This window comes from Pithys albifrons, chromosome 5, assembly GCF_047495875.1.
Source record: "Pithys albifrons albifrons isolate INPA30051 chromosome 5, PitAlb_v1, whole genome shotgun sequence".
NCBI classification, from domain to species: Eukaryota; Metazoa; Chordata; class Aves; order Passeriformes; family Thamnophilidae; genus Pithys; species Pithys albifrons.
The window spans coordinates 47,516,584-47,588,672 of NC_092462.1; the positions used below are offsets into that span (position 1 = coordinate 47,516,584).

The window sequence follows — 72,089 nt, forward strand, 5'->3', positions numbered from 1 at the left end:
TATTTTTTCACAGAATGAAATATAGCTTCATTTTCTGGAGCTGGTACAAAAAATTACCAGAGCAACAACCTGTTCTGAAGGGGGCTCCGGTTTGTCTTAAGAACAGTGGCATTATGAAAAGCCAGAAGTCCAAGGCATTCAAAGACCCAGGGTTATCAATGCCAAATATTTACAAAACCTCAGTGAAAGCTTCTGCAACTTTCTAGATTGAACAAGACATAATCTTTCATAAATGCTTCTGCCTTTTACAAAAGTTCTATAGCAGAAAGGTGCCTGTGTAGACCAGAGATCTTCAGGGGTTTGCTTTTTATTGCAATCACCGCCTTTGCTTCTCCTCTCTGAATTGTAGCATAGCTAGGACCAAGGATAACACTTGTCAACCCTGTCACCTCATGATAGGTTTCTCATTTTTGAGAATAGTTTGGAGAATTTCATAAAGGAAGGTCATCCCAGAAACAGCTTCTTGTTCTATTTGTCAGCTCTTCTAATTGAGTTGCCCACTGGGTAAATTCTTCTTTCGTGCCTCAAAGGCCAAATCAGTTGGTATAAATGGAGGTGGTTGCAATGACTCTAAATAAATTACACCAGTTTACACCAGCTCCAGTTTTATCCCATGACACTTCTCTTCTTCCCATTATACGTGAAAATTTGTCCCTTTCTAAAACTAATTACCTCAGAAAGGCATCTATTGATGGATTGACATCATAAAATCACATGGGAACATGCTGTGCTCCAGAGCCCAGAAATACCCAGGCTAGGTGTGAACAACCTGAGAATGAGAATGGCTGTGGAATCCAGCTAGAAGCCCTCTCCTGTGCCAGTGCATGCAGACCTGCTCATCAGGCTGTAATCTGGAGCATTTTGCATCCTACTTCATCCATCACACAGCTTCAAGATGCTGAGTCCTCCCTAACTGCTACCTGTGGCTCCTAATTACAGAGCTGTAGGCTAAACACTTGTATGATTTTCCAGCAACTTAAATTTCTACTCCTGAGCAAAACTCATTGCTCCAGTGAATCCTCCTACATCTGTTTTGTGTGGGAATGAGAGTCACTCATGGTGATGCCATGTGTCATTGATCTGCTTCTCATTACAGCAGAATAGATGGCTACAAATCCTGCTATGATGGCTTCTGTAGTAAGAGACCATGTTGACCCATTTTGTCTGAGTTTGGGAGATCAGATGTCCTGTGCTGGTGTAGACAGTCCTGAAGTGCAGGAGCTTTCCCAGTCCTCCAACAAATGGCTTTGAGCTCCTGTCTTGTCTTCATAATTCGCAGGGATGCAGGATTTTCCTGGTCTCTGCCTTTTGAGCTGCAGCCTCGGGAACTCATCAATCATCATGCTGCCACAGGGAGGTGGGGAACGGAGGCTGCCCTGCTTCTGCCTGGTGCAGTGGGGTGGAACGACTCAGCAGGGGCATGAATTCATGCAGGAGAGATCCCCATATTCTTATCAAAAGAAATCTAAGCCAACAGCAAATAAAAAACCTTTTGCTAAGACCTTTAGACTTAGGACTGACTTAACACTGAAGCAGAACTTAATCTTCCCTTTCCAAACATGGTCACCTGGATGATGACAGAAAATTCTGGTGCAAGAAAGAAAGGCTGCCTGTGTCCTTTCTCTGTAAGCAAGCAATTCAGAGGGCTTCAGAGCTCAAACTTCAAAAGTGTGGGCCTTTGGTCTGCTACAAAAGCTATTTCTATTAATAAATACATAAAATTAAGGGAGAGCATTGGGTCCCATCATTCCACCTCAGCATGCAATAACAGTTGTCAATAAGCCCCATGTGAGAAATAAGCCCTCACAGCTGCTATCCTGTTAACTTTAGCTATTTTGTTATTTTGGCTAAGTTGTCAAAACGTTCATTTCCTGATGTCTGGGAAACTGGCTGAGCAGCATATACAGTGCTGGGCTCTGCTGCTTGCTCCTGAGATAGAGGGAGGCTGGGTATGAGAGCGCTGGCCTTCAGCAAGTGGTAAATGCAAAGAAAGGACTGCTCTTACTTCCTCAGCAGCAATTTTATCTTATCTACACACATTGCTCTTTCCAAATCAAGACTAGCCTTTTCATTATTATAAACACTGGAGAGTGGGAAAATATTCCCCGAGGCAAGAAGCAGCACTTGAAGTGAAGCACTGTAATGGAAACTGCAGCACGCAGCAAAATTACTCACTCCTTAAGACATTCCTGCTCTCAGTGCAAAAGTTGCTTTTGCTCCAAATGACACACAGCCTAAGGTCAGCTCCCTGAGTCAAGTGAGACCATATTAAAGGACAGCATGTTGAGTTGCAGCTTTAAATCATACAAGACTTGATCTCATGAGGCACTGCAGCTGAGTGTCCAAGCTTCGGTCCCATAGTACATGTCAGCATAGTGCATACCAGCCTCAAAACACTCTCCCTTTTTCATGAAAGGCATGGGAGTCACATATATGCTTAAAACTGAGGACACATGCTCAAATATCTTTAGGAATAGCAAGGGCAGGACCTTGCAAGACTGAGCTAAAACAAACCATTAGTAATTGGACTTTGTTAGAGATGATGTCCAAAGTCAATTCCCTTCTTGAGGAAAGAAAGTTGCTTATTGAAAAACAAAGGGTTTTGTCACTGAACCCTATTAAATTTTATGACCTCTCCCACCTCTTCTCCCTGCACTGTCATGCTGCTGCTTTTAATAATTATGAGCATCCTCATTGTTATTACCCTCACCATGGATCTGCTTGTTGCTCACTGTTGTATATTTTGCAGTGTTGATGTATTATTTGACCCCACATCTTCTCCAGCAAAGTGACTGAGCCTGCCTGTAATTGGAAGATGATGTTTGTGAGACCATGGTCAAAGTGCACCGCACAGCACAGGATGACAGACTCAAAGTTAGCCCTGCAGCTGTTGTGCTTCTTTGAAAAAGGTCTCAGTCAGCTCTTACAAATTTGCTGATGTTATTTCATTTCCATCGAGCAGGCCAGGAGCCACAGAGCTGTCTCTTCCCACATCTATTCTTGCCTTCCCCACACACCTCGCTGAGAGCTTGCTGGAAAGGTTTCCTCTCTGTTTCAAAGCCTGCTGGTACTCTGAACCAGGTTGCTGCAGTGAGATGCTCACTAGCAGTGAAAGCTTGACAAGGTCCTGCAATGCCATTGTATCAGATCAAGACTTTGCTTTTTAGCAGGTATGAGCTTTTTTTGATCAACAACTTGCAAAAGAAAGAAAGAAAAGCAAAACTTAAATGAAGTCAAGGTTTGTGAAAGCTGTTTGCCAAGCAGTCCTCCAGACTGTGCCCTCAGGAAGGAACAGGAGAGTAGGGAATTGTGAATGTGATTCAGTCTGCAAAGGCAAGTGGCACTGCTGTATATGCCAGTTCTGGAGATGATTGTTTTTGGAAAAGAGGAAACTTTGCAGGGAATACAATCCACTAGACTCAGCTGAGACAGCAGCATTATGGTGCCATTCCATGATTTACCAAATCAGACTCAACTGCTCATTGCCAACAAGGGATCAATCTCTGTTTCCCAGCTTTCATCATATATTCCCTACTCTCTAGTAGTTGCATGATTATGGGTTCTGTTGGCCTTTTGATCTGATCTGATGGAAAGATGTTTCTTGGAGGTGGGTCTGTTTTCTGCCAGATATGCTCAGTGGACTAACTCATTGTAATTGTATAATTATGACCACAAAAGGAAGTGACAACTTGTGTCTGGGGGTCTAGCATGGGATTGTTCCCTTCCAGTGCAGCCTGGATCATGCTGGAAAAGGTGAAATATTCAGGTTCGTTTTCAGAGGCCACGTCTGAGGCAGTAGCTGGACAGCAGTATTCAGATTAGCCCTAAAACCAGGGCTAGGATACCAGTGTTGAGGGCAGGGGGGATCTGGGTTTCCTCTAGGATTGTAGCACTAATGCTGGCCTTAAGCCACAAGGACGAATGGCTGAGGATGGGGCAGAGGTTGGGACCTGATTGCAGAAGCAATCTCAGCTCACCCCACATATGAAGCACAACATCAGGGCCTCAATCTTCTGCTGTTTGTGGGTAATGTAGTTGAATGTTTCTGTGTCTGGTTGAGATGAGTACTATAAGTTGAGATGAAAATGCAAGTTCTAAATCAAAGTTTTCCATTAATGTCAGTACATGTATGGTGAATGATTCAAGCACAAGATTTTGAAAGCTGACCATCCAGCAGACTGGGCTTTTGCTACAGCTGTGTGGTCAAAAATTTGTTCAGCTGCCAGAAAACATAACTTCATACTCATGTGCAGTTATATTTACCAAGGCAGGGAGCACAGTGGCACTCAATACATAAAAGGGAGATGAAGAATCAAGCCATGGCATCAACAGCACATTTCTGAGTGAACACAGAGGTCTTGTGCCCTTGTTGGCAGTGACTGATTGTTGAGGGTTTTTGTTAGCAAATGGTGTGCATAACGTGGTATCAGCAACATATAAGAAAGTGGGAGCTCCCAAAGCCAGTTCTGTATGCAGTGATGCTCCATTGTCATCTTCCTTTAGAGGTGTTTTTCTGGATGTATCACATGGCTGGAAGGTCTCTAGCTAAGTCCATGTTGTGAAAGACCTCAGAATCAGAATACATACCTGGAGAGATCTGATAGATTTAGGTATCCAGGTACCTATCTCTTCCAGTCTTCTTCTTTCCCTACAGATATTGCCCTTCCTGAACCATTGCAGTTTACAATCTTTCCACAAAATAGGCACTTATTCTGAGATATTTTATTTTGCTGGATTGTAAACCATATGGATTCAAAAACCGTCACAGAGGCTGATGAGATGTCCTACAGCAAAAGCAGCAGCTTCTGAGAAATGGGTGAGAGAAATCAACATAAGTTTTTCCAGCCCTGACCTTGTTTCAAAGAAAAGCCATCACTCTTCTGTTTTCTTAACCATTCACATTTCTTTTAAAACAAGAGATTATGCATAAAATTTTGGGTATCTGTGGACTTATTTCCCACAAGTAAAGTTACTGAAAGAAACCTATTAAAAAGGAGCTAGGTGTTTAGACACGTAGAGCTTCCTCTGCTGTTTTGTTTTGCTTTGCTTTTTTTTTCTCAGACAGCAAGTACTTGGGCAGTAGACAAAATGAAGCAATAACTTGAAAATGTGTGAAAAAATACCAAAGCTTGCACGATTTCTGCCCAGACTGAGCATTAGGAAGGAATTTATTTTTATTTAGGAAGGAACTATTGAAATGAAAGACAAGATTTCACTTGTTATATCATTAAAAGAATTGAGTCCCAAATGGGTGTAACTGGTCCATGAAATTTAGCAGGTATGCTCCTGCAGTGTCCTGGACTGGATGATCTGTGAAGAGCCTGATGTTTTCTGTAAGTCTAGTTTCCCTTTTTGAGCCTTGAGATGCTTTAATTTGCATTATTGTTCCTTAACTTACATTAATTATGCCTTACTAATTAATTGCGCTCTGATGACTAGAAATGGAAGCGACTGGCAACTCTTACTGAAAAAAGCAACTGAGGGAAAACTGTATGAGCTCTCCTATACTTCAGGTTTTTTACATTTACTCAGAGTTGATAAGTACAGAAATTTCACCACATACTATGTTTTCACTTTGCCCTTGCTTAATCTTTGGTCTTGAAAGCACTGTGTGCTTTAGATGTTATTGGAAAAAATGTATAGTAACCTTCACTGAGCTGGGATATAGAACAGCCCCTGCTTTAAAATGCACTATAGGAAGTGGGATGGGCATACAAAATAAGAGCTCTGCTTCCTGACAGTTTATTTTCCATCATTTTATCTAGGTCTGTGTGTGCTTGCTGCTTTCACTGGAAATCCATGTTCAGCTCTGAGTTTTAAGAAAGGATTCAAGAAATAAAAATCAAATGGAAATATCCCCCATAATTAAGGTGGCTATCAGAGTCTTTTCCTATAAGATTCCTTTTATGTGTGAAATATCTATTAGTCCTTGCCTGTACATTATTTGAAGTGGTATCTGAACTAGTGTACCCTTAGGGAATCATCAGGGGAGCAGAGGGACTGTTTACAATGAAAATGGTGCTTAATCTCCATGAATGACAGGAAAAGATTAAGCAAACTACAGATAAACCATCTTATCATTCAGAAGTATACATGGTGAATGTGTTGTAAAATAAATACACCACTGCTCTTTAAATGCTTTGTGCATCAAAGGACCAGAAGCACGGAAAGGAGTTATTCACCTCAAACAGGATTTACATGGATTCTCCATCCAAAGATTTAAAAAGAACTTCCACTGAAAACCACGTCAATCTAGCATCTGAGCTGATCTGGAGGTCCTGTTGGACCTGGAAATTCTATCTGTTTGTTGTGCTATCTCCATAGCCATAGTGATGTTGGCTTCAGCAACTCCATATCCCTCTCCTCCACTGTGATTCAGAAACTAGGCAAAGTGGCCTCTGTTCCTATGTTGGTTTCACTGGGCTATGGAAATATGACTAGTGGAAAATCCACCATGGTAGCCCATTTGTTATACAACACAGCAGTCAACTCACACATTCAAGAAATGGGTGGCTTGGGGTTTATGCTGTTTTTGGTTAATAGTAGCTCAGAACTGTAGTTGCTAACACTGAATTATGACTATCAGGCTCTAAGAAAACCTATGAAAAATTACATATTTAGAGACTGACCTTTGGATTGACAATTGCCATTTTGAGAAGTGTTTCATTGAAGGATAAATTTCTGAGCCTATAAGACTTATATCAACTAGGTGAGAGCTCATGAGATACTTTTCTTAATTATGTGTTCAGAATGTTGTCTAACTCTTCAAATGCTGTGTTATTTTCCCACTATAACCTCCTCTCTCAAACTAGAACATTTTTCTACCACTTAACTTACCAGATCCAGTCATTTCCAGCCTTCATAAAAGTTCATTTCACAGAGCCTTTCCTGGAGTCTGACATCAAATGAAAGCTCTTCCTTGTGAGGTTCATTACAAGTCCTTTGAGGTTTAAAGTCTGTGTTTCCAAAGTACTACATGGCTATTACTAAAATTGATCTCTGAGCTAAAGATAGGGACAGTTTCATTTACCCTTGGAAGAGAACAATGTACAAACCCTTCAGTGTGATGAGTAAAGTGTGGAGCAGCCTGATTTGATGTTGTATCATGATATTTCGAAAAGTAAATCTCTTCCAGGTTAAGACTGTCCCCAGATATCACCTCTAAAATTTTACACAAGTTTTTCCCTGTATCAGAACTTCACTGTCTATCACTTGGGTGTTGTTCACTTAGAAGAAAATGATTTCTCTGTTCCTACTGCACTTACAGTGAAGGATTATATTTTTATACTACAATTTATAAAAGTAATGACTTCATGTAGATATTTGATGAAATCCAACCATTAAGAATAAAATAACGTGTTCATATTGAAGAAATCTAGATAAATACTGACAAAATCTAGATTAACCTTACCAGTGGAAATAACCTTACCATATATTCAAACCTGAGTTGCAAAGATGTGTTCCTGCCCTGTGTGCACAACTTTTGCAGTTGTGGCTCTTTTTGTAAAACCAGCAGAATTCTATAGGCTGTGCAAACACTTCCTGATAGATGCAAGTCAATGTCTTTCTTTGTGTAGGTTCTTTTTCACATGCAACTCTACTGTTGATTTTAAGAAAATAGATCTGGCATCCACTCAGGGGTGAAATTCTTTTTACTGGTTGGTGGAAGTGTCTGTGTGAGGATCTATACATTGCAACCAGGAGATCATATTTCAGATGAACAACTACTGGGCATTTCTTCTTTCATCACACTGAACCAAAGTCATTATGAACTTCAGAGAAATTAAGGGTTACTAAATTTGGGTTACTGTCAAAAGCATTATAAAGCAGAATAAGCCTATCAGAAATGTTGAGGATTTTTTTCTGTGTCTTTCAGCACTCTCAGGAGGAGTTAGTTTTAAGTGGCATTTTAGATACACTCACATTAACCAGGGAAGGATGTTTATGCAGGATGTTCCAGTCTGCATCTGGGCACAGGAGATCAGAACCAGAATTCTTTTGGAAGCACTGTGGTTTCTTTTTAGAAGGCACTGGCCTTTCATTTGTCTATGATGTGCAATAAGTAAGTCCAAGGTGCTATGGCATTTGGCACCTGAAGGATATATGAACATAGTAACACTCTAACACATTGGGGTTTTGAGAAGCTGAACTAGTAAAGACTTTTTTCCCATGGACTTATGTCCTCTCAGCAGTCACTGCAGTGTGACCCCAGCTCTCACATCTCTTTCCATGCCCATTACACTGGAGCTTTACCTGGGCTGTGAGCAGTGAGGAGTTAGGAACAGGCTGACATGTGTATGCCCATTAGCTGTCTGGCTGCTGCCAAAAACACTACTCGTTGCCCAGAGGAATGGTGAACTAAATCTCTCTTCCTTGTCTAGATGCCTGTTCCCAGAAATGTAATTAACTGTGATATTTCTAACCCTCTTCTAACTTTAAGAAAAATTGATCAAGGAGTTCAAAAGCTCATAAGGAGAGCAGGACAAACAATGTGATGGCACAATTTATTTCCTTAGGACAACAGGCTAAAGCTCCATTAAGTGCAGGAATCTCTCCCAAGAGTTTGAGCTATTTAGTTTCTTTTCCAGTTTGAATTGGGCGTGGAGGAAACTGTAAGTCAGCACATATTAGACCACTTGCAGTTCTGTGTAGGGAAGAGTTCCAGCTGGGAACAGTAGGATTACTCAGAGCAGTGAGGTTTGGTTAGAAGTTCCCTATTCCCATCTGGCCCAAAAGAGACACAAATGATCTTTGATTTGAAAATGTTCTTGATGCTCAGTTGGGATTCCTTCTGAGTTGAGTTGCTTCATTTATGAAACTCACTTTATCCATATGTAACCAGAAGTATGCAGAAGATGATCTCAGTATCTAGAGGGATGCCAAGTGCTGTGGTGATAGGGTTAGGAGGATGGAAGTTAGCTGTTTCTAGGCAAAGGAGGATTTTGTGGTGGAGCCCTCATTGACATGTTCTGGGCTTCTGTAGCTTTCCAAAGTCACCATGCAACCAAAGAGTTTTGTGCTACTCCTTGGCCTGCCTTGTCCTCTTGGGGAACACAGCACTGGGCACTCATCTGGGAGGACCTGTTTCCACTGCTCAGTCACTGTCCTTCAATGATATAGCCTGAACAACAGCAAGTGGGCAGTAATTCCATTTACTGTAGTACCAGGAAAGCAGCCAATTCAAGAACTGGATAAATAAAGGTAAGAAAAAAATTATGTTGAACTGAAGAAACTTTTTTCTTTCATGCCTGAACATTTGAGGGCAGCTACCTTTTTCCTCTTGGCTCTGCCTTTTTAGGCTTGTTTATTTCTCCATCAAATTACCTTCTTGATGATGTCTTCTGCTCACCCTCTAGAAGTAACTATTCTCTTCTGTTTTCTCAAAACCAGCATCTCATAAGGAAAGATGCTTATTCTGGAAAAATACCAGAGAAAAAATAGGGGGAAAATGGAATTGGGAATATTGGAAAAAGCACAAATGAGTTTGGGGTTTTTGTTGGTTTGGGTTTTGGGTTTTTTTTCCCCTTCTGGCACTCACAGCAATGTCTCCATTGGAAGAACAGGACAGATGCATTTGGAGAAACAGAGCTCTGCATTTTAACATGCACTGCAATTGCTGCATGCCATTTTACAAAGGCCAAGGTCCCCATCCTCATGAAGCCTACCCAAAGAGACAACAAGCCTGATGCTACATGGTCTTTGGCACCTTTTTACTTCTCAGCTATTCCTGCTGCACACTGCAGTGGAAACACTGACCTGTTTTCCATTCACAGGAGTAGCTTGAACCCAAATACATTCCTATCACACAGCCATCATATGGGCCGATGAAAATAATGCACCCTGGACACGGGGAAGGTACAGGATGTGGTCGTGCTAGCAGAGCTGGCGTGCAGGTGGCAAGCCCTCTCAGCAGAAGAGCCAAGGGTCAGGAAACATGTGGAGCTAAAGGGGCGGAAGAGAAAGTAGGGAGCCCAGGCTTAGTTTTCCTGATGACATGCATATCCAAGGGGAAGGCTGGAAGCTACAGAAAGTGACTTTCACTGACTGCACCAGGGGAGTGTGGTAAAGCTGCCTACTTAGCTGTGCTCTTCTGACCAGCTGGGACCATGCTTCACAGGTCAGATGGATTAAGGAAGGGAAGCAGAATTCAAAGTCCTTTACCAGCTTTTAATCAGGACCCATCTTTTTTTTTCTTCCCCTACTCTGTAGAAACCACATACCTATATTTTCCTCTTGCTTCCTTTAATAACTAGATAATATTATCATATACGAGTAGGTGTGTTATTCTCCTAGCATGTTTTTACATCCATACCTCAGATTTGCCTGAAATATTTTTACACAAGTTCAATCAAAATATTTTCACAGGTTTACATGAAAAAAAAATGTCTAGTGACGGAAATGATGACAAGAGGATAGCAAATTCACAGTGAATAAAATAAATGACTCTATTAATGAGTTAGAGGGAAAGGATTGAGAAGACAGAAAGAGAGTCTTATTCTACACACTGTTTATATGTCTGTGGATGTTAGATTTATTCTTCACTGAGTCTAGTTGCTACATTTTCTGGGTTAAAATTTTTTGTGATTATTAAGAATTTAGAAATTGAAATTTTATGCTTAGATTATCACCCTTTACAAATCAAATATTTCTGTATTTCTAGTACTGAAATAAAATAAGTTTTGTTGGCAGATATCAGTGACCCTGATCTCAATGTCTTCCTTTCTTGAACTGCTCAGTTACCTTTTTCTTGGCACACAACAGTCTGCAGATGTCAAAGAATAAGGAGGTGTGTGGTGTGTGGTGCCAACACTTCAGTGCTGGCACAGTATTTCCTGCAAAAAAGGATCTAATTTCAGGCATATGGACAATTCTTGCTGACTCACATCCTGTGGCATTTTATGGACAAAAGTCCAAAACCAGATAATCTGGGGTCCATGACAGTCCTATAAGGTTTTCAACCTTTTCACCTAAATAGTGCTTGCACCATTCATTTCTAATGGCAATAGTTGTGGCTTCAGGACAAGGTTCTTCCTGCCAATTTGAGCCTTGAGACTTGGCACCCCTGTCTACTTCTGCACCCACTTTACCTTGCCACCATGATGTTCCTCAACTCACAATTCCCATCTCACTCCTCTGTTGCCCCACATTTCACTGCCATTCTTAGCTGGCTGAATTATAATCTCCGCAGAGAAAGCTATGCCCCGGAGGACAACCTGGCTGTGCTCCACCACATGGTCTCCTGTGTATCAGTTTTCACAGTCTGTGGTGTTCTATACCCAGGGCTTGCCTGGAAAATATGATCCCACCAATGGAAAGGAACAGAGCTGGACTTTTTCCCCAACTGCTCCCTTAGCTACTGGATGATTCCCTAGGAAAACCTCCAGCCCCTCCCAAGGGTCTATGCTTTCCTTATAGTTTCTTTGGCATTGTTAGCCTTAATCACCTCCCTCTGATTTTGGGCAAGAGCGTTACAAGGAGGGGTCCACCTTGGTTACTCTCGCAATGGAAAAGATGGCAAAGGTAATGCATTACTGAAAAGCACTGAATCAGCAATTCAATGAAATGAAATAATTTCAAAATGCTTATCAGTTACATTCACAGTGTAGTTAATAAATGCTATACTAGTAGAATTCCAGAACTATTCCTGACTTCTCACAAAGTACAGCTATATATGTGTGCGTATATATATATATATATATAACTATTTATATTATAGCCCCTATACATATGAGTGTACAGTTACTGTTTGTCTTTTAAGAATAATCTCACCGCAGTGCTAAGGTTGTTATTAGTGTATGATCCTAAAATCCTCCTGGATAACTTGCAGGCTCTGAGCCCTTCATCTGCTATTGACTGCCTGGCTCTAACTTCAGTGAGGCTCAAGCTGCTTGCAAACGTTCCTCTTCTCTTCTAGTAGAATGTGCACTTCTGTAATGAAACATCATGTCCCAGTGGGCTACCTTTGCTGCCTGTGGTTTTCAAAGGTCAGACTATATGTCCTAATATTTCCTTTTGTCCTCAATGATTATTCTATGAATTTTGTGCATGGCTTGTTCAGGTGTGCCCCTCCAGAAAACAATGTGGAATGTATTTTTTAACCTTTGGTTGGTGACAACCTTTGGTGAGACAAACTCAGTAAAGAATAGTCAGTCCCTGGTCACTTCCTTGCCTTTCCTGTTGATGCTTCTCTTCTGATTCCCACATTGCCATACATCAGCCATTAAATGTTCAGATGATTAATTTAGCTACAGCCACAGCAGAAAACAGTGAGAAGATGGTTCAATATTTACTATGAAGTTTCTTCAGTCTCAAATCTTTTAGCTTTTCCTTGTAGGTTGGGATTTCATAGTTTCTGTCAGAAATTTGTTCTCCTTTGAGTTGCCTCCAGTTTCAACTTCTAATCCTGTCCCATGAAGTGGTGGCATTTTTTTTCCAGTTGGTGTGACCTGTAAATTTTAAGGCTGGTTTCCTAGGGAAATAGGACTTACCTAATCACGTTTTATGTCTGCCTGTTTATTTTTTCTATCTACTTGACTCACAATTTTTTAACTCATCTGCCACTTTCAAGCAAGTGTGACAGTGGTTAAGTATCACTAAGATATTAAGTTTATATGTATTTCATTTAAGAAGTGGTAAGATGTAGGAGAGACATCTCATTAGGGGGCTCACCAGTGAAAGGCTTCAGTGTGATAAAATCCTCAGCAGACACTGAGGCACCTCCATGGCAGAAACATGTGACAAACAAAAGCAACACCCTTCAGAAACAGATTTTTCCTTATGCAATATGGAGACACAAACCCCCTGGGAGCTGTGGTGCATTGCTTCTACTCCTAATGGAATAATCACTTGTAAGAATATGTTGTAAGAATAGGCTGCCTCCCTGTCAGATACATGAATAATTTTTCTTTATTTTCTAACAAACCAGTAACATATACTTGGCAGACTGTTTCCGAAGCAATTAGACTTCCACCACCATGGAAATTCAGCTGTGGGAGGACTGGCTTCAGGTCAGTAGAAAACCATGCCATAGCAGGTGGCCATTTCAGGTCTCCTAATGGTGCTGTTCCACATCAAACAAAATCCTTCAGTATTTGTAGGCACAAGGTCCAGAATCCAGGTCTTTCCTCCAAGACCCTCTTTGTGAATAGTGTGATGCTTGCTGCCCTGTTCAGCTTCAGTGAATGTTAAGGGAATTTGCATAAAGCCACGTCCATGTGGACAAGGTGTCTAAGGATGCTGCTTTCCAATCTTGCAGCATGGAAGTGAGGGTACTCCTGTAAGCTGCAAATGGCTTCACAGGAGAGGATACAGTGAAATCATGCTGCACCAGTGAACCATATTATAAAAGGATTTTGTTCTTCTCCAGCAGTTTTGTCAGCCTAGGCTTTGAGACATTTTTTTCACAGACTTTCAATTTTAAGCCCAAGGGGAAAAAAACCAAAACAAACAAAAACTCACAGGAAAAAATAATTATTGCATGTCACTTACTTCTGTGTAAGAATCTGTAGCTTGTCCCTATCACCAGTTGCCCATCCATTAGCCTAACTGACCAGGGGCCCAGACATTGAATTACTCTCTGCTTCCTGCTCAGAAAGTGATGCTTCAGAGCTGCTTCCTGCTGCAAGTGGCAGAAATTTCCAGAGACTTCAGCTACATAAACAACCAAAGGTATTTGTCTCTTCTTCACAAAGACCTTGCCCCACAAAGGGTTTGGTGGGGAAAATCAGCTTGGTAGGGGAAAAAAGGAACAATTGCTTGAATGGAGAGTGTGTAGGACCTCCAGTGGAACTGAATGAGCAGTTATGAGGTTTTAGGACACGATAGGGACAAGCAAATAAACAGTGAAAGAAACTGAATTTTTCAAAGGTGTGTCCCTTGAATTCTACATGCCTCTAACTATAACTACAAGGCTAGGAGTGGAGAGACATATCCAAGACACATTATACTATTCTGGAGCTTGACAGCAATGAACTTGCTTCTCTAGTTTCTTACCATAAACATCCAGACAAGCTAGAATAAAGTTACTTTGGGGATGTCCATGCACATCAAATTCACACCTCCTGTTTATAGACGGACACAGCCAAATACAAAGCACAAGTTCTTAGATTCCAGAAAAGGTGTCAACATTTTTGTCATACTCTGAAAATAGTCATTCAAATCTCTACCTTTAGGCAACTCTGTCTGAAAATGAGTAGATTTATGCTTTCTTCTTCCTACTTCCATTCCTCTTCTCACCTGAGGCAGTTATTATTTAATTTCTAGCTGGAGGGTTAGATTTTGTCCTTTGTAATGCCACCTGCAAACCAATATATTTTTGCGGTCTACACATCAAGTATGTGTTATGCTAAATGTATTTCTGATTTTGTATGTCATTTACATGAAAAGTGATGGCATTCAATGTTAAATGAATGCCTTCTCATTTTCTTGAAGCGGCATCTTGACTGTGCTTCCATGTCTGCGCCAGCCAGGTTTATCAGTGTGCTGGTGATGTGTTCCTGATGAAAGCCACACTAAGGCCAAGGGTGCAGGCTGAAGCAGTGGTGCAGTCTGCAATGCAGACAGAGCTGAAAGGAGCACTCACCCTTGCCTTTAATGCTGAAGTGCTTGCAGCTTCAGCTATGATGCAGAGGTGTGACCAGAAGCTAGTACAGCAGCCAGTTGCCACATTCCAGATGTATTCTGTATGGGACACTGACGAACTGCAAACTTACTGAACTACATGAACAAGAAAACACATAGTCAGTGTTCCCAGAGCCAGCCCTTATTTCTCCCCAGGTTTGAATAATGAGACTAATTAATTTGAATAATTAAACAAACAAAAGGCAGCTTGGCTGCTGCTATGACCAAAGTTGCTCTGGCCTCTAGCCATTCTTCTCAGCTGTGCTGCCTGGGAGGCCCTGACAGAGGCAGAGGGCCTGGGGGAGTCATGACAGATCAGGCAGGAGAGGGCAGGGAGCTTGTTCAGTTCCTCTGCTGCTTCTTTGTGTCTTACTTTTAATGAATGAGATTTGGTGACCAGAGGAGCAGATGCACACAGGTGCCCTGTTTGGCCAAGATGAGGCTTTGTGCCCCTCCCAGTGGACCATTCCCAGGAACCCTCTGCAGACACAGAGCTTCCCCTGCATGCAGGCTGCAGCAGAAAGAGGCTGAAAGGAAGGAGGAAGACAAGCCCAGGGCCTGGGAATACACTTATTTCAGGATGGAAGGTGCTCTCTGAGGGACTCTAAGAGATGCTGTGTGAACAGGGAGTCCATCTGAGAAAACATGGAGTGATGCATTGGGTCTGACTGCATTCTGTCTGTCAGCTACCTGCAAGTCTACATATCCGGTCTCATGCTGAGCTGAGATCTGCTCAGTGTGGCAGGAAGGCTGAACTTTTGTGGAGCTCCTTCCAGTCCCCTTGTTTTTTCACTGGTATTGTCTGGTCAAGGCAGGAGCACTTTTTTGAAGTAAACTAGATTTTAAAAGTCCTGATGGGTTTTTCGGTTATGAAAGGCAGGTGAGGATGATAAGACAGAGGGTATGGTAGCTTTAGAAGCCAATGCGTGCTGTTTTCAGACCCCAGGAACTCTTCCAGACTGAAACTGTCTCTGGGGAGGGAGAAAATCTCAGCTTGTACTCACTGAATTACATTAATATGTTTTGCTTTTCTCACTAGCTCCCCATGTTTCAGCACTGATAGTCTCTGGTGCAAGATGGGCTATGCTAGATACTCTGCAAGTCTAAAGGATAACACAAGGGCTAGGCAGAGATCACAACCAAAAAGGCTGGATAAGAGAGCTGTCATCCCTTGAATCACTGGGGTTTTGTTTTGTAACCAGACATCTGCGTTCCATAGTTATCACAGTAGCCTTATACTTACATGAATCTTTCACTTGGATTTTACGTCACTGTCTTTCTTCTGTGCTTAGGTTGAATTTTCTCTCAGAGGTTTCCTACAGCATCTTCCGGTGACAATCCACTTGAGAAAGGCTCATCAAAGCTCAAAATAGAAAAGTCAGTGTAGCAAAGCACATATGACATTTTACATCCTGTGTTGGTAAAATCACCTCACATATTTTCTAGCTCTAACTTCCCCAGACACCTACAATTTTCAATGATATTTGGCTCTAGTTTTCATTTGATCTTACCAGAAGATTAGTCTCACCAACATCATGTATAAAAGTAATTTGAATCACATGAAAAACCTGCATCTGTTGAATGTATCTCCAGAGTCAAGTAATTCTTGTGCTTAAATGTTTACAGTGTCAGGGCCTCATTCGAGTATCTGCAGTGTAAAGAAGTTCTTTTTCTTATTGGTCATGTCCTTGGTACTGCAGGGACATAAAAATGTTCCCGGTACTACAGGGATGGCAATTCATACAGTGAAGCAGCAATTCCTGCACCGTTATTCTAGCTAACAAGATTACACGGACAGCAAGACAAAGTACTGAAGGATTGTGTCCCATTTAGGAAACAGTATAAGTACCTGGAATCTCACCAGGATCACTCAGGGAGATAAAAATACTTAGTGCTTTTGAAATGTGCAGTTCCCTGTGGATGCCCAACAGTCATAACATGCAAGCTCCTTCCTGCTGGCTGCTCAGCTCAATGTGTCACTGACCATTGAGGAGGCTTGTGTGTTTGAAGGGTAGCTCCCCTCCTTTACTTCCTTTCCTCAGGACACTGACAGGAGAAGGCAAATGGCTCCTGAAAGTCATCCATCTCCTATCGATTTTTTTTCTTTTTTCTCTTTGTAGTCAAACCCTGCAAAATCAGCATCACCACAAATAGCTACCAAAACTGGCTTTTCTAGCCACAGGCACCCTTGGTTCTCACTAGGCATTTGTCACTAACAGAAACCCTATGTGCAGCCTAGTCTCAGCAAGGGTCAGTTGTTGAACCTGCTGCCAGAGTACCCAAAATCACTTAGAAGTACTAAAGTCCTGACCTGTAGTACAATGGAGGTGGGTATATTAAAGAGGGCTGCCAACATTCTAGTTTAAGAACTCATAAGAATAGCAAGTGCACTTTTTATTTGCATGGTGCCAGCTTGCTGCCTCTTGAGTCACATGGGTCTTCTTTGACTTTTCATGGATTTTATTGGATTTCTGGGGAAAATGTAGCTTCTCCCACTCCCTGTATCTTTCTGTGAGCAAGAGGGGTGTAATTTCAAAGGAAATTGCACTTATCCCCCAGGACAGTAAAACAGCTGGAATTGCATTGCATGCAAAATAAAATCACTGCTCCATTAACTTACTCATTTGTGAAGAAGCTCTCATGCAGATTTGCAAGGAAAGAGGAAAAGGTAACAAATACATACATGTATATGCATGCATAGCAGTTCTGTACACGACTGTGTGTTTCTATTTACCTGTTTATCTATATATCTCTTTTTGCAGATATATTTGTCTTGCCCAGAGGCTTTACAATTACATGTATGCGTTAACACGTTAATAACTATGTGTTTATTTTCCCCAAACTACTACCTCATGAGTTTCTCTTCAACAGTCACTGGTTTGTAATTATGAATAACAGGTATGGTTCCAGTTGGGGAAGTGTGTCCATTTTTGTAAACAAATGCAACATTTGATGTGAGATGGGAATGGTTACTGCTATGAGGAGCATCCAACAGAGAGCCGGCTGTGACTGCTGCGGAGTAGGAAGGGTGACTCTCGCAGGCATCCATTGCATCCCTTCAACTGAGATGTGGCCGATTCGGGTGGTGTGTACATGCTATGTGATTAGGGGACTCCCACGTTGCAGACTCAGCTCTGACACGTCTGACAAACCCGGGGGAACGAAGCCGCTGCCCGAAAGAAGATGGCTGTGTCTCACGGTCAGTGACCCACAGGGCTGGCATTTGGGATCTTTTCTGATGAAGGGATCTTAAGAAACTACAAAAACGCAGGATGAAGCACCAGGAGAGGCTGAATTTCAGTGCTGAAGCCCTTCTGCTGCCGAGCAGGGAGAAGGGAGACCCAGAACCCCTCCAAAGCAGAGCATCCCCGACGTGATGCGACGCGGGCACCAGGGGCCGGGCCGACGGAGCTGGGACACGGCGAGGTGGGCGGGGACTCAGCCCCAGACCCCGCCCCTGGCACAAGAGGGGCGGTGCTGCTCCCCGGGGTCCCGCATCCCCACTAGCCGTGCGGGGCGTGCGGAGCTGCTCGGCTCGGCTCGGCTCGGCTCGGCTCGGCTCGGCTCGGCTCGGCCCGGCACGGCCCGGCACGGCACGGCACGGCGCGGCGCGGCGCGGCGCGGCTTGTCTGCCATCGGGCAGAGGGGTTCGCTTCGTGCTCCGCAGCCCCGGTAGCCGCGGGATGGAGCTCGGTGCGACGCGGCTGCTGGCGGTCCTGCTGTGCCTGGCTCCCGGTAAGCTCCTCAGACAGCCCCGCCTGCCCCGGGGCCGGTGTGTCGGGCAGCCGCCAGGGTCCGCCAGCCACACGGGACCCCGCGGAGAGGGGACGCGGGGATGAGTGGGTGCCGAGAACGGCTCGGGTGTGGGTTTCCCATGGGGTTGTCGGCGCTGGTTGAGCGGATGAGGCAGTGCGAGCCCCCGGGGCGGACGGGACGCCCGTGGCTGCGGGCTTGCTGACCTCTCATGTGCTCCTGTCCTGCCCTCTCCTCTCCCGTCCTCTCGGTCTCTCCTCTCGGCCGGTGGTGCTGGCCCTTCGGGGAGGGCTGCCTGCCATGGCATAGTGTCCTACTCGCTTGGCTCCAGCATCGGCTGTCGTTTCCGAGAGCAAAATGTCCCTGGAGCCAAATGCGGGAAACCCGTCATCAGCGAAGAACCTGCTCGTAATGCGAGTGATTAAAGCACGGGGAAATACTAGAGAAATAGGGAAGGTCCCGGTCTGGCCGCGCTTTCTCGTTGCTCGTTGTAGTCGGTCGAACTGTCCCGGTTGGGACTCCCCGCTTGCCCCGTTGATTCCTGAAGGTGATGGGAGCAGCCAGGGCGGACTGAAAATCTCTCCGTGTGGTACTCTCAGATGTTGCACAAGCTGGGCTGGTGCCTCAGTGCAAAATGTGCCGCCCAGATCACAGGTCTCACAAGCGCCTGTGACTCTGGGTGGGTGCGATGCTGGTCCTTCTGCTAATAATCTGGTAGCAGATTTTTGCCTAACTGCTTAGGAGGAAAGAGAGAATTTGTGGGATCTCGAATTTGTGACAAACTTTAAAATAGTTTCTTCACGTAATTCACTGATCAGCAGTCTCCAAGAACATAGGTATATTCAATTTATTATAAGAAAAGTTGGTAATTCCCAGGGGAGTGAGATCATCAGATGAAGGTTCACTTTGTTTCAATGTCCCACATCCTCTTGTTAAGACCTTGAAGTTGGCAACGCAAGAAAACAGGAACTCCACCCTGGCTGGCTGAATTGTAGTGCTCTGCAGCTAGCTCCTGACCATCTGCCTTTGCTTCCTGTTATGACAGAGTTTTTGAACTTTTTGGGATGTGTGAAAAGTCATTATTTACCCTTCACTGCTAAGTAGCTGGTGTGAAATGTGTCTACTTAAAACATACTGCATATTCCTGTATGTAATACTTTTCTGATTCAGTCGCATTTGCTTTGCTTATTGGGTTGGTTTAAGGGATTTTATACATGTTTTGCAGGTTTATTTATTTGTCTGGATCAGCCAACTCTTAGTATCCAAAAAGATGTCCTCACAATAACAGCAAATGACACACTAAATATTACTTGCAGGTAAGGAGAAATCTGTTCAGCATGATTTTGGCACTGGTAACATATGTAGGGAGTTTTTGTACAGAATCACAGGTGATGTGATCTCTTCTCCATCACTACTCCTGTTCCTACCCATTCCGTTTGTGTTCCCTGCCTCACTTTTCCCTGATAGGCTTTAGAAATTGTCTGAGGGGGTTGCAGCAAGAGAGGGCTGGGGAGTACGGCATGGCTTGGAGGAGGAAGTGTCAGGTGGGTTCTTGTGGAGCCCACTGGTGAGCCATACTCTTGACATTCTCTTTTGGGTGCTTTGTCACTTAGATTCATCAGATTGTAAATCTCAAGAAGCTTCCTTATAGCTATTAACAATAGGTTGAGTATGTGAATTTATCGTACATGGCTTGGCACTCTGTGTGACGGGGTAAAGCCTGTTCTCCATAGCCACAGAGACTAGTGGGGCTGGGGTTTTCCATCTGAACATCAATACTGGCACTTATCACATACATATGCTCCTCTAATGCTTGCTTTTCCAGCGGTCAGAGACCACTAGAGTGGTCCTGGCCAAGCAACCAGAGCAGTGCTGAGAAGCGTATCTCTGTGACAGACTGCAGTGATGGCCCCTACTGCAAGACACTTACTCTTCTCAAAGTCATTGGCAATGACACAGGGGACTACAGGTGCCTTTACAAGGACAATCAGGTTGCTACAACCATTTATGTTTATGTTCAAGGTAAGTGCTTACACAGCTCTCAGGTGTCTCTTTCCCCAGCCTCAAGAGAAGAAAGGGATATCAAGTTTCTCAAAACAGTTTTGAGGTTAAAATTTATTAATCCTAGAATTTTTGATCCTGTGAAACATTTTCGTATTTTCAGGTTGAGTAATGTCAATGTGCTAGTTGCCATCAACACAAAATCCTTCATACCTATAATTTTGAACTGACCTGCTGTATGCAGTACATGGTCTGCTATTCTCCACCCAGAATTTAGCATACATGTCTCCGCTAACCTCTGAGCCTGTCCTCATGAATGAAGACCTATTACTGACCTGAACCTGAGTTTCATATGAGAGAGGATTACAGAGACTGTACATTTGTTAAAAGCGACAGTTCTGATCCCATTTACAATTTGTATTGATGCCATTAAAAAAACATCAAAGAAACACCCAAACCCGAGAACATAAACTTCCATACATTTGGTGACTGGTAGTAAAATTTATTTAGGCTTTAAGAGCTCAGTTTTCAAACTCAGACTGTCAGTTTTGTTTGCAGCAATGCAGCTGAGTGTCGCAGACACTGTAAAGCCTCCCGTTATATGCTCAGCTTCAGTAAATGCATTCATGGAGGCATCTGTTTTGCACTGATGGCTTCACCCTTGTTTTCCTATGTCTCCTGTTTCCTTTTTATTATTAACTTGAAGTTACCATTTTGAGAAATGAGATGTTATTATGTACATGAGTTACCTGGTTTTATAGCATGAAGTTATTTTTTGTCTGGCTTTTAAAAGGATGCTGCCATTGGGGGAGCCAATGTAACATGTCACTACTTTTAACTGATATTTCCTGTAATACTTATGCAAGGAAAGTCATGCTAGGGTAAATCAGTTTTTTGTCGACAAAAGAACTGTGGTGGCAGGAAGCCATTCTCCAAAGTGTGCACTGCTGCTGATAACCATTTTGAGAATAATGATATTGTAAATCTGGAGGGTAGGGTGTCTGTCAAAACATGTACCTGCCATTTAGTCTTCTTATTTCAGTGTTTTTTCCATATAGAAAATAATAAAACTGAGTTGAGAAAAAAATACACAGTGAAAGAACATGTGACAAATAAATCTATTTATCATTTGAACATTATTCTAGATTACAGATCACCATTTGTGACTTCAGTTAGTGATCAGCTTGGCATTGTATACATCACTAAGAATAAAACTGTGGTAGTGCCGTGCCTTGGAACTGTATCAAATCTCAACGTATCTCTACATGCGGTAAGGAAAAAGCCTATTATTTTTTCAGAAGTTGGTTGAAATCACTGTGGCATAAATACATTGCTTGAAGTATAAATACATTTCTTAAAAACTTCTTTTCATCCTTAAGAATTTTACAGCCTGTGATTACAAGCTGAGTACTGTAACTGTACTTGTCTATGGTCCTGTGCTCTCAAAGTGTGTACCAATTGCCTGAGCTAGGATGTTAAAAGGGGGACCCTGCAGTTATGGAAAATGTTGGAGGTGAAAATTCAGGGTTGTTTGATTTTTGAAATCTTACTATGTATTTTATCAATATCTCAAACAGAAATATCCAGAAAAAATATTTGTTCCTGATGGTAAATCCATTTCGTGGAATAATAAAAAAGGCTTCACTATACCCAGTCATTTAATCAACTATGCAGGCATGGTGTTCTGTGAAGCTAAAATAGATGATGAAAGCTACCAGTCTGTGATATACATAGTTGCAGTTGTAGGTAAGCCAAAGTTTTTTTATTTCTCTATAACCAATGGTTTTTTGCTTGCTACAGCATACTGAACCAATTACATTTGGTTGGATACTAGGTTATTCAATACTGACAATGCAGCTAATGCAAACTGGATGTTGAGATATATATTACTTTTCTTTTAAATGCAATATATTGTCTTCTTTCTGGTTGATCATTGAGATAAGTGCTTCTATTTTTAGTGTTTTATGTAGATGCCAAGGATTTTAATGGTTTGGGGTTTTTTTCTGACAATGCAAGCCTTTTTCCTAAAATCACTTATCCAGGATGCAAGTCATAGCTGAAGGGAACTGGAGGCAAGCATCCATCAGCAGCAGATGGAAAGAAATTGCTGTGAGGGGTTACTCAGAGAAGTAGGGATCTGAAGGTCACACTAAGGGCTAGGTTGTCTTGTGTCCTTAAAGACCGGTGTCCCAATTCTCACAGGGGTTTGTGCTTTCCTGGTATATTTTGTCAGTTGCTCATCAAAACCTAGAAGTAACATGATGATTCTGTGGAGGCTTAGGCCTGAGCTGAAACTCAGCAGCTATTTCTCTTTTAGCTGAGGACATGGTCATGTGGCTTGTCAGAAAGGCATAGCAACCCTCCACTCTTTACGGTGCTTCTCCACCAACTTCACAAGTCCCTACTCTGACTTGGAAAAATTCAGAATATCTGTAGAATTGCTCATTCAGAATATTCTGTTTTGAAATATTTTAAATATTTTATTGCATAAAATAAACTTCAGATAATTTTGCTAATGCCCAACTCTTATTTTCTGTGAAGTTCCTGCTGACTGCCGGGGATGGGTATATATATCTCATTTAGTTTTAGGTCTCACAATGATAAAATAAGTTGTCTAAAGCAGAGGAACTATATGTGCTTCTGCCACTGAGGGCTCTGATCAAGAGTATACATTCTGCTGTATTACTGTCTGACATGGCTCTCAGCTGGGAAATGCTCAGACTGGGCACAACCCCTCTCTTCAGGCTTCTTTGTACACCCATCATCATGGTGCACTGGAGTTCCAGTGGGAGTTTTGATGAATTCACCTGAGAAATTTGGTGCTGAGTGCCATGAAGAAACCTCTTCTTACCCCCATGTTTTCTGTGTGCCTTTTTCTGCCTCTAGGATACCGAATTTATGACCTGACAATGAACCCGCACTCTCAAGTAGAGCTGGCAGTGGGAGAAAAACTTGTTCTCAATTGCACTGTAAGGACGGAGCTGAATGTAGGAATTGATTTTAAATGGGACTACCCTGCCATCAAGGTAAAGCCATAATACCTTACAGGTGCCCACATCACAACAAAATTTGATTTAGGTATAATGTCACTTCCCCCTTAAAATATTGACAAAGCAGATCATAATACACAAAGAAATTGCTGATGTGTACAAGTGTGCAAAAGGTGACAGAAGGAATAACAATGAAATTTCAAAACACCTCTGTCTTTTATCTATTACAGGAAAAACATGCTACTATTAGGGATGTAAAAACCACTGCAGGAGAAATAAAGAAATTTGTAAGCACCCTTACCATTGACAAAGTGTCCTTAAGTGACAAAGGTCGATATACTTGTGCAGCGTCCAGTGGTCGTATGAACATGAAAAACAGCAGTTACTTCATTATTCATGGTATGACATCTTCCACTTCAGTTTTGTTGGTTGTTTCAGATTTGGGACTAATTACTGGGATGCAGAAGGCATTTTGGTGATGAATCAAACGAACCCAACTGCAGCTACAGTATTTTCTCTTGCAACTACTATGGGATTATTTTTATATCACAAGCTTAGCTAACAATAAGATTTTAAAGGATGCTGTATGTTACTGAAAGCTGTAGAATCTCATTGGAAAGTGGGCAATAAAATAAACTGATATAAGACTCTGATCCTCTTCAATGTTGACCTCCTTAAGGTGCTGTAAAACTGAATTTGTGTAGGTTCCTGTTCTTTCTCTTGGTGAATTTAAGCTAGATTTTGGTGGCTCTGCAAGACAAGAGTCTGGGTCAGCATGAATGAAGCTAGGAAAATAAGACTTTCAGCTTTTACATTATGAATAGATGAATCAAATGGAGTTTTGGTCATACGGAAATGATGCAAAGGAAACAACTTTGGCTAAGTGAATAGATAAGTATGAGGCCACATCCTAAAGCCTTTTCTCAAGCCCTTATTGGGGCCCCAGCAGCTCCACTGGCTTACTTCTAGTTGCCAGCATGAGAATGGCTCATTTTTAATCACTAAGTCACACAAAGGGGTTTATACTTTGAAGGAGACTGGTTTTCCTGAGGTCTGATTTCAGGGACCAGAATATTAGTGGTGTGTTTAAAAAAAACCCCAAAAACCAAAAAAAACCCAAAAACCAAAAAACTTATTATGGGCACAGTGATTCAAGAGATACTGAATTTTCTCCTGCATTCTTTCTGTTTCTCTTCGAGAGTCAAAGTGAGATAATATACTCTACTGAGTGTACCAGATACTAAGTCTGTATCATTCTAAATCTTAGTCAAAAGACTAATCCAGTCAAAAGGCTCATCCCTGTCTTAGTCTGAATGCAAGTTCACAGATATTCACAGAATATTCGGAGTTGGAAGGGACCCATAAAGTTTATAACTTATAACAAATAATGCAAATAATTTCAAAGTACTCTGTGACTGCAGTGGTTCAAATACATACGTGAAAGGAGACTGAAACTATTTATCTTTATTGCACTGTAGTTTTGAATACTCTAATTTCCTGGAATGAATATATTGAGAGGGTTTTATGATATGTCTATATATGTATATACAGGTCTGACACTAGGTCTGACAGTTGGCACACCATCCTTAGAGCTAAGTCCTTTCCCTACTTTCCAGAGTTTGCCAGTGTGGGAACTGATCTATTCTGCTGTGTGAAGGAAAGGATTAGGTTTTCATAATGGCATCTCTCTTCTGAGCCTAGTTTGGAGCCAACTATGCTTTACCAGTGACATCCTGTCACTAGCTTCTATTTGTCATCTTCTGTTAAGCATTAACCCAAATGGAGAGCACTTACACTTTTGTCCATGTGGAAAGACCATTTAGTTAAATTCTTTTTTTTCTTTTTTTTTCTTTTTCTTTTCCCCCAGAAAGTCCTTTTATTCATCTAGAGAGAATGGAGAATGTGATTGAGACAAGGCTGGGTGACACAGTCAAAATTCCTGTCAAGTTTAAAGGATATCCTCCACCAGAGGCTAAATGGTAAGAACTGGGATATAATGTGTTTGAACAACTGAGCTATTCCTAGTTAAAGTAAATCTTTAAATATTCAAAGTGCTCTGTATTTTCTTCAGGTATAAAAATGGAAAAGCCATCAATGCAAATCATACAGTTAAACTTGGATACACACTGATGATCAATGAAGCAACGGAAAGGGATGCTGGGAATTACACAATCGTCCTTACAAACCCTATTAACAAGATGCAGAAAAGACATACATTTACCCTGCTAGTGAATGGTAAGTGGAATACCAAAGAGGTGCCTCTCTTTCATGTGTGGATGGGGTATATTATCATCCTTAGACTTAAATTCAGCTCATTGTTATGAAGATTGAAGTGCAAAAGCACAGCACTTGAACCTCAGTCCTTGGAGGGCAGAGAAGACCTGCCTCTCCTGCCTCTAGGATGTGCCAGTTGAGGGTCTGCAGACTCCTGGTTTTGGTGCTGTGATACTTTGTGTGTTTTGTTTTGTTTTGTTTTTCTGTATATTATTCTTTGCCTCTGTGTCCTGCTCTTTTCCTGCCCTTCTTGCTGGTTGTGCTGATGGAGTCCTCCTCCATCCGGCTCCATCCTGGCCCTGTCCTGCCTCACCCATCCTTCCTGCCTCACACAGGCTATCGCTCTTCTTCTGTCCTGCCGTGTACAACCCTCTTTCTCCTTCTCTACCTCCTCCTTTCTACTCCCCAGGAAGAAGCCTATGCTTTGAAGACAGCAGGTCTTGAAATGAGCAGGGAGACTACGTGCAGTGGGATCAGGCCTGGGGAATAATATGCATTTAATGGTTGGGCATGGTGGTGAGAGTCCAGGGCTGTATTTTTAACCATGGGGGGATATTTTGTAGAAAATCCTATGTACTGAATGTTGAGGTCCTGGTCCTCAAAGAGTTGGGCAGGTTCACTGCTTCCCAACATGTCCTTGGAGGTGCTCTGTGTTGCACTTGGACATGAGGCATGTTCACCATGGGTCTAATGTGTGCATATTGGGGAGCCATTACCACGAGGTGTGACCTGTTGCTCTCTCCTCTAGTCCCCCCCCAGATCGGTGAGAATGCGCTGATGGCCCCCGTTGACTCCTACAAGTACGGCTCAACGCAGTCACTCACCTGCACTGTCTACGCTGTCCCACCACCCACCACCATCCTCTGGCACTGGCAGCTGGAGGAGGAGTGCACTTTCAGCCCCCAGTGAGTGCTAAATCCTTGCTATCTTCTGCAGCTTATGCAGGTCTTGAGAGATGTTTGGGTTGGGTTGGGTTTTTTCAGGTGCCTCCCTCATCCAGGCTCATTACTGAGTATAAACCCAATGGCCAGTGAAAAAAAGATTGTACTTAATTTGCGGATTGTTGCAGGCAGGCTCTGCCAAGGTCTTTGTTGTTGGCAGAGGCAAGGGCCACCCACAGCAAGGGTCTGGCAGTGCCTGCAGTTTTGCTGTAGTGCTCTTGTGAAGTGCATCTCAAGTTGCATGGTGTTTTGAATGCAGCTGCTTGTGTAGCTCCCCTCAGATCTCCCCATGGCTTGCAGGCCCAAAACTCTATCCCAAACAGAGCAAATTTGCTCTTTATACTAATTATGGGTCCTTGTGGTTTGTTTTTTTCTTATACTCAAGTGCTGAGCATGATGGTGCTTTTTATCTGTGTAAAAGTGTATCTCAGAGGAAGTGCACTGATTGATGCTGGGGAATGATAGAGAGAGTGCCTGACTGAGATTCATGCAGCTTCCCTTATCTGGGCCTGCCATAAGCCCAGATTTCCTTTAAAGAAAAAAAAAAGCCAGAGGGGAAAAAAAGCATTCTTCTTTCCTGTTGTTGTTTTCAAAATGATTCCACTAGTTTCTTCCTTTGGTGCCTGGTTGTTTCCTACACAATGGCTACTGTCCTCAAGAAATTCTTATAGGGAGTTCAGTGATTTTTTATATCTCTCTGCCTTCCTTTGAACTAAATCAACTTGAATCATCCATTTATGAATGAAGGTTTGTTCCCAGAATAGCTGCATTCCTCCAAGCATCATAATTGAGCTGACACAGGCAGATTAATTAGGAAATTTACCTTTAGGCTTGGGGGTTCCTAACTTTACAAAACATGAAGGTCTCGTAAGGTTATAGGGTGCAATTTAACAGAAATGTTTCCAAAAACATACTCTTCCCTCTCAGATGCAGGCTGTGGCCAGTGATGTGTCTGACTTACAAAAATCTGCATATTATAAGGAGACACAAAATCACTTTCTTGAAAGGCAAATATTTGTTTCATCTAATGCATATGTCTACTTATATTACAGGAAAGTTCGCTCAGGAGCCAATCCATATGCATGCAAGAAATGGAAAGGGATCTCAGAGAGAAAGGGTGCAAATCAGGTTGAAATTAAGCACCAAGTCATTACTATTGCTGGGAAAACAAAGGTGAGCATATTTTCTTTTCTGTTGGTTGTGGGTGATTAACCCTGTTCAGCAGTCCACATGTCTGGAAATATATCACTAGAGATGAGACCTTTTTCACTTATCACTGAATTTGGGTATCTACCTCTGAAAGCTCCTACTGAAGCCAGGAGGCAGAGATATACTCTGGAAGATCCTTTGGACACTGTCCTGAAGTGAGTCTCCATTAAAGTACATAACTTACTTAGATTTTAGTGATTACCTTTTAGTGGTCTGAAGTTAGATGAGTTAATCTTGCCAATTAACTATCATAGAAGCCAGAGACTAAAGAGCAGAAAAGTTGTGGGTGCATCATTTGTTAACATATATACCATATACTGCTTTTTTCTCTTTTCTTTTGCCTGATTGTTACACACTTCACAACAAGGATGTAAACTTCAGGAGGGGACTGTGCTCCTGCCATGCCTTGGATTTGTGCTTTGGAGGGATTTTTGGTTGTGCGGATACCTGCAGAGCCCTTTGCTGAGCTGTTGAGGAGATCAGGCATATTTGAGCACAGATGCGTTATGAAATTGCTTGATTGTTCTTTTGTAGACTGTGAGCACCCTCGTGATTCAAGCAGCGAATGTATCTGCTTTATACAGATGTATGGCTACAAACAGGGCTGGGTCAAGTGAGAGAGTGATCTCCTTCCACGTGACCAGTAAGTATACCCTTTTGAGGACAGCCATGTTAAATCAGTGTTATTTCATCTGGCTAATGAAAGGCATTTAACATTGTTGTCTGATTCCTGTACTTTATAAAATCCTTTAATTCCTTAGGATTTTAGGTTTACATGAGAATTTCTTTAGGCAGCCTTTGAAGTCGCTACCTAATTTCAGCCAATTGATTAATTCTACTGGAATCAGTGGAGAATGTTGGTCCTGTGAAAATTATGCAAGATGGGTACTGTTTTCCCAAGAGTAATTACTGTTGGGCTTTTGCGGTCACTTAAAAGGGCTACAGAGAAATTATGGTAGTGTCACAAAATGAGTAAAGACCTACTGTAAGAGCTAATACTAGAATTTCCAAAACCAGTAACAAAGAGCTTCTTCTGTCCTAAAAATCAGTCCCCATATTCACTTGCCAAAAATTTATTTTAATGCACACCTAAAATTAAACTATAAGATAGTGCTAAGGATCATCTTCAGTTGCTGTTAGTTTCTATGGGAAGAGTCACTGTATTCCTTACACAGGCCTTCCTTTGATCCCTTTGAAATGTATAGATTTTAATGAAATTGTACTCCTTAGATAATTGATTAGCTGACTGACTGATTGATTGCTTATTTTTCAGTGTTTCTTTTCCTTATTTACAAATAGATGGCATGACAAAAAGGCTCTATTTCCAAAATTACTTTTTCAAATTAACATTAGCCACAAAAGGCACAACTAAATAGGAATTTCTTTTACTTTTTTAACTTGCAGGGGGTCTTGAGATTAATCTCCAGCCTCGGAATCAGCTGACAGAGAAGGATAACATGTCCTTGCAATGCACAGCAGATAAATTCACCTTTGAGAAGTTATCATGGTACAAACTCCGTGCTCATGTTTCGCAGACTCCCTTTGGAGGGCTGCCCATGCCTGTTTGCAAGAACCTCAATGCTCTCCAGAAATTGAATGGGACAGTTTCAAATACCAATGGTGAAAATGTCACCTTAGAGCTCATCCTTCGTAACATCTCCCTCCAAGATGGAGGGGACTACGTTTGCATTGCTCAGGACAAAAAGGCTAAAACACAGCACTGCCTGGTAAAGCACCTCACTGTTCAAGGTACAGATCTCTTACTGTGAACCAAAATGAGTGGTTGTGTATGAAAACAACTGCGGTAGTGTCAGTTTTCGGTATCTTTGGGCTTTGCATGTGTTTGCTTTACAGTCCACTCAGGTTGTTAAATAGTTTTAGATTGTTGTTGTAACATGACCTTCTGGGGCTTGTCCAGTCAGTAGCAACTGTTTCATCAGTACCAGTGAGGAAACAAGAAGATGAGTTTGGTTTCTGTGCCAATAATGGCATGTGTTTACCTCAAGAACTTCTAACTTTAATTTTCAAAACACATTTTGTCCGTAGTTCTATATGCATGTATGTATTCATAGCATTAGTGCTACTGCTTTGTGTCACTGACTCAAGAGTCTGAAGTAGTGTCTATAATTTATAACTTCCATGAAGTGATACTGGTGCAAGCAATGCAAGCTGAAAATCAACCGGCTTTTCACACAAATAGTGATGATTTCGCTTTGGGACCTAGATGTCTAGGTTGATTAGGCAGATTCAGGAAAATACTTATGCATGTTCATAGCCTATCCTGAATGGATGTTTAATGGACCAGCAGTATCAGACCTCTTGTAATGACCCTGCAAATAGAAATGTAGGGGAAGCAACTTCTCAAGTATTCCCTCTTCCCTCAGCAGTCTGAGCAGTACAAATTAAATCAGCTCGAGGAGGTTATATCAATACTATTGAAACTTTCTTGGCAATTACAATTTTTTTCATGTCATGTGGAAATCTTAACTATGATCTGGATGTTTTCTTTAATGGTCTGTAATTTTACCATATTTGTACACCAACAGAACCCATGGCACCCACACTTGTAGGAAATCTGGAAAACCAAACAACAAACATTGGTGAAACTATAGAAGTGTCATGCACAGTGAATGGCATTCCTCCTCCTAATATAATGTGGTTTAAAAATAATGAGACCCTTGTGGAAGATTCAGGTAAGGATTGCTCCTTTGCTATTGTCATTTAAAGGCTTTCTTTTGTGGGACTGACTGCTGATTTTCACCCTGAAAAGTTTCATTTTGAAATTTTATCAAAAAGTGGCATAAAAATAGCAGAACTAAGAATCACGATTGTTTTCCAGGTATTGTTTTGAAAGATGGAAACAAAACACTAACCATACGTCGAGTGAGGAAAGAAGATGGAGGGCTATACACCTGCCTTGCGTGCAACGTCCTTGGATGCAGTAAAGCAGTGGCTTTTTTTTCAGTAGAAGGTTAGTGTTAGCTTCTTTTCAGATTGTGCATGAAATCTTTAGAATCACTAAAAGGAAAATGTACTGGCTATCCTGATGGGAAATCTGAAAATACAGCTTTAAATTTGTGAAGAGTCCTGACCATTCCTATCAAGCTCAAATTAGGGTGCTGTCATAGTTGTCATAGACCCAGTTGTTGAGGCTGGTGCTTTTTTCTCCACCATGTTATTTAATTCTTTTCAACAAAAGCTGAATCTACCTTACTTGTGGTTGCAAAGAAAACTGTCAACTGTATTACCTGCAAACCTGTACAACAGAGCTTACTTAAACCTGCAGATATACTGGGGCATCTCTGTTGTCTAGGTAACATAATTATCATACTATGGTTTTTAACCCAGTATGTTGTACCTTTTTAAATTATGTCACTGCTCTCACAGCATCTAAGAAAAACGTAGTGAAGACTTTATGCAGTCTTGTGGTTGTTGACCCACTTCAGTGATAGAAGCAGGTAGTGGTTTTGAATTAGAGGACTCCAGCCTTAGCCCATCAAGTTCTGAAAGCAGCATTGGTGACACCCATCTCTTATTTTTCCAGTCCTGTTGTGGCATACCATGATGTGATTTGCGATGATAAAAAATAATTCTTAGCAAGAGGTTAGTCTGCAGTCTGAGTAAAGCTGGAACCACAATGGACTTTCCTCTGTGTTGCAATGAGAATCCTCAAACTAAAAACTCCTTGCCATATTAATACATTTGCATAATTTAATCACTGAACCCTTCACAAACCTCTGTCATATAAGTCAGGAATATTGATCTATTCCATTAAGGTAATTAAAACAATATCACGTTATTCTTGTAGGTCCCTTTGGGATATTAAGATGTTGGGCAAAATGTTTACATGTGGTGGAAAACATCTGCAGCTGACATCAATGTAGATTTCAGCTGATGTGGCAAATATGGCTGAGGTGCATCTATAAAAGTCAGAAATCTGTGTAGGACATAGTGTTTCACTTCAAGGAATTTATAGTGCAAATCATTGGGGTCATGCAATGGAGTGTGCTACTGTGTAGAAAAGTCTGTATGGTGCAAAGGATGAAATACAGAGGCATGATGTGGCAAATGAGCTGAAGAATAGAGCTGCCTCTGTGTACTAATAGATGTTCAAGTGGTGTCTGCTGGCAACTATTTTACTGGAAAAGAGAGATTGTAAATAAGACCTTATTATCATGTATTCTTGTAGAACCACATTTTTTCATGCCCCAGCTGAATCATGTCAAGAAACAAGGGAGAGATTGTTCTCTGGGCCATTCTCCCAGCACTTTATTTACTATGTAATGGGGGGTGCGTTTGGGGTTCTGGAGAAAGAGTAACTCATTTTGAGTATTTTAAAACAATTCTTTCTTTCTTTTCAAAATGTGAGATTTTACTTTTTTATATTTGCCAAGGTTCAAACATTGTCCTTGGAATGAAGTTAATGCTGCGAAATTGGGTGATGTGTAAAACAGCATGAAACCATAATATTCCAACATAACTCCCCAAGCTTTTTGTTTTGTTTTGCTTTCGTTTCCTTGCTCCATGTTGCACTTTTAAAACGACCCTTCAGAACAAGGACCTCCATTCTCTACTTTAATGAATGAACAAAACAAATATGCTTCCAACTATCACTCAGATATTCATTTATTTCTTCCCAGGCGCTGAAGAGAAAACAAATCTGGAGCTCATTATCCTCGTTGGCACTGCAGTGATTGCCATGTTCTTCTGGTTGCTTCTTGTAATCATCCTCCGGACCGTTAAGCGGGTAATGAAAAAATTCTTATACTGTCCTATCAGCTCTGGTCTTGCATGACAAATGAGACCTGACTTGAGGCCTTTTGTGTTGCTTCTTTCCATTGTTCTAAAATCAACAGACACATTTTTTCACTCCATGCCATAACATTCTTGCCTGGAACCTGGGGCACAGAAATTTGTTTTTAATTGAACAGGCCCTTGCAAGAGAAAAAAATGTTTCATCTGGTTTTGTTTATTAAAAAAAAAAAGAAAAGAAAAAGTGCAAGTAATTAACAATGTTCACACTCATGATGATGTGGTGTAGGGAAATGGTAACCTGGCATTTCTGGGAACTAATGAAACATTACAAAGTGATAAAATGGCACTCTGCCATTGCCAGAAAAGAAATCTGTGCAACTTCAACTAATGCCATTTTCCAGGCCAACGGAGGGGATATGAAGACTGGCTACTTGTCAATCATCATGGATCCGGATGAAGTCCCTATAGACGAGCACTGCGAACGGCTCCCATATGATGCCAGCAAGTGGGAGTTTCCCAGAGACCGGCTAAAGCTAGGTGTGTCTTCATTGCATGAGCCACCTAGTGACACTGCAGCCAGCCCAGTGATTGTGGATGTTTCAGGTCCTGGCTTGCCATAGGGTTGCCCTGCTGCAGGATTCTTGGGCACTCTGTGTTCCCATAGGATATGATGTATCCTTTCTACATTTTAAGTCCTCTGTTAATTTCTGATACATGAATTCAGTTTGACATTGCTTTTTGTTCTGCATCTTTTGACAACAGTGCCAAGCACATATGTTTGTGTTCTCACTTCAAGGTAAACCTCTTGGGCGTGGAGCTTTTGGCCAGGTCATAGAAGCAGATGCATTTGGGATTGACAAAACTGCTACCTGCAAAACAGTGGCTGTCAAAATGCTGAAAGGTAAAAAAAATTACTAAAACTTCACCTTGAATACACAACATAAGGATAATTGTCAACACTATAACCAGCAGACAGAAAAAAAATCAAAATGTTTGTAGCAGTGGTTATACAAGTTTAGCTTAACAATTTTTATCATGTAGCAATGATTAGGTGAAGTACATGCCTTTCCCTCATCAATAACTGGAGTACTGCGATTGTGGTTTCCTAGCCATTGCTTTATAGTTGTTTTCGGGTTCAGAAGATAAAGTTGCTCCTGCAATCAATTTTGTTTCCATTTTTGCCTTATGCATCTTGAAAGGGAGCTTTCTGCAAGTCCCAAGACAATGGCTTAGGCATGCTCCAAAATGAGTTGTAGTTTAGAATAGCTTTCTCCTCACTTTAAATCATATTATACTACCTCACATTTGCCACCAAAATGTTGAAATGTGCGGCTCTCAGACACATTATTCCTGAAGAAGACATAACTGGGACAGCAAAATGGATCTGCCAGCACCTGGAGGCTGTATTCCACCCTGTGCTGTACTGGAAGAAGGGTGAGAAAGACAAAGGATTTCCGATGGTACAGCATGAGCAGCCACAAGTGAAAGCAAGAGCTGTTGCAGACTCATTGCAATAGAATGAACACGCAGTACTGTCAATAAAAATTGGAAAGCCCTGTCCCTCCAGCTTCCCGGTGCTCAGGCAACCACCAGACAGCTGCCTCCTCTGCCCCTCTCTCCCCACTCTGTCAGCATTTTCCTCTTCCCCTTCTGTATGTGGCGATGAGGACACCAGCCATGTCTCCAGGCTTTTGGCAAGGCTACAGTGTCAGGCATGTTTGGCCCTGGCTCTCTCTCTCCAGTCTGTGTTCCCACTGGACCCTTAGCAGGGACCCCATCAGCAACTGTGGGACCGTGTTTCTGTGCAGGTCAAACAGCAGAGTACAAACTGCTCCAAAGGTCTGTAGGAAAAAAGATGTTTGCTAACCTGGATTGTTTGTGTCCCCGTTCTTATGTACTGACCTTGGCAAGCTTTGGGAAATGTTTAAAAGCAGAGCGAACCTAACTTATCAGGTGCGTGCCTAGCTTTCATCAGTATCTTGCGGCTTCTCACTGGATGGGCTGAATAAATAGCAGAAGACAATGAGGAGGAGGGGGAAACATTTCTGTCTGTGATGCTACTGATCTGGGTTGTTTTACTCTGCAGAAGGGGCAACCCATAGTGAGCATAGAGCACTTATGTCAGAGCTGAAGATACTCATTCATATTGGCCATCATCTCAATGTTGTCAATTTACTTGGAGCCTGCACAAAGCCAGGAGGTAAGTAATTTCTCAGTGGGTGAGAAGGTGCTAATGAAAACCCTATTTCTGCCATTTCTGCTACATAAAAAATTGAGTTTCAAAATTAAGGGTGGGAAGAAGTCCTTTAAAAAAAATCTGATATGGGTGAGCAGGACTAGAGGTGGAATAAAGGCTCAGAAGCCCTGAGTTTTACATGCAGCTCCATCCCTTAGTTCTATCATTTTGCTTTTCTGTACTTCAGATCCATCTTTACACCCCACATGTAACAGATTTTGGAGCTGAGTCTAATAACAGATTTAGCAAGTTGCTCTTACTCCTGTTACCAGCTCCACTGTATCTTCAAGTTGTGACTTCCCCTCTCTGTCTTTGGATGGACTGTTGGTGTCTCTCTGTGTGTGTAGGAGGGGAGATTGCATTTTGGAATCCAGCTCTGGGTGGATGAACCTATATTACTTTATAATCAGGGACAGATGTTTTGTTTAGCAAATCCAGCACTACAGACTGATTTGGAAGAAATTCAGGGTACAGTAACTAAGTACTAATTTTTCAGGGAAGGTGACTTGGCGTATTGTGGGATCAGAATTTAATTTGTAAAGTTCCATAACAGAAGTCAGTTGTTGAGGGAAATATAATACATAAATATTTATTTCCTTGTTTATTCCATAATAAAATAGATATGGCCAGTATGTGGAACCTAGGATGGAAATTTATCATTGTAGCTTATGCCTATATGAAGTAAATCTGAGCACGAAAAACCACATTTAGGCTGTACATTAAGGCATCTATGCCTGAAACCAAGATTCCACTTTTAAATTTTTAGTGCTTTCACATATGAAATTAAGCCTGTGATTTTCAAAAGTACGTTTTTTTTTCTTTCCTTTTAGAGCAGAAAAATGAATAATGTCCCTGCTTTGATTAGATTTTATCTTTTTATAATTACTGGTGTTTTTAAAAATCTCTGAGTAGCAGGTTGATTCTTAAAATGTATATCTCTAGCCACAAATTATGCTATAAGATAAGGTGGGATATAAATGGTGTTTCTAAGGAATTGATTTGCATGTTGCACAGGCCCACTCATGGTGATTGTGGAATACTGCAAGTTCGGAAATCTGTCAGCTTACCTACGAAGCAAGAGAAGTGAATTTGTCTCATACAAGGTAAGAAGTCAAGGTTAACAGTAAAATGTTTGATTTGGTGGGGTTTTTCCATGCACAGTGTTTCTTTCTAGTGTGGACTGAAGTGGCAGTCCTTGGGGATGCTGAATATCTTAGTACTTCTCATGGGAATGAGGCATGGCAAAGACGTCAGAGGTCATCTAGTCTTTTCCCTGGCCCCTGCAATGTAGTTGTTTTGTTATTGTTAGCTTAAAATGTGCAAAGGAACTGGACTTCCACTATTTCCCTTGGCAGATTATTTTATACTTGGCTGTATCTTTCAGGAAGTTTTTTCTGATTATCAGCCTGAATTTTTTCCTTTCTTAGTTAAGATCCAGACCACCTTAAATAACTGTACTCCCTGTTTGGTGTATATATCTATCAGTTATACATAGGTACCTGCTATCATGTGATTATCCTTTCCACTGTCCCCTTGTCTCATTGCTATATGTTTCTTTAGCCATTAATAGCTTTGTATGATAGATGTTTCTCATGAGTTTACATTCAGCTTTCCACCTCCCAAGTCCTTTGCAAAAGGGAGCTCCATCACAGCACCCCCTTTTTGCATTCTGATTTGAAAGAAGGGGGAGGATGGAAACTGGCATTTTCAAATTCATTTCTGGGCACCTCTGAAAGGGGTCTGATTTCTGGAAAGGATTGAGAGGATTCATCCTCTCCAAGGGTGAATTGCTGGATGAACATGGCTGCAATATACCCAACATTGAGCATCACACTCAGTATGCTACCCTTTTCCACCCACAGCCAAGAGGAAAGTCTCAGGGGTATGGTCTAACTGACTGATAGACCTGAGTCTTCCTGCAGCTGCTGTGTTTAGATCAGAGCTTCTTCATGCTGCTTGCCGGTTTCCCCGGGGGGTTTTTTTCTTCATCCTTGGAGACATTGTTTACTATTTTATATTGGCAAAGGCAACTTGTTGCATCTTCTTGTGGGGTAAAAAGATAAACTAATATCTGAGAGGCCTTGAAGGAAGAGACAGGATTTCATGAGGTTGCTGACCCTTGCTTACACAAGAGTGGAAATGGGAATTGGCAATGCTAAAAACCAGCTCTGCCAGGGAAAGAAACAAATCACCAAACCAAAGCAGGAGTAAATGGATATGTGATGGAGGAAGCCTGTGGGGTTGGAATCCTCCCTAGAAGCATTCAGTGGCTTAAGGGAAGAAGGAAATAAATCAAATTTTGATGGTTGCTAGAGTTTTGGCCAAAGTACAAGTTTAGTTATAAAGGTCTTTGCAGCTGTGGGAGGTAAAACTGTAGCAGTACGGAGAGGCTGGAGTGTATGAGAGGGAGTTCAGCAGTACCCATCTATGAATGCTTCACAAGACTGAGGAGGCCAGGTCCTCAGTGTGCGTTTATTCTCTGGCATGTGGAGATGTTGCTGGAGTCTGTCTGGGAGGATGTGAAAGCAGGCAAAAGTTGTGCTATAGAGTGGCAGAGGGTGCTCGAGCTGGTGAACCTGCGTGGCCACAGGTTGGGTTTTGCTGGTACTGTCACTGCACCAGCCAGGTGCCCCAACTAGAGCTACCTTGGAGCACATCAGCTGATCAAGTCAGCACTGAGTTGTCCTCCTCACCCTCAGTGGTGACCTTGGCACAGACCAAGCTTCTGGCATGCTTTCAGCTTCTGGTTTTTCTCACCCTTCCCTCATATTTCTAGACCAAATGTGCCAGGTTTCGGCAGGGGAAAGAGAGCTCCATTGGTGACGTATCTGCAGACCTGAAGAGACGGCTGGACAGCATCACAAGCAGCCAGAGCTCAGCTAGCTCTGGCTTTGTGGAGGAGCGGTCCCTGAGTGATGTGGAAGAGGAGGATGGTAGGATATGTCTTCTCCTGGTGTTGGAACAGGTGTCATTGGTGGGGCTGATGAGGGGCATTGGGAACTGTGATTTCTGAAGCTCCCTCAAAGCTGCATGCAGGGTATTTTCTGGATGACTCAAGTTCCTGAGCTATGGCTTATCTAGATCAGCATCCCAAAACCCTCGGCCTAAACCCAGATAATGTCCTGTCAGAAAAGGGTGCATTTTTAGTACACTACATTTTGGCAATATGTCTGTTTAATGTCTCAGTGCCTTCAGGGAAAATTGCAGAGCACAAACTTTGAAGGCAATGCAGAGAGGGATGCACCAGTATGCTAACAGAATTTTCTCAGTGTTTATGGAAAAGTTAAATACTGTGAAATGCTATCTGCTTCACTGCTTATTAGCAGAAAGTTTGCTTTTGCCTTCCCTGGGCACAGGTGCTCTGTCAGAAACAGGAAACCTGAATTATCCACTCATTCAAAGCCTCCCTGTATGTACCCTCTGCAGTGATTTCACTGATGCATTTGCCGTGTCCTCCTATGGCAGAGGTAGCACAAAGTGCTTGGTGCTGCCAATTCAAGAAGCTGCTAATTTTATCTAGGGAAGGGATCAGACTAATTAGAAGAAAGATTGTAGCTCTACTGCCTGTACCTCGACTATTACTAAAAATCATTTAATGCAAATAAAAACATTAGTATGTAAACAGGGAGGATGATCTTGCAATTTCAGTGTGATCTAACAGGTAATGTCAGACATGTATTTTACACATTTCAACACCATTTTGATCCCTTTTAATACTCTCTGGTGTAAACATTGACTCTCATCTGGGATGTTGTAAGAACTATGCAGCAGCTCTTAGAATGAGTAGTTTAGCCACCCATGTTGTAGTTCTTGGTAGATTTCTTCTTAAAATTCAGAGCTCAGCGAAGTCATAGAGTTGTTTATTTCAGCAGGAACTAAATGCCTAGATATGCTTGAATATTTGAGTACATTATTCCTCCAGGTCACTAGAGTATGAAGTTAGGATTCTTCTACCCTAAATTTTGGACTTTTTGCCAAATTCGAGTCTTTCTCCCCATGGCATATACTTTCCCTGTAAGGATGAGGAAAACCCTCTCACTGGTTTCCAATTTCATCTACTGAAACTGCAGCAAGCTTTACTACCCTAGGAACTTGTGAGCTGAGTTTTGGTAGTTTTTCTTTTGGGATTATTTTGCAAATCTTTCCACTGGGAACTCTGGAAATTAAAAAGGAGGCCTAGGATACAACCCATCATCTTGAAGTTTATTTTACACAAGACTAGCTTGGTGTAAAGCAGGTTGTTGGGGTTAATTATATAGCCAAAAAAAGGGTTTAGTTTGCTCTTCCAGTTCAATGTGGCATAAGATTAAGATGGACTTTTACCTAACAAGCAGTTATAGGTAAAATCAGTGACAAAGGGCATGTTTGACTGTTGTCTGATTCTTTGCAGCTGGTTCTGAAGACCTTTGCAAGAACCCTTTGACCATGGAGGACCTCATCTGTTACAGCTTCCAGGTGGCAAGGGGGATGGAGTTCTTGGCTTCACGCAAAGTAAGGAACTTCTCAGGAAGAGTGGCATGTTATTTATTTGACTGTAGGAAGTAGTGCTGTAGGTCTATAAAAGGAAACAACATGTGCATCTTTGGACTAGCAGTCACCCACAACAGTTTCTTTTTTCTGTAAGACATACTCAAATCATTAATACTACAGAGTGAAACAGCCTATGCAGTTATTGACACAAATGTTAGTGATCTCTATAAGGTTTATGGGCCAGCAGTTCACAGAAGAATGGTTAAATAGTTGGAGGAGGGGAGCTGACTTACATGGATGATTAAAGGAATTAGGGGCAAATCCCTGATAACCGAAGCTAAATTAAAGAGGCTTGTTCTGAGGAGGTTGTCTTTACCTTGTGCAGTGGAACTGGAAGGGCAATGTGAGGAGAGATCATGCTTACCTATGAAACTTCTCGGAGAGTCTCTGGTGTCTGAAGACACCCTGGCATTCAACAGCACCTTACCTGAATTTTGGACTTCTAGAAGTGCTTTTTCTGTGGTTTCAGCTCAAATATGTAGGGCCTGTGTTTCAAAGGATGCCAGTTCCAGCAAGAGTGAGGAATTGCTTGCAGTTGTATAGAAACAAAAAATACTTAGAAATCACAGAATTACAGAATATGCAGAGTTTGAAGGGACCCACAAGGATTGTTGAGTCCAACTTCTGACCATGCAAAGGATCATCTCAAGAGTAACATCATGTGCCTGAGAGTATCACCCAAACACTTCTTGAACTGTGTCAGGCTTGGTGCTGTGACCCATTACCTGGAGAGTCTGTTCCAGTGCCCAACCGCCCTCTAGGTGAAGAACCTTTTTCTAATATCTAACCTAAATAGGAAAAGAAAATAGAAGTGGGGAAAATAGAGTGCAGCCTAGGTATTCAAGAGTAGATTTCAGTCTTTTTCTAAAAACATGCTTTTGACTAGCTTTCATACATTCTGACTGATGTGCTTATGTAAAAATGCCTCTTTTCAGAATCTGCATTTTTATTCCCTTTTAGAAGCAAATCTGCAGCCTCTTTCAGAGCCTGACTCTTTTACTTCAAGCTATTGAGGCTTGTGTTTTGAAGTCTTTGGGTTGTTGACTAAGCTGTTATGCTTAGGTAGAGATGTGGCCTTCTTTCTCTGTAGTCAGGATTAGTTTGCATTGGAATCACGTTGGCATTTTAGTTTGGTGTTTTTCAGAGAAATAGTGGAGTACACAGATTTGAGTGAACTTAAGTAAATCTCAAGGTAATCAGATCTTAACCTGTTTTGTGTCACCTTCTTCAGATAATTAATTAGACAACTTCAAAGGCCCTCTCTGCATGGTGGATAAACAGATGTATGTTTGGACTTGGAAATACAAGTCTCCATGAGCCAAATCAGTTGTGACCATCAAAAAAGCACTTAACATCAGCAAGGGTTGATGCTGATGTTTCTTTTTCTTAAAAGGTTTTAAGAATTATCTGGCCTTTGAGGGTAGAAGAGCACATATGTGAAAGAGATCAGCGTGTGGACAGAGCTGTGACAACAGACAGCATATGAAGTTGTTTACTTCTCTTTGCAGTGCATCCACAGGGACCTGGCTGCTCGTAATATCCTCTTGTCAGACAATAATGTGGTCAAAATCTGTGATTTTGGCTTGGCTCGAGACATCTACAAAGACCCAGATTACGTCAGGAAAGGAGATGTAAGTTTCAGACTCTCTGTTTTATAGAGAATTTATATTCAGGACTATTCAGAATTCAGGACTTTTTTTCCTGCATTTCCCTTGAAGGGGTTTATGGAAACTCAGTGTTTTGCTAAATTGTGATACATTTTTGTTTATGAAAATGCTTTCAGGCCAGACTACCCCTAAAATGGATGGCACCAGAAACCATTTTTGATAGAGTGTATACCATTCAGAGTGATGTGTGGTCCTTTGGAGTTCTGCTGTGGGAAATATTTTCATTAGGTGAGTCACTTTGATTTTACTGAGCCATCTTTAAACAATAGAGTCTGAAGGAAACAGTCAAAGTGTTCTTGGATCCTCTTTAGCGTTTTCTTTTTACTTCTTGAAAAATTCGTGTTTATTTTCTCCATTGAAATAAAATACTCAGATTTTCTTTAAAATGTAAATGTAGGAATATGGTTGAAATGCTTCTTCATTCAATTTCAGTATGTGATGATGTGCCTCATTTACTCAATCAGTTGCTGTTTTCATCATAAATATAAGTTGTTTCTACATCCAAATATACTGAATTGTCTTATTAACACAGGCCATAGCAAATTTTTTGTTTGAAAATTAATCCCCAAATTTATGAGTCTAGTGCATTAAAATTACCATTGCTTTCATTTTAGGTGCATCACCATACCCTGGAGTGAAAATCGATGAGGAATTTTGCAGAAGACTTAAAGAAGGAACAAGAATGAGAGCACCAGATTACACAACACCAGAAATGTGAGGCACTGTTCTTCCAGTTACCGACATTTACCCCACAATAACAGCAGGTGTCAGAGCAAGCAAAAGATGATGTTTTCTTTACGCTGATATTTTAATTGGTTTCATCCTTCTAGGTACCAGACAATGCTGGATTGCTGGCATGGAGATCCTAAACAGAGACCAACTTTTTCAGAGCTGGTGGAGCACCTGGGAAATTTACTGCAAGCCAATGTCCGTCAGGTAATGAACTGTACTCTCTGGTTGCTAAAACCACCAGCTGAACCCCTGCTGTCCTGCCAGCCACGACAGCATCCTGTAGTTGGGTACTGTCTGCTGAAGCTGTCAGGGAGCCTGGTCATCTTCCACTACTACCATTACTGACCAGCAGTTAGGTCTATGACTTGTGGGGTAAGGGTCTCAGAGGTTGTGTTGTGGTAACCAAAAGCCGTCCTGTCCTGCCAGCAAGGGCTTCCCCATGACATCACTGCTGTCCTACCAGGACACTGTTGGTACCAGCTCAATTCCCGACTCTACTGCTGATTTCTCTGCATACTGCAGACACATTTCAGCAGGTAGCTCCTTTTGCTCTTACTGTGCCAAAGATGGATCTTAGTGTATGTGAGGGTGTGGGTTGCAACACTTTTAATGATACTGGAAAACAAGGATACAGGAATTTCACTGCCTGTGAGTAACTCCATGCAAATTACTATATTAAGATTCATTCTGGGTGTAGGCATTGCTGTAAGAGAGCCCACTGTCACCAAATAGGGTACATGGGCTTCCCTACCAAGTTCTCCACCTTGCAGCTTCCTCTTCATTTACTTTGGAAGTGGACAAGGCTGGGGTAATAGATGTGAACGTACAGGATGAAGGAGGCTGGATTTGGCCACGTGCTCCCCTATTAGACAACTTCTCCCTTTCTAACCTATTGGTGATCATAGGAATTACCTGCCCTTCCAATCTATCAGATTCATGTTCTTTGTGGCATTGGGATTCAAACATTACTATAATCTATATTTTTTTCAAAGACATCAATATAAAGTTCTGTTTGTACATTATGTTACAGTGTATCATATAGAAACCTATTATTTTTAAATTTAAAATTACTTGGAAGTGGTTCTTAATGTTTCCTTCTTTTAATGTAGCTGCTCCTGCAAAGGTGGTATAATAATCATAGTTTAATAAAGCAACCAGGGTAGCACTGTTGACCTGATGCATTCTCTACATATGTGCATGTAGCTGTTTATGTTTGTGTGTCTCTGTAGCCTATTGAATTTTTGTATCTTTTCACTGCATTCTACAGGATGGTAAAGACTACGTTGTCCTTCCTTTGTCAGTAGCACTGAATATGGAAGAGGACTCGGGTCTCTCTCTCCCAACTTCACCTGCTTCCTGTAGGGAGGAAGAGGAAGTCTGTGATCCTAAATTCCATTATGACAACACAGCAGGAATTAGGTATTTTATATGGTGGACATCCTACTGGGGCCTCTGGGCAGGATTTGTTCATGCTGGGGGCAGGGAAAATGAAAGGAAGAGACTTCAGCTGCTTGGTCCGTATTTAGCCTTCTCCATAGGGATAAGAGAATCTGTAGAGTTTTCGTAGACAAAAGCTAGTTTCTTACCTCCCCAAATGCTAGTGGCTCTTTTATTTATTCTTAATTTTGCTACTCTTTTAAGATTTGGTATTCTCATTCAAAAAAGATAAACCAAAACCCACAAAAACATTTGTTGTTTGTTTTTTTAAGAACCAGACCACATAAAAGGTTTTACTGGTCCAATTCAGTTGTGTTCACATTCTTGTGTTACAGCTCCCTAGAATATTAGTGATGATAGATCTGTCATTCATAACCTTTCTATCATTATGTCTCCCAAAGTGAAATTTGGGTAAATAGGTCATGAATTTATAGCCAAGGGTAACATAGCATAACTAGGGTTTTGTCCACTGCTTGCTTCTGGTGGGCTGTTCAGGCATTCACAATGAAGCAATAGTGGTAGATGCTGTTTCGTATCATGGCAGAAGTGACTTCCCCAGTAAGGAGTTTTTACTAATGCACTTAAGGGCCTTCTGTTGTATCCTTTAAGGACCTCAGGTATAGGGTGTAAAGGAGAAAGGTATTTTCTCATCCAGTTCTGCATAATATCAAATTCAGCCACTTACATGCTGGGAGCCCTGGATTGCTTAATAAAATCTCAGAAGAAGGATAGAAGGAAATGGATTCAACCATCATGGCAGAGATGGACTCTCTGAGCACATTTCATGTGGTTTCCATGAAATGGAGCCCTCTCCCTGGCTGCTTGTATTATACTCCCCAAAGACAAATTTCCAAATGATTTTGGGTATGCAGGATGACATTTCTGTGTGGTCCCAGGAAAGACTAGGTAGGGCACACTGCATTTCAAACTCCAATTGAACTTACAGTCCTACAGCTGAACTCTCAACCTTGTGTTTTAGTAGTGGGACAGTTGAAACTATAAATACTTAAGACAAACCCCCATGATTTAACACTGAAAATATCGCACTTATTTTCCACTTCTAACACTTCCTATATGGTTTTTCCTGGTCCCCATTTCCTGTTATGATCAGAAGTAAAATCACCCTGTCAACCTTTTAAGGAGACTTTGAATCTGTATTCTCCTGTCTTACAGTGAAACAGGGTTGTGAAAGCACTAGTGGAAATCATACTGGAAGAGGCAAAGTGGGAAGGTTAAATCATGTTTAGGGGCTTTATTCTTCTGTTCTGGTGGCTGAGAATGGTTTTATAGACATGGATCTTACTGTACAAATATTTGAAAAGATTGATCTGTTCAGAAATGTCTTTTTCAATCTTCACAAATTACTAACTGTGAGGAAAGCCTGATTAATACAATCTCTAAAGCAAAGCTAGAGGAGAAAAGCAAGCACAGGGAAAACATGGAGAATACATAAAGAATGTTTAGATTGCTGATGTAAATTAAAATCAGTAGGACTTCCTAACATCTGTTGTATTTGGCTTAGAAAATAGGTTTGCAATTTCTGAACCTTAAAAGATTGTCATTAAAAAGTTAGGTGAGGTATAGAAGATTTAGAGTAAAGTGTAAAGATAATGCCAAGTTTTAGAAAGAACAGAAAATGTGTAATTCTTAAATCAGTTTAAATTAAATCCTAGGAACGATCATATAAATAATTGTAAAAGTCTATAGGAAAATAAATTAACTAAGAATGGCCATCATGGATTTGTCAAGAACAAATGAGCTCAAACCAATCTAAGTTTCATTTTTAGGGAGAATAATTGGTCCAGAGGATAGCAGAGAAGATGGATTTTGATTTCCTGTTGGACATGTTTGGCCTTTTTTAAATGGGACAGTGTATTACAAAATGCAAACACATGTCAGGAAATACTGTCAGGACATCAGCTGAGCTCTCACTGCCACTGGACAGGAGTCATACTCCATGCATGGCCTGTCTCTGCACACTACTTCTGGTACTGTTTGTGCAGTCATTTGGCTTAAGCAGGAGGATCTCATTCATTGTAGCTCTGTAGGCTGACTCTTGTCTGGGCTGAGCAGAGGCAGTATTGCCATACCTGGGAGATGATTCAGATCACGAGGCTGGGATTCTCAGTCCTCACCACCCTGGTAACTGCAGTCCTGTCTATCCAGCTCTGGCCTGTGTGGACATTTAAATGCAAGAACGTAGGGAGCTTTCAAACTTAGAAGGCAAGCTGTGCAATGAGCTTCTCATCATTCAAAGTCAGGTTGTCCAGGAAGGGAAGAAAGTAGACTAGATTGTCCATTAGATGTTTTTGGTCCTGGTAGCATTGGATAGGAAGTAGATTAGATACCACTGCAGAGCAACAGGAGCACAAGACATGGCCAGTGCAGAAATAGTTGGTTTTGTTAAGTGTAGGAAGAGAAAATAGAGAGGGAACATAGTAACAGTTTTCAGTATATGAAAACTTGCTCCAAAGAGGGTGCTGTGTCACCAGCATTGGAACAAATTTTATTTGCAGCAAGTACTTGGGTTTGATATTTCACAACTGTTCTAAAGTGTGAGCACCTGAGCAGGCTGCACATGGAACTTGTAAGATCCCCACCAGTTTAAGTAAATGTCCCTTGGAGATAGGCAGGACTCAGCATAGCTAGACTCAAAGGTGGAAGATGTGATGAATGATGCTCTTAATTTCCTTCCTCTTTGCCCTTCAGTGGATGCAGGTTACTTTTCTAATTCTATGGTTTTCCGTTCATTAGCTGTTAAGAACATCAATTTATCCTGTTTAACAGTCCTGTTTAACTGAAACGACATCCATTTTATTCTGTATTTACTTAGGCAGAAAGCTGAGGGTAGCTGTTTTGTTTGCTGTATTAGTACCTCCATGAAAGTCAATTTTATCTTTTTTGTCCAATATTTTTTATGGATGTCATCCTGAGCAGTGGGCTTCCTTTGGAGAAGCACTCCCTGTCCTGATCCCCACGGTTTAAGGGCAGTAGTCTGCTGAGTCTGCTGTTGTTGTCCTAGGTCCAGCCAGGGGTCTCAGAAGTGCAGTCCAAAGAAAGAGACACTTGTCTGTGCTCCAAGCTCCTCTGTTTATTATACTTCTAAGCAAACCTTGCAGGAAGTGAAGCCCTTCAGTGTAACTGAGGAAAGCAACTGTTTTCTCAAACCCATTTCTTAGAATTTGCTCAGAGATTCAGATTGCCAGAGCAAAAGGTCAAAAACATGCCACTTTCTAGGTTGTTCAACTTTTTCAATAAATGGATATTTGAAGATTTGCATAATATGTTTTGACAAAAGGATTAACTTCTCTGAAGAGAGATAAAAGGATTCTGATATCATTGTGCTGTTTACAGCCAAGTTGTGGATAGTGGTCACAAAACTTTTTTTGTTTTCTTTGCAGTCAGTACCGACAAGGTAGCAAGAGAAAAAGCCGCCCCGTGAGTGTAAAAACATTTGAAGATGTCCCATTGGTAACCACTGCAAAAGCTGTTCAGGAGGTGAGTTTGTACATGTTTTCCTTCTGTTGATATCTTTTTTCATGTTTTTAATCACTTTCCATTTAATGCATTTCTAACACCTCTGCAGGAAAACCAGACAGATAGTGGGATGGTTCTTGCATCTGAAGAGCTGAAGACATTGGAAGAGAATGAAAAACAAGTGAAAATACCCTTTAGGTAAGGCTTGGGCTACATATAGGATTGAATAGGACCTATTACCTACAGTATGTCAGAAAACTGATTGGTTTGCTTCGAACACAAGGTCTTTTAATGTTTTTTTTTTTAAATAGAAAGCAAAACTGTGCACTGTATGCTTGGTCATCTACATTTGGTACCAGGAGAGGTAATACAGCTGTTGCAGGTATCAGTCAGCACCCAGAAAAGTCTCGCTGACAAGCACTCCTCAAAGGTACTCTACTGGTGCACACAATTGAACCATATTTGCGAGGACCTGTCTGAACTGACAGAGCTCCTTTTTTGCTTGCTTTTCCTTTCTTTTTTTTTTTAATTTTTTTTTTAATAGCTGACTCTTGAGTTCACAGGATGTACCTGGATGTATTTTCAGAGTATTGTACAGGAGTTTCATTGTGCAGTTACAGGAAGCATGGTGGCATTCATGGAGCTGAAACATCACGTATGCTCTCTGAAACCTTCTCAGGAGTTAACTTTTTTCCAGGATAACTTTAGTGTGGACAAAGATACTGCAATTACAATTGCACCACAGCCTCTAAAAGTTTTCTCTCCATTTCATCTGTGGTTGCAATCTATCCCTTGTATTGTTTTAAAATTAAACATCTTTTTCATGTGTTACTGAAGTTAGGACATATGAAAAGGTCTCTCCTTATAATCAAATGGATATTTGAAAAGGCTTGAAGCCAGTTTTGCTAAGCACAGCATTTTGCTTTGGTTGTTCCTATGATGGAAAGCAGCTGCCATTTGGAATCACCCACCTGCCCTTCAGAAGACAGTCTTCACAGCTCTCTCAATCCTGTTTCTGCTTGCTTTTTGCAGCATGCTGCTGCCCAGCAAGAGTAATGAATCCGTCATGTCCGAAGCCTCCAATCAGACAAGCGGGTACCAGTCAGGATACCACTCAGATGACATGGACACCACGGTGTACTCCAGCGAAGAGACTGAACTCTTGTGTGCACGGGAGGCCTCGCCCCCACTCTGCCGTGCTCATGGCCTTGCCTACGATGGCCCTGCACCCCTCGCCCCCTCACCACTCTAGGGGGAACCTGGCAGCTCCAGGGCCCTCTGGGATGTGCCTTCACTGCCTGGCCTGATGGTGTTCAGGTTTTTTGTATAGAAAGATGGCATCCATGGGACTAAGAAAAGACATTTATTTTCCCTGAAGAGGATGCAGAAGTATCTGGCAGCAAAACTGTGCCATGCCAGGCTGCGGGTTCTTTCCTCAAGAGACTCTGGTGCCCAAGGGTGCAAAGCCCCAGCCAAAACGTGTGTGTTGGGCCAACCCTGTGGCAGAGGCAGATCCTGGTGATATGTTGATCATCTGCCTGATGCTGGCAGCATCGTGGCATTCAAGTTAACTGTTTCTATTTGTACGAAATAATGGCACAGTCCTGCCTTTGTTTTTTGTTTGGTTTTTTGGTTTGTTTGTGGGTTTTTTTGTTTTTCCCCTTGTGGCTGGACTCCAGGAAGGAAACACCGTGGCAGTGGCCTCTTGTTTCTCAGAGTTATTCCTTGCTTGTACCTTCTCAAACAAAAAAAGGAACCTCCAGCTCAAGGCTCTGGCACCCACTGATGGCCTGAGACTAAACATTGGCTGGGCTAAATATAGTTTGGGATGGTGGTCTCTGTCCTTGGCAGAGGAAAAATGTTGCTGTACAAGTCCTCATGAGCTGCATTTGCTTGCAAGACTTGCATGGTGAAGTTGGTTGGTAGACAGAAAGCAGAGCATTGAGGCAAGTGATGGAACATGAGTGGCAGGGCCATGCCTCACCTGTGAAGATGGCTCTGCCCCCTGATATCCCTAGCACCCTTGACACATGCCAGATTCCCACCTGCTTCTGAGCTAGCCTGAAACTGCTGCAGAAAATACTCCCCTTCCCCCAGATCACTAGCTGGGCAGCCTCTGCAACAGGTAGAAAAGACGATGTAATCTACCTTAGGACCACAGGAAGCTCTCGTTCTGGTGTGGCCTCCTAAGGGCACCATACCTTCTCATCTCATCCCCTCTTCCTCAGATTTAGGTCTGATTCTTTCTCTTTGCAAACTCTGTTTGCAATGGCAGAGATAGCATTTTACGTAGCCTTGGGAATCCGTGACTGGTTTCATGGAGGCTTTGATATTCTCCAAGTGGTGAAATTGTGCCTAATTGTTGGACAACTTCTTACCTGTGCTCTTGTAGTCCCAGAACTTTATTGATAGATATAATGCAGACTACAAGATTTTAAAATGTAAAGCTATTTCTACTGAGGTTTTTTTTGTATTTTTATAAGTATTTTTTGTTTGTACTTACTATAATGTCAGATGCTGGGAACTACAAATGCAAGGCATATACAGTATTTATAGCCTCTTTATGTAGAAATAAATGTAATATATTAAAATATAAATATATATTATATAACTTATATTGTGCTATTCACATTTTGTGTCAGTGTTCTGTAGCACTGCAAAGGTCACAAAATTCTTCAACACTTAAAACTTTTCAATTTATTAAAAGGGACTGGAAATTTAGAGTTGGGGGCCACATTAAACATGTTTCCTTTTCTTATATAATTTCTATTGATGGGAAAGATTACAAAGTACTACTTATTTCAAGTGCCATTTAGCAAATCTACTTTTTATACCATCATCCAGGTCTAGGAACATTTCAGTGGGTGTGTGTAGTAAAGAAACTTCAGTGACTTTTAGCAGTTGGCTAAATATCTTTAGGGAAACGGTCAGAGTAATAGACTGCTTGTACAGGCTGAATCTACTCTAAAAGGGTTTATTATGTTCAATCAGGAAATGGTTGATCTAATTGTATTGTGGATTTTGCCTGGGGAGTGGCAGTTTCCCTTAAAGCCTTATTCATCTTTTCCCATTTTTTTTCCTTCCAGCTCACTTCTTACAGCTTCTCTGCTCTTCTGCAATGAGGTCCTCCTTTATTTTAAATCTGTACTTAAAGCTCTCACCTTTTCACTCTGTTGTTCACCTTTTGACTTTCTTGTCTGCACTGTCTTTGTTCTCAGTGCAAGTTTGTTCATTGTTGGGGTATTCAGACTCAAAGAAATGTAACAGCTTATGTTAAAGTGCAAGGGAAGTTAAGCCACAAACTGCAGACTTTAATCCATCTTTTCTTTATTGCAGTTTGAAATGAGACCTTCATAGGCTACTGCATAGTGAGAACAGTTGTCTGGGTGGCGGGAGATCTCACTGCTAAACTCTTCTCAGGTTGAACATGGAATACCTTCTACACACGATGTGCATTCCCCAAAGAACAAGGCTATGGGATGAGAAGCTTTAAATGTTTCTCCATTTCTTCCCCTAAATCTGAAGCTTCTTACAGACAGGAAATCAGGAGCGGGGAGGTCAGGTAGAAAAAAGGGAAAAAAGGGAGAGGCTTCCTAGGACTTCTCTAAGGGCTTCTAGGAAGGACTTGTATTTTCATATATATATTTGTGTTATGGGTTCACCTAGGTCATTTTTCTTGCTTCCCAGTCAACAGTCTAGCCAGTAGAGTATGCTCAACAGACAATGCTACCATCTTTAACAACCCTCCTCCGCAACAGTCTTCAATATCATTAATGAAACTGCTCTTCTATGTATTATTATTATACAATGGACATAAAATACTGACACTCGCAGAACCTTGATGAGCCACATATTGGAGAGTCCTGTCACTGAGGTGGAGATGGAGATCTGTCCTTGATATCCATCTGCCCTAAACCTGGACTCCCCAAAGTTTGGGATGTTCATTTCTTCTAGTTTTGTTTCCTCTCCAGCTTGGTGTAACGCAGGATACGTGCCACATACATGCAGTCAAGATGCTTCTCTGTGTGTTTGCAGTACCTCTAAAACAGCCATCCACTGTAATGCAGACTGATGAAGTTGCAAGATAGCCATTTCAGATAGTGAATTCTCACTTACAATCCTTGTCAGTCAATGAAACTCTATGGGTCCAAAAAATTTTAAACATGCCTGGAAAATGTGGGAAGTAACACACACCTGCTGTAGGAAAGAAAATCAGCTTCTTAACCCAAAAAACAACCCCAACCATATATTCAGTGTCAGGAGCAAGCAAAGGGCCTATAAATGTGTTAACTTATTTGGCATCCAGTAACAGGGTTAGATCATGGCTAGTACATCCTTTAAAACACCTGGACTTTTTGTTGTAGTCTGAATACAGCACATTCAGCTAAATCCCTAGTCATGCCACATCTGTCTTTGAGATGCTTTAAATTCCAAAAAGGATATTTTCAATGAAACAACAGACGTATAGGTCACAGATTTGCAAATGCCTTGCAAACTAGTCCCAGCTTTATCTGCATTCCACAGCCATGCAGCGAAGTGTCAATATTTGGATCAGCATTCTTACCCATGAAATCCAGCCTGGCTCTGAGCCCAATGAGCTACAAATAGAAGGGACATTTATGAGATTATGGATACAAACATATCACTCTGAGCAGCTGGGTAGGAGTGGGGAAAAGCAGTGATGGGATTGACTCCTCTTGTTCAGAAGAACTGCCAGAATTAACTGTGCTGGTGGGTTCGGGTGTGGAGAACCAAGGAGAGCCATGTCAGAAATAGGCAGTTTCAGGGCTTGGAGATGACTCATGCCAGCTCTTATCAGTGTAAATACAGCCCACCTAAAGAATTCAGGGACATTTAAGCATGGTAGGTAAGTTCTCCCTGCAAAATGTACTGTAAAATGTATCTCATTCTTTGCATGGAAACATCTTGGCAAATCCAGTCTTTGCCTAAGCTTTTCTTATCAATGCATCTTGAATTTCAATCAAGTGCATTTCACACAAGAATAAAGTGTTATGATGATACTCCATGTTTCTGTTGTGGTTGTCCCCAAAGACCATGTCTGGGGATTTTTGGGACAGAATGCTTGTTAATTCTAAAGGCAGCATGTGATTAAATCTGTAATCACAGACTTGTTGACATGGAGGACAAAAATTTCTTCCTAATGGCATCTCTTTTTGACCATTCTAAGGCTACAAAACATAATTGGGTAGCATGGGTAGCCTCCAGATATAAAGCTGGAATTTGCTATTTTTATGTGAAACATTCTCAAACCATGAATCATCTGAGGTTTCCCCTCATCACTGATACTTGAGTACACACCCTGTGTTACCTCGCAGTATGGGACCTCACAAAGCAACAGCAAGGGCAAGAAAAACAAAGTTAATGTTTGTTCTTTCTAATTGACAAATTTATTGGGGACAGAAGTTAACCCACAAAGACCTTGTTTTTGGACTTCAGCCCTGGATTTTTATGCTGCCTGGCTGAGTATTGCATTCTGTGTTGTAATATACGTCCTCAGCTCCTCAACCCCTGACATTTGGGCATATTAAGTCCTAGAAGGTCATTGGGAAACATAGCAGGAGCTTGTAACATATGGCGCTGATAAACATCACAGCATCAGAGATAAGGAGCTGGTCAATGTAATCTTACGAAGCTCAGGTTTTGTTGCCATAAAACTGTACAATGTAAAGCCTAATCCCTACACAGATTTAATTAGCTGTTAAACATATCAGATTCATGATGAAGGGTATTCTGGTTACCTAGATGTTATTCACTGACTGCCACCAGTAGGTTAAAATGTGAAGGATCTCTGCCTTGCAGCTTGTTAGGATGACACGTAATGGTGAATGATGGCTGCTCTAAGTTTTCAGATGAGGGATGGGAAATGAATTCGATTTCCAAACACAAATGTAGTGTCAGACACAGCCTCTGATGCCAGGTAAAATGGTAGTGTCATGTGGTTTCCTAAGTCCTGGTCAAATAAAGAGACTTTCTTAAAAGGTGGACTGTATGAAATGAAATTTAATTATTTTTTCCAGGGGAGCTGAAACTGTTCAGCATCCTACAGAGCTGTTTCCCTGGGCTCCATGCTGCTCCCTCTTTCAGTACAGTTATGTTAAGTGGCATAATTAACAACATTTTTACAATAGCGAGTGGAAATATAACTACTTTTAGTTTTATTTCTGTGTTTTTACACTTCAGTCAGAAGCATGATAGCAACACACTGTAGATAGAGATAAGGTAGTTTTCATCCGGGCAAGCTAAGCAACAAAGCCCCTGCTGCTTGCAGCAAGCTCACTAGGAGAAGATCAGCCCCAGGATAATCTCTGTATATGCTGAAGTCACATGTTCAAATGCAACAACTCCACATTTGGGAGTAACCAGAGGGAGGCAAGTCATGTCTAGTTACAGGAATTTCTTGCACTTCTGGGTGGATCCCACTAACCCATAATTATACCTACCTGTGTCATGCACTGCAGCAGCAAAGATTATTTGTCATGTTTCATCTCTTCAGCTCCAGAATGTCATTCCTACAATCTCTTCCCAGACTCAGCTGAGGCTGAAGGTTGCAGACCCCAGCTCTGTGGACCATGGTTAACTCTGAAGTTGATGGAAACCAGCAGACAGTGGTGGCCTTGATTTTGGGATTGACCTTTTGCCTTGGCGGCGCTGTGTTGCATGGAGCAGAGGAGAGGAGCAAACGGATGAATGAAAGTTTTAATAATTGTGTATGTCCTTTTCAAATATCCTTACACTGGAGAGTTGTGCTTTAGCAACAGAAAACGAGGAAGAGCAAAGAGTTTAGAGCATTAGAGACCTTCACGTTGCACCACAGGATTGAAAGACCAGTACTGCTTACTGCTAGTTATGTAGAGGCTGATTTATAGTGCAGAAATAGGGTCTCTTTATTCCTAGGAAGGGTAACTACTAAATTTTTCTGAGGTTTCACTTGCACTTTTGCAGAGTACTCCATTTTTCACTCTGTTCACCATGTTCAGGTTATGGTTTAAGAGCTGATTAGTTGGGCAAAGCATCTGAACCAGCAATGGACCCTTATGTTTAATATCCCTTGATGGATTTTCTGCTTGCTTTTTGAACTCATATGTAACCCTTAACATCTGCAACATCCTGCACCAAGGACTTTTTGCATGAAGATTTTCACTTGATGGCCCAAGCTATTTTCCAGTACACTGACCAAGTTTTTCCTACTAATTTTCTCCATGTTATTTGGGATTTTATGGATATCTATACACCCAGTCTTTTCCTTTCAAGTCAGAGTATTCCTAGCCCATATTAAAATCTCTGCATCTCCTCAAACCTGTAAGTAGGGCCCCTTGCTGAGAAGATGATATGTCTGGCATAGTTCCCAAGCAGGTGTCCACAAGATACCTGGCTTCTGTTGGGAGGAAGGAGCGTGTGGGACAGTCAGCAGAGGACTGTGTTTTGTCAACCCATTCACATGATGGATGTACCACAACATTGGCAAAAATCAGTCAATGTCAAGATCCAACTTTGCTGGCATCTTCTCAGTGTTGCTATTTTTGGCTGGTGAAAGGTTTCCAGGGTTTGGGCTGGACTTGTTCCCTGCATGCAGCATTGCCCCGTTCTCAGGCTGTTTGTGCTGGCTCCTGCCTGGCTGCAGGGAGGGATAAGATGCAGAAGGCAGAGGCTGTATGGCTGAAAGACGGCACAAACAGGAGCACCATTTACCACCATGAACTAGCAAAACAGAGGGAAAGCAGGGCCTATCTTATCAGTTACTTACTGAGTGAAGGCTTGGGGGTATAAAAACTCTCTTTAAACTCTGGGTTATACACATAAACAGAGCTCTTAGGAGATAACTTCTTAGGAGATAACCAGTGGAGCTTTTTTGGTGCACTTATGTGTAGTTTTATATTACAATCACAAAGACATCTTTATATTGTCTGATAAATTTCTTAAACAGGCAAGAGCTATTTAGCATTATAGTTTAGTTAGGTACTAAAACAGCAGGGAGCGTGCAGCTAAAGTGATTCAATTATTAATATATGTTCGGTAATGATATCAGAACAATGGTTTTAGTAATTTCAAGCCTGCTCCTGGGCTAATGTTCCTAATTTTTCATGAGGATTATTAAGTTTTATTATCAATTTTCATCTCATTATAATTATATGGCTATTAGAGAAATCAATATTGTATAATGCAGAGTCCCTTAATACCTATACTGTTTGTTGAGTCTGTTATAGAGCTAGCTTGAGGAACCTTTATAATTCTGCTGAAATTGGGCTTTGCATTGTAAGATATATGTCTTAGACATTGAAGAAAAAGATTGCAAAATCCGTCCTCAGTCTTAAGTCTTTGCATTTAATTCACAGTTTTACAAGTAGATTGAAGAAAATCATTGTTACATGTTTAAAAATCTTCCCCCTATTCTGATTCCTAAACTTCATTAAAATTCCTAACCACTACCTGTCTTTCAAGCAAATTAATATTTTCATATAAATATGTATTTTCAAATCACTGTACCATAAACATATTTGTCACCTACTGCAAAAATTCACTGATCTAAGGTGAAGAACTGTTTGACACATAAGTGTTGGTGACAGATTCCTCATCTGAATTGATGAAGGGCTTTTTATTTTTCATTATATGGTGCTTTTTTTTTCCTAAGAGGATTTCCTTAGGTAGGTTTGGGCATATGACAGTCAGTCAGAGCTCAAATATCATGGTAAAAAATGCAAGGCATATCTTAGGCGGCTTGCATTTCATGAGCTGTACATACAGTATATGTACCTTCAGTATAGCTCAGCCCAGCATTTCTCTGACATTTGCTCCAACATGAGGTGGAAACGCCACCAGAAGAATCTGCCATACCTTGTCTTAGGACTCTCAGGCTGCACCCTTAACCCCTGTTGTGTGAGATTTTTTGTGGCATCAAAGAACAGAGCTGGCTGAAAACAAATTGGGGTGGGGTTGTTTGGTTGTTAGTTGGTTTTCTCAGATTACTTTGAACTCAAACTACTCCCAGGATGCAGTTTGGTGAGCACCACAGCTATGTGGCAGTTGTAGGAAGGAAAGCTGTGGATGCTGGCAATGGTGGAGAGGCACAGCTTCATTCCTTCCTCCAGCTAACACTGCTTGGGAAACTAAACCATTGCAGCCTTTTCCCTAGGTGGCACAATGTGTCAGTGTGGCTGTGAGCTGCAAATGCAGGAGAGTCACCCACTGCTCCCATCTGGGACACTTATTGAAAGGGTAAGGCATCTTTCCCTGTCCAAAATGTACTGGTTTCTTCTCCATTAGCTCAAAGGATTTCATGTAAACTTGTAGATATTCCTTCAGATGCATAGAAGTCCTCATCAAAAGAGCTCTCTATGTTTCTTTTGGTTGTGTTACAGAGAATAAGATAGTACAGAGAATACAAAATACTTTGCTAGCTATTCATATAAGTTGTGTCTCACAGAAAAAGAAGTTGTAGGGGAAAACTGTTTTCTGCCTCTTCCAGCAAAAGAACTAGTGAATGTGAGATGCAAATACATTAATATAGTTTTCATCCATGCTCAGTAAACCTGTGAAATTATTTTCAACATATTGTTAATATTTATATAATTTCGGAAAACTGTTGAGCAAATTAATGGAAGAAGAAAGCACTCAGACATAATAAATATGTAAGACACTATCAGAAGTTCAGGAAATCTCTGAGCTGCAAATCATTGAAAAGTGAGACAGTGTGTTTGGGAGATGATTTCTCTGTGCTCATCCTGCTCTTTTACTGTTCTTTGGCTTCCACTATACACTGCTAAAGCTCCTAGAAGGGCACTTTGGTATGCTGTATATGACACTCCTGAAGTTTTTGTAAGTGAAATTGTGTCTTGAAACATTAATTCTCTGTAAGAGTTACAGTTTTCAAGCTGCATGTAAATATGTGTTTTTCAATGTACACTTAAACTGTTCTGCACTGAGCACAGTATAAATTGGTAAAATGAATTCTGATTAAATTGCTCTAATTAGTCCTGAGCCCTTTGAAAATAAGTGTGTCACCAAAGAGAGAGTGAAGGGACAGTGGATCAGACACCACACCTTGCATGGGTGGCTGCAGCTTGCAGTTTGATTTCACTGATGCTTCAGTGCCACTGTGTGCCAGCTGCAGCAGCATGTTGAAGAATCATGTAACCTCTGTGTGAGAGACTTTAGGCCTGGATTTTTGGCCTTTTCACTGCAAATAAACAATGCGTTCCTGACATTTCAAGTACACAGGCAGAATATCCTCAGCTCCATCAGGCTGCTGACAACTTGTGCAGAGGAAATCTACTACAGCCTCAGGAACTGATGGGTTTCCTACTCATTCTCAACAGATTGACTGGTGCTAAATATATATATCCTGTATTTCTACACAATCTCGGTGAAGAAGTCAACCTGTTTACTCTTCTTTTTCAAGACAGAAGAAAACATAAGATGAATGTAAAGTGGTAATCCATAAAGGAAAAACTAAATCACACTTTTCTGATGCCTCTGCTTCTAGCTCAAAGTTCACTGAACACATTGGACCATGCTCAGCAATGCACAGAGAAGGAAAGCTCATTCACAGCGTTAGGGTGCCTGTGTAGTTAGTAATTTTACAAGGAAGAATTTCATGGAAACTAAAGCATAGAAATGCTAAACAACTGCTGAAAGTCAATGACATGTAAATGCTGTTTACTTTGGTGTCTTTGGATGTTTCCTTGTGGTATGTGCCATGTGCCATGTTTAAGAGATAGATATTTTGGCCCTGGGAAAATCCCCAGTGACAAAAGATAACTAGATACAGAGAGCTCAGTCCTGCAGCTAGTGACACTCATACAGCCTCTCTGCAGACAAGTAAATAAGTGTCTGGAATATGAACCTGGGCAGAAAAGCCCCATTATATTTGAAGTTTGGTATTTGGTGCACATGAGCACCAAATACCTGGGAATACTGTACAGCTCTGTCAGCTCCTGCACAGCGTGTAGGTGAGAAATCTGAATACAGGGATTGCATGAGCCACGTTTTTGATGCAAATGGGTAGGAGACCTTCACAGTATCATAACACAGCAGTTAATATGTCTCACTGCTTACAAGCCCTTCCAAAAATGGTGAAGAAACAGAATGGACACCCTGATAAAGCTCCTCTCTGTGAAATCCAGCTCTGTTTCAGCTTACACCTTTTCCAGCAAGCCACTGTCTCACTTTAAGTCTTCTCCCATGTGAGAGGTATAACATGAGCTTGTAAACATCTTCTGTATATATCACTGTAAGTCCTGGGGCCCCAGAAAATTTCAGAAAAAAATTAATTTACTCCCCCTTTAAAAATACCTTAAAATTTTATGATTAGACCTCAGGTGTTAACTATGCAAATAGTTTTTTCTTCCTTATTCCCTTGCTTCACATACACACTGACAACTTAACATTTCAGTCCTCCCCACTATGTTTGGAGCAAGACTGTATAAACTTGGTCTGGATTTTTCTTAGTTATTGCTGGGGATAGATGGAGGTGCAAACAAGGTTGTGATTGGCATTGTCAAAGTAGTCAGACCCTGGGAACAAAGGTTTATTGTTCTGATAGCAAAGCAGTAAGGAAAACTCAAGTTACAGCTGGATTTGTCTCAACTTAGGCCTCTGCAGACAAGGGCATGTTAAAATAAAATTCATTAGAGGAAGAATATGCTCACATTACCTGCAATTGAAGTAGAAGGGGAAGGAGTCAGCACAGCTGAACTGGCCACGGTGCCTGCTCTTGTAGTCAGATTGCTTAGTGTCTAATAAGCCACAAACTCCATTTGAAGTCTTTCCCCAGCACTGGACTATATATAAAATAATAAAATGAAAAACTAATGGATTTAAATGGTTAGTAAGCTGAAAAGTTACTGCAGAGGACAGGAAATGAGGATAGGCAGACAATGTGATTACATTAGAGTGATTTCTTTTCTGAGGTCTTCAAGAATCACCAGGATGATGTTATGTAAAAACTTAAATGCCATACATATCATGCCACAACCATTGAATACTTTTCTTTGAGAGAGAGAGTGTCCAGGAAAAACTTGAGAGTTATCTCTGAAGTTCACTGGATTTTTGCCCTTGTGTAAACCTCCTCCCTGTAAGGAACATCATCCTGCAAAAGGAGCTATGTGAAACTCTGTCCTTGTTAAACCCAGGAGTATTTCACCTTTGATTTTAATCCAGACAATATTTTGTGAGTTGCTATCTCTGCAAGACCTCACAAACTGTGCAAAGAAAAATCACCTTTCACTGGTCTCAGTTTCTGAAGCCCATGAGACAGTATCTGCGGAAAAAAACAACAAGGCCAATTAGACAACAATAACCCAGGTTCTCTGTACATAACAGCAGTCCCCTCCCAGTGCAGCTAAAGGAAGCAACAAGCCAGATGAGGAAGGTAAACTTGGGATCTGAAAGGAAAGAGTCTCTGGTATTTATAAAAGTCAGAGGTTCACACGGAAACTTTGTTACAGCACTGATCCTCTCCAATCTATTTCAGGACACAGCCCTTTTTCAGCACTAGTATTTGACTCACTAGTGCCGGAGTATTTCTCCTCTTTTTTTTTAACTCTTTAAGTGAAAAACCTTGTACTGATTTGAAACCATAACATCAACTAGAATACATGAAGTGAAAGCTGAGCACTGAAATTCATTGCATGAGTAAAAACAGAAAAAAACCCAAAACAAAACAGAACCACAGCTTTAGCATGCGAACTCTAAGCAAGAAAGCCATTTGACCCATCATGGTTTTCTGTGATGAACAAACCCACAGCATGGAAAAATAGAAAGGAAATTGCCTGCAGCAGACAATGTGATAAAGTGCAAAGAATTCTGATGCATGCTGTAATTCAAAGAACAGCATGGGCTGTGTTTAATGCCTTACTACAGGATCATGGGGTAACTCAGGTTGGAAGGAACTGCAGAAAGTCTCTGCTCCAGGCTCCTTCTGAAGCTAGGCTAGCTATGAGATTAGGTGAAAGTGCACTTTACCACCATCTTTGAGTCACTGATATTGAACACAAGAGGTTCAAAGACAAACACCTGTCGTACGCCACTTGTTACTAGCTTCTAGGTGGAGGATGCTCAGAAATACCTTCCAAGAGTACTTGTTTTAAAATTTTCCCAGGGATCAAAGTGAGACTGACTAGTCTGCCGTGCCCTAAATTGTCCTTTTTGGCTTTCTTGATGATATACGTGTGACATTTGCTTTTCTACAGTTAGATATCCATGACTTTTTTAATATCCATGACTTTTCAAATATCAGACAGAGGGACTTGCAGTGTCAGCCACCAATTGTCTCAGCACTTTCAGATGCAGCCCATCTATTGATGTAACCATCATTTATTTGGAAAACATTTGGGTTCTCTATCTTTTGGTTGTTAGTAGTAGAGTAACAGTACTGAGAAACTGCTAAATAGGGTGCTAGAACTGGAAAACCATACACAAGAGAATTTTCATTGTGACAGGTGAGTGAGGATAGCTTTTTTTTAGCATCAGAGTAGTCAAATGAAAGCAAAGATTGATCCCATCCATCATCTGTTTCTTTAAATTAAGAATAAATTCACTGTCAAGGTTTCGCAATGGTTTAAATCTGTACTGTCTACACATCTTAACCAAAAGCTTTTTCATGTGTTTTTACTTCATTTAGCTATTTGGGTAACACTGAAATACTTATTTCTCTTAAACATAGTTGAGGTTTTGAAACTGTCCCTTTGTATTTGAAAAAATGCATCTTCCTGACACCAGTGGAAGATAGTATCTATGCGGAATCTTTTAGATAAGTCAGCTGCTTTTGGCATTCATCTCAGTGGACTGTAGCTGCAACTTCTGGAGGAACCACAGTCAATTCAATCCTTTAACCACAGAAAGCCAAAAGATATTTTGAGGTACTTCATCCTCAGCCTTGTGAGATCTTCTGAGACTCACCTCAGGGGTCTAACCTCTCACATCTTCTATTCAGTATGTTTATATGATACTAGATGAGAAATAAAGGCTCTAGCTATAATGGTTAATAGATGGCAAACTGCAAGCTTAAAGAATCAAACTATAGACAAGCTCCCCCCCAGTTACATCTCGTTACCAGGCAAGGCCTGGGCCAAACCATTGCAATAACTCTTAAGTTTCTGTTGTTCCTGTCCAGGTGATATGTTGACTCAGTCCTTTGATTCGAGGAGGATTCAATGCCAAAACCTAAAAAAGAGCTAGATGCCTCAATCCACAGAAGAGGAAACATGCCTACATAATTATCTACATCAGGAATAATTGGGAGGCAAGTGGGATGCCCCAATGAAGGTGTATAGGCATTTATGACCGAAGCGTAAAATGTCTCTAGTTTCTGAATTATTCAGTTACAAGCTCAGGACAAAACTGCTCTTTCCATCCATAGACAACTATAACAATTAATGCTGGATTATTCATCATTCACTTGCATAAATAACAGTTCATGCTTGGATTGTCTGCACTGAAAGGTTGGACTCTGCACTGTTTTCACCCTGACTGTTTAGAGTTTTGTGCTGCAGTTAGTGAAGAAAGCAGCAGCCAGCCTGGTGAGAGCCACGGTTACATCCTTATGGACATTATCCCATTACATAGACTCTATTGCCTTTCAGGTATTGGGAGACCGGTATATGCAATTTCACATGTAGCTCCTTGAAAAGCCCAGAACAAGTTCCTGGATCCTCAGTGACACTAGAGCTTCCACATACACTTGAGATCCATAGAAAAAACAGGTCTAGTTCTGATTTGGCTCCGGACATCTTCTGAGATCTGTTTTCCAAGATCCTTTTCCCAGTCATGTGAGATATCATCCTGGGAAGGACAGGCAGGCTAGCTGAAACTCTGCTGTGTGGAGAATGCCCTCCCATACACACACTGGTTAGGCACAAGAAAGATGCGGGTTCAAATTTAATCTGTTGGAAGGTGGGTAAGCCTTTTGTCATCCTGGAGAATATTTCTTGGCATTTTGCCATTGTACCTGGGCAATTTCTTGCAAATAAGTACTCTTGAAGTTCTCAACATACAGAAATTGTCTGTAAGGCTATGTCTGCATTAACATCAATGCAGCTCTGAAGCATGAATCAGTGCCAAGGACTCAGTGGCCAATTGTATGTGGAGAGAAGAGGTAGCTTTGAACTGTTTCTAGTCTCACTTCGAGACTGAATGTCCTTAAGTTGCTGGGCATGTCACTTGTGTTTCTAGGGCCTGCCTATTTCTCTGGTATCATCTGAAGGTATCCTGGTTTACATACTCTGTGAGAGTACTTTAATGCGAGCAAAATCTTCACCCATGAGGGGTTATGGACAACTTGCTTCCAAAATGTTCCTTCAAAAGCAAAAAAAAGTGCTAATGAATAGTGTTCTTGACTGTAGGAGTTCCCATATCCCAGTTAGTCCAGGCCTCTCTACTTGTCCAGACCTTTCCTAAGACTTGTTAATATAAGCCTTTAGCTTTTCTCAACAAATTGGTTTGAACTTTCTAACCTCAAAGGTTAAGCCTGCTACTCAGTGAGTATCTCATATTATCTGCCTTTATAAACTGGAAGAAAGCCTATGTCATCCCAGCTGTAGATGTTTGCTCCACTACTGGCAGGATTTTAAAATTGCAGGTTACACCTGTTTATCATCTGGAATGAGAAAAGCAATGTGACTCTCTCTGTAGCAGCACTGTGTTTATCCGACAGCTCAAGCTCAGGATCATGAGATCCTCAGGAGACCACGTTTCAACGTGGTATCCTGATTTGTGGCCTCTAATTGTTTGTTTTGAAAACAGAACTGTCACCAGCATCCCTTGAAGACAGAGCTCTGGGCTTTAACTATGTTGTAGCAGTCACTTGATATTACTGCTAAAATGAGAGAGCATGTCAGTGTTAATTGAGGTCAGCATCAGATGTGTTTTATTGGCTTCTGATTGCTACTATTACAACCATTATTACTGCTGCTTACTTTTCTATAACCTCCTTGCTCACCCATTAGGTACTGTATCAGTTAAACTGGTTTCTCCCCGTCATAATGAATGGCAAATCAGAGATAATAAGAAAGACAACTTCTGCTTCTTGAGATTAATGAAAGTATTATTTCACTATCATCATGTCAAGGTAATAGTGTTGAAAGACATATCATAACATTTCCTTACTTAAAAAAAAAAAGGAAAAGGAAAAAGGCAGGAACTTAGAAGCCACGAATCCAAAAGGAATAAAAGAGAGAGACACCTGTCAGCAACATCACCTCGAGTAACTATGGCTCCAGGTCTAATGATAAACACTTTTTTCTGCTCTGACTTTGGGAAGACATTCTAGTTTCTGGGTGCCTGAAAATAAAATCACAGGGCACATAATTCACAAGTACGTTCAACTGTACTTGTGTCACGGGGAATGTGTTATACAAGTAGTGTGATGTGTTGGACAGAAATGCTGGAGAGTGTCACACCATTCCAGACCATCTCAAGCAAGATACTGAGATGGCAAAGGAATGAGTTAGCATGGGCTAACAGGAACCTTCAACAAAGACCAAGATGTCCTGTGTCCTAGTACAACAATGCCACACAGCAGTGTGGGCTGTGATCACTTTTATGGAAAAAGGGAGACCTGCTGGATGAGAAGTTGAACGCAAGCCAGCAGTGAGGAGATGCTGAGGGAGATGGGTTTGTTTATCCTGTGGAAGTAAAAACTGAGGAGTTATAATTGCTCTCTTCAGCAACCTCTTGTAGCATATCTTTTTGGAGGTACAGTGTAAAAGGGTAAGAGGAAATGGTCAGAGTTAAGAGCAAAGGGTATTTCAGATGGGTATAAAGAAAAGCTTTTCAGCATAAGCACTGGAGAAGGTTGGTTGGAGAAAAAACCTTGCAGATTTTGCAAATTTGATGAAGACAAGGCCCTGAGTAATCTGATTTAAGTGAAGTTAGCCCTGGTTTGATCAGAACAATTGGCCAGATGACCACCAGAACTCCCTCCAGTCTTAAATTATTCTATGACTCGAAGTGTTAGGCTGTACTGGAAAAATATTTCAGCAGATAACTTTCCATAGAGCAATTCTGTTGTAGTAAAATGAAACTATTTCATTTGTATTTTGACATGAAACTTGACAAAAATCTCAAAAACACTTTTGAACTACTCAAAACTAATCCAGGACATGTTATTTCAGTTGTTACATTATTTGTATACAATTTTTATCAATTTACACTGTAAATAGATACATATATTGTATTTCCTATCATAACACTGAACTACTGTGAAAATGAACAAATTCTATATTATCAAATGACTGTGATAAAGTCTGGTTGATGTTTCCAAAATTACATCATTTGAAATACTTTCTGGAAAACTTTACACACTCACAGTTAATTTCTGAGAAAGAAAAGTTAGACATCTGAAAAGGAGCAGATAGAAATTTTATCATCTATAAATCACATACTATCAGAAGTGATAAAATGTATCACACCAAGTATACATCCTATTTGTACGCTGCCTCACACAGGAGCTGCCCATCATCTTGTTCAAGAAAGAAAATTTGCTATGTTATCACTTGTTGCTTTCAATTCTGATCTCTCTCTTATCTGTGTGATAAAAGGTATGCACCACCAGACTGAGGCAGGGAAAAAGAAAGTCATCATTCAGCTTTGCACATATTTTGATTGAAGTTGTTTTAGGGATCACCTTTCAGAAGGAAAACAATCTTAGCATATAAACCTCTTTGGCCAATGTTTATCCAAAGTAAAGCATGAGGACACAAATTAGGTGTAATATAAACAGTTAATTTCACAGGGAATTAGTCTGTATTTTGGAGATCAACCGGGAACATAGTACAATGTGCTTCAAGCTGCCACTGAAACTCAGAATGCCTGTGACAAGAGTTTTAGTAGAATTTGTAATGTTATTCAGAGTATTTATCATTGTAATAATTTTTTCTGTTCTGATACTAATTTTTTGCCTGCAATAACACTCAGCAACAGCTCACGTAACAGTAAAGAATATTACTTAGGATTTTTAACACTAAGATCTTTCTCTGGAGGGTCTGAAGTCAATCTGTCACATCATGGCCTATAATAATATATTTTAAATAGAAATGCATCGCATAAAATAAATATAAAAGAATCAAAACATAGTATAACATTTACCATATAAATTTTGTGTTTCAGGCAAATTTAAAATAAAACTAGGACCTGACTGGCCCTGCTTCTGTATGATATGGCATTTAACATGAACAAAAATGTCAACAAGAACATCAGGGTTGTTATTTCCAGGAAGCAATCTATTTTTAATATTACAAATGCTTTCCTGTTTTCTTTTCTCCAAGATTTCTTAAGCATGTATGAAATTCAAGAGTTTAAATGCTTTTTTTTCCCCCTCAACCATGGTATGCAATCAGAGAGAGATCAACATTTGTTATTTATTTTTAAAAAGCCTCTGTACTATATCATCTGAGCAGGGTAATGTTGATAGGCTTTATGGTTCACAAGTGTCACTCTTGTCCTAGGTGAAAAGCTACTGCTGCTAGAAAGCTTATGCACTGTGTGTACATCTAATGTACGTGGGATACATGTTCTGAGACTGAGAGCAGTCAGGATATCTACTGATCTGCAATTAGATTATTCATGTTATTATTTTTAGTTCTTATTGAATTGGAAGCAATGTGACCTCAAAAAGAAACCATCAAATGGCTCCAACTGAGATCAACGATAAACAGTTTTTTTTACACAGCCAAAACCAGAGTAAACATAGCCCAGGTTTGCTCTGGTGGCAATGTTTGTAATACAGCAAGAACATCCTTTCAAATTCTTGTCTTGTCTGCTGCAACAGAGAGCAGGCAGAGAGCAGAATGTGTTAGAAAGGCTTCTCTAGGCTTTATGCAATCTCTGTGGCAGCTGCAGCACAGTGCGGGGATGCTAGGAGAGCAAAGAGAAGTATTTATGTGCATGGATGCATGTACAGCAGATATTCATATAGATGGTTGGGCAGCATGTGGGGTCCTGCATACTAGGAGGAAAATCCAGTGATGGAGCTGACTGCCTCTGTTGGATAGGAAATATCTATGAGAAAATCACATTACAGAATCACAGACTATTCTGAGTTGGATGGGACCCACAAGGATCATCAAGTCCAACCCTTAAGTCAATGGCCCACATAGTAGGGTATTGAATCCATGACATTGGCATTATTACAGCTGAGTTTTAACCAACTGAGCTAATCTCAGGGTTCTTGTTCTCATTCAACAACTTCAGCCAGTAAAGCCAGTCAAGATGCTGGTGTCAGGATGCAGCTTGATAAACCCCTAATTTTGCTTTGCAAGGTCCCTTTCTCAGTAAGCAGATCCTGTAACATTTCCTGAAAGCTGTTAACTCATTTTGCTGAAAATCACTGGACACTGCACAAACCACTTTTATCAATTATCTTCGTGTTTGGATTTGTCAGTGTGTTATACTGTTCCTGTTCTTTGTTGCAAGTTCAGATGCTGTCATGCAGACCAAATGGACTTTTGAGTTCACTTCTTCACTGAATAATGAGATATCTGGTTTTCATCCCCAGTCAGAATCCCTCAGACTCCAGAAGATCTTACAAGCTTTGTCTTATGACTGTACTGTTTGTTATTCTTAAGCAGTGTGTATTGAGTAGTGAAAAGCCTACAGTTGTTATTTATGCACACAGACTTCACCTTAAAGCTGATTTCCCTATACTCAGGTGTTTCCCTTTTCGCCCAGTGTCCAGTTCAGAGAGTGATTTGTATTTGTGATGCTCCATCCTCTTCTGTCTTCGGACCATATCTTTATTTCTGAAACAGAACTATTGCCCATTGTAAACTGAGTTTAATTGTTTTCTGTTTTTTCATGCTTTATCATGAGTCAGAACTGCTGATTCTCAGCAAGACACAGAGCTGGAGTTACTAGGCTCATAAAGATCTGCACCCATCTTCCTTGCTAGCACCTGCTTCCTTTTCTGATGCGTTACTACAACAAAAAATGTAAGTAATATGGCAAATTCCAGAGCGATTCACAGTCATCTGGCATCCATCCACTGACCTTGATCCACAAACTGAAGACCAGCTGAAAACCTTTAAGTTGGTTCATTGCCAGTTTATCCTGGAAATCCTTGGTAGTTCTCTCATCCACTATGAATATGTGACTTTGGTGGTTGTCCAGTAGCTCAGATAGTCATCGATTTCCCTCACTACCCTAAGCCCCCATGCCTTTGTCTTCATTTTCAGTGGTTTCCCTGGATTGTTCAGGTTGATAGTGGTCTCCAAGCCATATGTAGATGGTCTGTACACAATCCAGGTGACTCAGATTGTTCTGCAACACCAGGAAGAAAGCACTATTCATGCAAGGGCATTGACAGGCATTCCTGCTTCAGTTAAACTTCCAAAGATAAAGAGTAGAGATTAACAGATTTAACATCTTCAGGAATGGCCTAGATGATGGAATGGAGTGTATTCTCAGCAAATCTACAGGCAGTACTAATCAGGACGAACAGTTGATACACCAGATCATTGTGTTGCCATGCAGAGGGACCTGGACAGGCCAGAAGAATGGACTGACCAGATCTTCATGATGTTTCCAGGGAAAATGCAGAGCCTGCACCTGAGGAAGAGTAACCTCAGACACCAGTACAGGCTGGAGACCAAAGGTCTGGAAATCAGTTCTGCAGAGACGACCTTGAAAGTCCTGGACACCAAATTGAACATGAGATAGTTCAACAGCTTCTTGGACTGCACTGGGAAGACCATCCAGCAGGTTGAAGAGGGAATCTTTTCTCTCTGCTTATTGTTGATGAGGCAGATGTGGAGTGCTACATCAAGTTCTGGGCTCACCAGTTCAAAAAGCACATGGACAAACTGGAGTGAGTTTGGGCCAAAAAGACAATAAAGAACTGGAGCATTTCTGATATGAGGAAAGGTTGATAGAGATAACACTCTTCATTCAGCCTGGAGAAGAGAAGTTTCAGTGGGATCTTACCTATGTGTATACACACCTGATGGGAAGGATGAAGAACAGGGAATCAGGCTTTTCTCAGTGGTACCCAGTGGCCAGAAAACACCGAGCAAAACACAGCAAACACTTCTTTATTGAGGGTGACTGATCACTGGCACAGGTTGTGAGACAGTCTGTGGAGTCTCCATCTTTGGAGATATTCAAAACCTGGTTGGGCATGGCTGTGAGCAACACACACTGAGCAGGGGAGTTAGACTGGGTGATCTCCAGGTGTCTGGGCCATCCTGGCCCATCCTGTGAGTCCATGATCTTTGCAGTATCTGAAAAGGGATTGATTATTCAGCCTCTCCCCTTTCTAGAAACAGATTAAAAACCAGGCATAATAATAATAAAACTAATCTGACCCTTTATTCTTGTGGATGACTTCTACAATATCCTGAAAAACTTCTGGTTTCTTTTGGGAAATATCTGTGTGTGTTTCCTAGATCCTTGTAGGAGCTCCTTTCTGCTAGTAAGAGCCAAATTGGGCAGAGGTTTCCTAGTGCCACTGTATTTTTAGTCCAGGCAGGCTGTTGTCTTTGTTTTTCCAAACTGTGAGTGTTGCAACTGGGTTTCCCATTTCTCCAAGAGTCTGTTGATTTTATTCATGCTTAAAAAAAGCATCACAGGCAAAAAACCTTTCATATGCTATTTTTGTTAAGCCTTAAAATTCTGTTTGAAACTCTGCTATAATGGGTTCTTCTTTAAGTTCATACATTGTGGACTAATTTTAAGGTTTGTGAGAATTTCTACTATTCATCAATTTTTGATTCAGGAGGGCCATAAGTTCTGTTACCTTTCCATGATAGACCAGCCACAGTTCTTGATGCTAGCTCATAGTAGCTGAAGCTCAGGGCTTCCCAAGAAGATAAAATCAGGGGATGGAGTCATGTATCAGATATAATCTGATTTATCAGGTATCGGATAGAATCTAATTCTGTCAGTGACACATTGTCCCTTTTTCCTGAATTTTCCTGACTTAAAATAGGAAAGAAAACAGATCTTTTACCTAGAAGTCCTTCCTCAAGCATATGACTCCTCCAGTTAACTGCTTCTGAGGGCAGTGTTAAGAAATTTCAGTGTCTACTGCTCCTTATCTTTTCTGTTTAGTACCTCTTTTCTTTCTGCTCCTTTTCTCGCAATACCAGTTCAACCATAGAAACAGGTGAATGCTTCAGTTAAAACCTTCTGTTTTGCTAGTGGCTGCTTTGACCTGACTGACTGGAGGAGATTGATGGCTTCTTTATATTTTTCTTCAGTAAAAATAGGCAAAATTTAAGGAGGTAATCCGACATATAATAAGGTTTACTTCACTATCATGCACCTGGCTTTGGCAGACTCTGGATTTTGTTACACCCAGATATCATGAGGAATGCTCTATACCTCAGACCTCACCTACCTGTATAGTACCTGACAATCCCTATAGAGACTGAGCTTTCAAATGAGAAAACACCAACGACTAGATATACAAAGCATTAATAGTTAGCAGAGATTCACTCAGAACAAAAATATACTGAAATGTCAATTATTAAGCAATAATACGGACTTTCTTTTCATTTCACTGCTTAGAAACTTATACTGTAGAAGCAACCCAAGGCTCTAGTTGTTTTCAAACTACTGACCCTCTAACAGTAAAGACGTAGGCACTCAACACAGCTACTTATTACAAAATACTGCTTTGCACTGGCACTTGCAAATGAGTATCTGTGGCTGGCATTCTCTGCTGTATGCATTAATTTATAATTCCTTCACCTTCATTATCTTCAACTAGTGATTTTTCCATTATATTTGTAATGGTACCAGCAAAAAAACCCCAAAAAACCAAAAACCAAACAGTGGCCACTGGACAGGAAATGAATCACTCTGGCTTTGAGTGTGTTAACTACAGATAGTGCAAATATACAGAGCCACTTTGAAAACTTTCCAAGGACAGTGCTCTGTTAAAACTATAACATGTATTCTGATGATCTGGATATATTATTGTACAACTCTTTAAAAACAAAAAAACAAATGAAGCATACACACCACCACCACCCCACCCCCAACCCCCCCCCACCTGCCCCCAACCTGGAGATGTGTTTGGATGGGAACATTTGTTTCAAACGGGCTGACACCTACTACTCTCAAAGAGCACTCTATAGCCTGATCTCTGTTTTCCTTTCAGATTACTGGATGAGAGTAAGGCCAATTCTTGCAAGAGAATTGTCTTTTTTTCATCCATATCAGTACCACCTCCAATGGATATGGCAGTAACATGTTGACGTATTTTGTCAGAGACTATGTCACTGTGTTTTCCCAAAAGGAGAAGTAAGGGTTTTTTCCATGCTGTGACACTTCGCATTTTTCAGAACATATCTCTGGTCATTTGCCATCATACTGACAGTTTACATAGCATTTCCAGTTTGATTTACTTGATTGGAGCCCATTTGTTCAAGAGGGCTGAATATATAGAGTTAAGACCAAAGGTTTCCCAGAACCTTTTTAGTCTCCTCTACTCCTACACTGTAAACAGGGCAGAATATTTAAAGAAAAGTTGGAAGGTATGGGCAAAATTCAATGCTAACTCATCCTCATTTTCAATTTAAGTGAAGGGAAACACCAGCAGTTTGGATAGGATCTATTACTTCCCAACATTTTACACCAAGTCATTAGTAGAAATTACATTTATTTCATTAATTTTTAGGTATGTGCAGAGGATTACCTAAAAATCAAATAAAATATTGACCTTCCTCTGGAGACATCTTTGTTGAGACTCCTGTTTGAGCTGCCCAGACCTGTCCTGGACAATAGGTAACTCAACCAGAGGATAAAAAATCTCAACAAAATAAAACATCTGTGGTTCATTTTGAAAACATCATTACTAATAATATAAAGCGTGAAAGTTCATGTAGCTTTATTTGAACAGCCAAACTTGTATCAAACTTGCTGTGTTTTTTTTCCCTCCAGTCACAGTACAGAATGAGGTTTGTCACAGCTGTTTGTCCTTCAGCTGGAGTTGCAGCTGGATCAGCACTCAAATGCAGATGCTGGGGAGCTGTTATTTAAAAAAGCCCAAGAGGAGTAAAAAACAGTAAGTAGTAGCTCCTACATACTCATGAGAAAATTTTAAACTAAGGTATTTAGACCATGTTTCAGACACAAGCACAACAGCAAGAGTAGGGAGTATGCAGGCTTGGTTGGTATTCCAGAGACTGTGGGACAGACTCCCTTTCTCATTAGGCTGCATGTTCTTCCATCGCAGAGTGAAGAAGGCTGTGTACTGCACAGCCTGGGTGGAAATAGCCAACCCACCATCACACACACTAGCTCAAAGTCTTGGTCAGAGATGTCTCTTATATCCAGCTAGCACTCCTGGCTGCTGTGCAGGATGCAACGGATACGATGCCTCAAGGACCTTCCATGGCTCCTTTGTAAACTGTCTGGCTTTATTACTCATCTAGAGAGGGTCATTACTTGACTTTTATGATTTGATACATCTATGAGAATTTCAAGCTTCACTGAGTGGTATTTGCACAGAGTCTGATACTCAGCATGTGGCCAGCGTGAGAACTGATACAACCCTGCAGGTGGGAAGAGATGTGCCATCTGCCTCAGGGTGCTGCTGCAACGCTGCATACTCCCTCTCACACAACCCAGGCAAGCAAGGATCTCTCATGCAGTGCATTCACCTCCACTGTTGTTTCATGGCCATTTCTTCTCCTGAGAATGCTTCTGCCTTGGCAATTTCCAGAAGGGTCGAGCACTCATCTGAAGTCAACAAGAGGCAGAAAATTCATCTGATAATTGCCCTTGATCAAACACTGTGATCAGATATATATGGCTTTGGCTTCCAGTTGCCAGCTTGTGCTGTGTCTCTGGACCTTAAATTTTTCTCTTTGTGAAGGTAAATTCAGCATAATCAAGCCACCTTTCATTTTTCTATTCCACTTTCACTGCAATCCTCTTCTTACTTCCTCCTGCAATGTCCCTCATAAAATGTGAACACAGACCTGTAGATGGTCTCCATTACCTCTGCTTTACATACAAAAAAAGGTTCTCTGTTGCTTGTCCCTTGCATATGCCTTTAGAGTGAACCTTAAATCTCTGTGGTTGCTATAGATCAAGATTATTTTTTGAACACAATAATGTCTATGGTATTCAAGTGTACTGAACTACTTGAGCTCAAGGCAGTAAAGCCAGGTCTTTCCTTCTACTTATTTATTATGTTGAGTTCAGTCCTTAGAAAAAAGACACTAGCTTCAATCTGATGATGCTGATAGGAAAATGGACTGATGTAAAGCTTTCAGATGTAGGGATTGGGTCTTAAGCTAACTAAAACACTCCAAGGAAACTAAAACTAAATATTATTTCTTGAAATATAAAAATCTTGCCTGACCCAGAAAGAAGTATTTAGTGCTGTATTTAAGACTGTAATGTGATTTTAGGAGTAAAAGAGTGGATATTTACTAACTGTTGCAGTGTTTGAGTAACAGCAAAGTGGAGGTTATTAGTTCAAACCTCATCTCCCGGTAGAGCTTGC

At 41.1% G+C, this 72,089-nt stretch overlaps 1 protein-coding gene across 1 annotated transcript; it reads left to right on the plus strand.

Moving 5' to 3' along the window:
- The first annotated feature begins 18,131 nt into the window (after positions 1 to 18,131).
- On the plus strand, positions 18,132 to 49,607 carry KDR (kinase insert domain receptor). Its single transcript, XM_071556476.1, has 30 exons — positions 18,132 to 18,354; positions 19,598 to 19,688; positions 20,198 to 20,394; positions 21,519 to 21,643; positions 21,951 to 22,119; positions 23,260 to 23,399; positions 23,594 to 23,762; positions 25,231 to 25,342; positions 25,435 to 25,598; positions 26,386 to 26,542; positions 27,631 to 27,751; positions 28,322 to 28,430; positions 29,192 to 29,536; positions 30,334 to 30,480; positions 30,627 to 30,758; positions 32,428 to 32,534; positions 32,944 to 33,079; positions 33,339 to 33,443; positions 34,629 to 34,742; positions 35,793 to 35,881; positions 37,555 to 37,711; positions 39,169 to 39,269; positions 40,817 to 40,939; positions 41,092 to 41,203; positions 41,590 to 41,689; positions 41,806 to 41,911; positions 42,975 to 43,126; positions 46,546 to 46,642; positions 46,731 to 46,819; positions 47,654 to 49,607. The coding sequence occupies exons 1-30, from the start codon at positions 18,303 to 18,305 to the stop codon at positions 47,871 to 47,873; spliced, it is 4,038 nt and encodes a 1,345-aa protein (XP_071412577.1). The 5' UTR covers positions 18,132 to 18,302; the 3' UTR covers positions 47,874 to 49,607.
- Positions 49,608 to 72,089: the final 22,482 nt, after the last annotated feature.

Bases quoted from the DNA above. Each gene is read 5' to 3' on its own strand.
- KDR (XM_071556476.1), top strand. From the start codon at position 18,303: ATGGAGCTCGGTGCGACGCGGCTGCTGGCGGTCCTGCTGTGCCTGGCT. The intron at 20,395-21,518 runs GTAAGTGCTTAC...ACATTATTCTAG, and splicing joins CATTTATGTTTATGTTCAAG to ATTACAGATCACCATTTGTG. The intron at 30,759-32,427 runs GTTAGTGTTAGC...ATTTCTTCCCAG, and splicing joins GGCTTTTTTTTCAGTAGAAG to GCGCTGAAGAGAAAACAAAT.